At 36.0% G+C, this 72,089-nt stretch overlaps 1 protein-coding gene and 1 pseudogene across 1 annotated transcript; both read right to left on the reverse strand.

The window, feature by feature from the left end:
• Positions 1–14,405: 14,405 nt before the first annotated feature.
• LOC149140201 (putative LRR receptor-like serine/threonine-protein kinase At4g37250) lies at positions 14,406–18,569 on the reverse strand. Its single transcript, XM_089450926.1, has 3 exons — positions 18,397–18,569; positions 17,447–18,334; positions 14,406–15,051 (listed from the first exon to the last, which is right to left on the reverse strand). The coding sequence occupies exons 1-3, from the start codon at positions 18,567–18,569 to the stop codon at positions 14,406–14,408; spliced, it is 1,707 nt and encodes a 568-aa protein (XP_089307052.1).
• Positions 18,570–20,618: 2,049 nt separating this feature from the next.
• Positions 20,619–23,249, reverse strand: LOC149140202 (adenylosuccinate synthetase 2, chloroplastic-like; annotated as a pseudogene).
• Between the last annotated feature and the right edge of the window lie 48,840 nt (positions 23,250–72,089).

Raw genomic sequence — 72,089 nt, forward strand, 5'->3', positions numbered from 1 at the left:
AGAATGCTACCATCATTTCATGCAACAAACCATATACCTCTTTCCTAAAAAAAGTCATTATAATCCTCATTTCTCTATCTTCCTATATGAGGGTTTCTCAAGATTCCCTTTCAAGAAATTATTAAAGATATGCATCTTTACGCATAAAAATCAAGATACAAAAACAAGGTTTACTTACCCTTTATGTATCAAAATCAAGAAATCAACACAGCTCATCTAACAAGACAATCTCTTCAAGAGATTATTAATTTCGAGAAAGTTAACATGATCACTTCCTCTAAGTACACAGAGACTCATATTTCCAAAGTCACAATAGCTACCCTTATATGCATGCAACATGTGTTTTTCTTAACACAATTATTTTTACTACAATGCACATAGTCTTTTCATGGAACAAGTATGGATTCTGGTTCTTGCATGAACACTATTCATGTGTGTCTTTTAAGGAAAGAATTCTCTATCTTTGTTTTTCAAAAAAAAAATCTCTTATAAAGTTATTATTTCCGTGCATGAAGAATGCTCTTTTTTTCCTAAAAAGACACTATATTTGTGTATATAAAACATACGTTTTTCTTCAAGATGGTTAGAATGATTATCGATGTGCCAAGAAGCACATCATATCGCAATTTCTATCATGCATGCAATGCATAAATTTTCCACAAGAAACCTCTAAATTAACTAGTATCCCAATGCAATAAAGCATATATCCCTTCCAATAAAATCCAACTTAACTTCTACTTCTTTTATATGCATTCTTTCTTTCCATAAATGCAATATTCACTTCTATTTCTTTAATATGCCAAGAACGCAGTATTTATTTCTATTTCTTTAATATGCCAAGAATGCATTGTTTATTTCTATTTCTTTAATATGCCAAGAATGCATTGTTTATTTCTATTTCTTTAATATGCATTTTTTTTTCCAAAAATGCAATAGCTATTGTTTGAATACGTACTCTCCTTACCCAAAATAGCTATGTCTATAAACAAAATAACGCATACTCATTTCATAATACTAACATAAATTCTTATGTTTTCCAAGATTGTCATAAATACTTATCTCTTCAGTTGTATCACCATCAAGCTGAAGCGGCTGTAGACATGGAGCGCACAAGAGCTGCGGCAATGCAGCTTGAAACAATAGCTGACAGGGAAACTGGACCGCATGTAAGTCTCGGCGATAAGCACAGCCTCCCACATCTCCCGGCCTCCTCCTGCAGAAAGAAGTACCACAACCTCTCTTCTGCCACATTCTGCGAACATTGACCACCAGGACCTGCAATCCAAAGCGGCCATCGCAGAGTCCTTGAGGCCGAGGCCTGGACTGGGTGAAGGCGTACAAATATAGGCGGCCCTCGAATGGATCCAGCGAGTCTAAAACAAACTAAAGGGCAGCAGAAGATGTATGATACGTAGAATCAGAGATAGAAATGCCTTGCTAGTGGTCAAACAGCTATCGCAACGTTAAAAGAACCACCGCCAATTCTATACCCTGAATTGCATGAATGTAACTCTTGCAATTGAAGCCAAGCCTAATGATATAAGGAGTTCAAAAGGTTCCAAAATTTGTCAATAAGCAGGAAAGATCTTGACAAAGTAGTTCGCGGGAACAGAGAGAGAAACGCCTTACGGTAGGTTCCGTGTGGTAAAAACCAAACTGCAGGCACGCAATGCTTATTCTTTTTTGATCTCCTCATCTCTCCGCATGAAAAAGCTCCAGCCTCATTACTTACCATCTACTATTGAAAACCATGAGCACATTCATATAAGCATCTTAATAGTGGCTAGACCACCCATCAACTCTCCATGGTAAGTAATCCTGTAATGTTTGACAACAAATTCAATCGCATTAGTCATAATATTGCGAGTCAAATGAAATACTTTTAACTATCAATCAATCTGTGCAATGTTAGATGATTTTTAAATCACAGTACTTTTACAAGTACTTAAGAGCTCATCATTGCTCCACATGCACACTGAATTAACTCTCACTAAAGACATCCACTGAGTACTTCTAAAAGTACCAAAAGAGCACCTAGCTCTCTAATCATCAAAACAGTCAATCACTGCATCAAGTAAAAACTGTCTTAGCCCCCACTAAGATGTTCATAAGATTATTAATTCAATAAAGGAATTAAAATTTCCAATAACTCCTTATTGAGCACTAAGTTCATTTCTTGTTAAATGTGCATAACATATTTTACACCACTATATGTAAAATTCATTTTTAACATAACATGTAGCTGATTAGTTAATTCCTTTAGCTATGAGACCACAATAGGCTAAAGAGTTCCCAACCCATAGGAACTAGTTTCCACAACCAGATCGAGTCGTTTGCACATCCAGATAGTTTCTTTGATAGAGACCTTACCAAGTCTAACATGGAATTCCACTGGCCAACCAGCTCAAGAATTCTAGGGAGAGGAACTCTGGGCAGACAAGTACCATCAACCCCTCTGGGCAGGTAACTATCATCAACCCAAATCCAGGCAGACAAGTACCATCAACCCCTCCGGGTAGGTAACTGCCATCAACCCAAGGCATTCTAGCCTTTTACAATCCGGGCAGACAAGTACCATCAACCCCTTTGGGCAGGTAATTGCCATCAACCCAAGGCATTCTAGCCTTCCACCTCTATCTGCAACTATCTGGTATGTTAAATTTCTCTGTTATCACTCTTCCCCAAAGTAATCTACATAATGAACCATATAATCATTATCATTAACAAAACAAACATGCATGTATACGATGCATCTACACTTAACCTTCAACATGGGTCCACAACATCTAGATTGATGGGAAACATATCTATCATACATGTTGTATGCATGCAAATTTCCCAAATAACATAATTCATGCATATCATATAACATCATTCTTTCTCATTTATGATTGCAATTCTCATTGCAACGTTTTACGTGACGAGTTTTTCTTGTTGCCATTAAGCTACCACTACTTAATCCCATTAGCAACATTAGTTATACATATGCATCCTTTAACAAGTATTCACTTCCCTAATCTTTTTAGTTGGCGGCACAATACTATCATGCATAAAAGTATATGCAAATATTCATTACTATGTAAATGCTTATGATAGTTGAGGTAACAACCTAAACATTTCCAATTTCCCACAATGTATTGCCTTCAACAGACCAATCAACAGACCAATACAGGAAGTAACTACCACAATCACTTGTTTGTGAATTGTAATAAGCTTAAATCAAATTCAATTCACGCACATAAGTGCTATTAGTTAGTCAAACAACACTAACCAATCACAACTACCAATCATCTTAATGGAACCATGGCAGAACTTATTCAAAAATTAGTTTTACCATCAAGTCTCACTACTTGACTCATTGCATATTTTCAATATCTAAGGGGTTCTTCTAATGTCTTTTTAAAACAATTTGTCATCCTATTCAAGGATGTTCCCCATAATTTATATTCATGCATTGACTCATTAACTTTCATTCATTGTAACTTCAATCTTGTTCATATATGCATCATTGTTATTGCCATATTTACAAATCAAAAGTTGGTAGTTGACAGTCACTTTCCTCAATGAGGGTTCAATATTGTTCATGAGTGTTCAATATTGTGTTTAAGCAAAATATTATGCTTAATATTTTGCAAAATAGATACAAATGGATTACTGCCATGTAGTAATATCTCCGAAAGAGTATCTAAAAGCATATTTTCAATATATTTACACCATGCAGAGGTAAAAAACCAGGGCATATATGTTTTGAACAAATCCCATTTTGAAAAAATACTATCTATTTGAGAGATCCTATAAATATTCTGTTCCTCTTTAGATGAATTAAAAAGGGTGCTTGGAGATAGAAACTCCCTTTAACAATTATAGAACTGAAGCTTTGTGTTGGTATGAATAAATTAAGTATAACATTGACAACAGGTATTCCAAAAATTTATTAAATAGATTCTATTTTATAAATAGGCTCAGTCGCAATTTAAAGGATCAAATTAGAACAAATTTTATAGAAAATGAAAATTTAAATAATGTAACGAAAGATACAATTGACCGGCTTCTTAAGTGCGACAAAAGTTTCATTATCTTTTATCCTCATCAGGAATCCAATGTCATGAACATAGTCATGCAGCAACTTTATTTCTTACTACTCAAAGCAATTTAAACACAAATCACACTTATCATGTTGAAAGTAGTGTACTACGTAAATAAATATGTGAATGGTTAAACTCATACCTGAGTTAATGCCCACTGACGGCGTACCTCGATTTCTTTTCCGCCTACCAATTCCCAAAGGCGCCAGTGCTGCAACCTTTAGCTCTGATACCACTTGTCACATACCCCGGTAACCTCGCATGTAAAAGTGGGGAGTTAGAATTTTTATACAATATTACCCACAAGTAATTATCAAATTCACAACTCCACAGTTCATCGTTAACCATTAGATATAGTGTTCATTAGCACATTAAGTAAATTGCAATAACAAACAGTAAGTTGCATAACCATTAACCACCACCGTGGTAGTGTAATAACATAAACTGTCTCATGAATCCTTGCATCCATTTCATGATTTCCATAAACATATTAATTAATCTCATACTTGGACATTATGATCATGCCATCAAATAAAGAACCATCAACATCAAGGATTCATCATCATCAAACTGACACAAAAGGCAATCACACCATTGAACACCAATATACCCTGGAAACCCCCTAGGGTAAAAACCAGCAAACGTTTAATCTTATTATTAAACACTCATGAGGGATTTCACCCCTCACTCAATGGTTTATAAGGGATTCCATCCCTTAACCATTGTTATAAAATTATTACAATGAATTATCATTAAGTTGACACATAACTAGATGAAAGCTAATACAGTTTTTCATGTAATCTTTTACTTGCATACCGCCACATACAACACTCCTTGTGGCATGATTGTTCTAGTAATGGACAATCCTGCAACTTGAACTCATCTGCATGGACCAATAATCCTTTTCCTGCCATAATGTTAAACATCACTTCCCCTTTGGCACCAACTGCCATCGTCTCCTGTCAATGTAGTTTTCAACAAGCTTTGGAAACAATATTAGATACATTATTAATAATTCATTAAACAACCTCTAAAAGTGATCTTTTAACATCTACTCATCTGTCTGAGCAAGCATAACATACTAACTAACTAGTACATCTATTCAAGTAAATTCTTGTTCTACTTTCCACAATGCTTATTCACACTAGTACATATCTCTCTCTAAGAGATCTAACCATTAGTTTTACAAGTCCATGTTTCCCTTTAAAACATATAACACATTAGTTATGTTTACATACCAGGTAATAAACTATTGTTTCTGCGCCTTTGCACATGCGTTCCTTTCACATAGTTATTTTTCAAGAAATTAACATAGTTTTGCTAACGTACAAAGAACACATCTCCATAACACAACGACTGTTCTTTGAGCATCCATTAGCTTATCCCAATAGCCCTTCTTTAATATATGCAATGCACATAATCTTTTAATGATACAAGTATGGGTTTTCAATATAATAGGAACACTATTCATATATATTTTTTTATATTTTTCTTTTAGGAAAAAACCTCTATTTTGTTTCCGAGAAAACTCTACTGGAATCCTTCATCTTCATACTCGAAGTATGCACTCTTTTACCAAAAGAAACTATAGAAATGAATAACTATGTGCCTAAAAGCACGTCATTAGCTACTTCCCTCATGCATGTGATGCATATTCAAAACATCGAAAGTTAGCTAGAATCATAAAGCATTTAACACAAGATTCACATGTAATTTTCTAGAAGGAAAACTACATATACTTAGCTTTTATGTCCACACGTTTATTTCACGTTTTCCCAGATGTCATTTGGAAAAAGCTCAGTCCACGTCCAGGTTCATCTACTTCTGCGAAGAAGTGCCGAAGCCAAATCTTGAAGATCTCCATGGTCGTTGTTGGGGTGTTTCTGTCCAGCTAAACTCTCACAGACCTGGGATACGTAGTTTCGTTCAGCGGTAGACAAAGTACTGAAGGCGCTCAAGCTGTAGTCTCCCTGCATGCAGGAGAAGCTATATGAACTCTCTTCTTCTTTCACCTCGCCATGGTAATTATCAACTGCAACATTTCCCAATGGGTTTGGTTGCATGTTTCCCCAAGGAAAAGAATGCCATTCGTAAGGAACATCTCTATTAAATATCGAAGCTGAGATGTCGGATTTCTTGCCCTTTATATGCTCAGAATATCAACATCGAGTAGAGTTCCGGGTATGCTATGATAACCGTCAAGCTGAGCATAGAGAGCGGCTAGTTTTCCGTTTAAACAGTTGCACATTCCTCCGGTGACAAGAAAATAAAACTATTTTGCGTTTATCACCAGCGTGCTGGGGCATATCATGATTGAATGTGATGCTAAGAAGAAACATATTCTCCACATGGGACGAGTCAGGTACATTGATGAACATGCCGAGCATGAATGGTCCAGTTTCTTGTATTCTTTATATTAAAGAAAAGATCATGTCATCCCTGTAACAGGATTCGTCTGCGGGTTTAATGGACGACAACAGTCCACGATAAGCAACAAAACCAGACCCTTTCAAATACCAACTTTACAAGACGCTCTAAAGTGCCTCCTCTTTTACTCTCTGTATCTAACTTCTACAGAGAAGGAATCAATGAAAGAGATAGAGATCATCACACAGCACCCGAAGCTCCGAGGCATAAAACGGTGCAGTAGGCTAAACTCTTACATGAATCCCTGTCCACGGAACCCATGTTCCCTAGAATGTAGAACTGAAATAAACTTTCTGACCTTAACATATAATGGAATTGCACCCATGTTTCTGACCAGTCAGTCCATGTGGCGTCCACGCTTCTCATTCAGTTTCCGAATACCGAGAATCGGTTTCGTAACTAACTATTAACTATTCATAACTGTCATGCTGAGTTATTATCGTAGGGATGTTACACATTGTTTCCCCCTCTTGGTGCGGATTGGGCCATATGGGAAGGGCCGGAAGGTTATGTGGTACATTTTGACACAATTCTCTCACATCTTTTCTGACCTTTAAATTGACCCAAAAAGTTTCGAACTCAAGACCTGAAAAATGTAAACCATAATTAATCTCTGACCTCCAAATAGTCCAAAGCGTTGAATCAGTAGATCTCTTGTCCTCCAAGTAAATAATCTCACAGCCCTGAAATTGATATTTTAAGTAGAAATTCCTGCGAAATTTATAATGCTAGATCTGAGGAGAAATTATCTGATTCTCAAGCCTCCGAAGTCTTCTATGTCCCTGAAGATTTCTCTCCGCTGTGCTATTATTTTCCTCTGCAGATACACCAAAGACAATATAAGCAAGCTCCTCAGATGTTGTGAATCGGCGAGATCACTCTGTATTCAGAAGATGCATTTATATAAGAGTGCACAAATAATCCCTGCTTTATGTGGTCAATGGATGATCCAATCTGGGAAACCAGAGAGAGTGGCACCTCCAACTCTCGGCCTCTCGTATGGCGGAACCAGTACCGGAAGAGCGTTGGAAGACCATGATGCGAGGAGAGACCCCTGTAGATATTCGAAATCTCTGTGGTGTGTTCGTTTCACTTCGTTTCAGAAATTTCATGGGCACCTTGGGCGCGGAAATAACATTTGAATTTTGAAATTTTGGGCACCAAGATTGCATTTAATGACTATAGAGGTTTTATTGAATGATTATGGTGTACTATCATATCCACTGTGTGATAGGTTGGAAGGGAGCGGCTAGGAAAGGTATGGAGCATAGTTGCCGGAAAATCATGGGATTCCATGCAGCTATCACGTCAGTATCCCATACATACATGGATGCATGGTTGGGTCGCAAGATGTAATATGTAACATACGATGGATGCATGGTCGGGTGGCGATATGGAACATGCGATGACTTAAGGAGGAGGGGATCTGGGCTGTAAGGACGTAGCATTTATGTTTCTATTAGAGGTGGAAATAGCTCTTGCCGTATTCGCTTATGGTAGTCAGCTGTCAGAGAGGTGCCAGAAATCAGCGGAGTTGTGGAGTGTCTGAATATTGACGGTATTAACAGAATTGGTAATGGAGACGGATGAGGCCCTCTGGCCACGCCAACCAGCTTGAGCAATCTACGGTCGAGATAATCTCGATGAATCCGCTGCAAGTAAAACCACTAAACTGGAATTCGAATTCTTTTCATAATTCTTTTCATATTAACAACAACAGAAATTTGCATGACATGCGACCCTCCCTCCCATGGAATAAGTCATTTGTTGTACCATTTACATCAGAGTAATATGAATAAGAATTATGAACGATGACCAAGGTAATATGAAAAACAATTATGAATGATTGAATTGGATTGAATCGGTTTGCTAATAAAGTGTCTGTTGAATATTTCAAGTACAAACATTTTCTTACATTCATACATTCAAATGCATTTTCTTGCATTTAAACAAGTATTACTTATTACTAGATGGATGTAGCAATTATACATTGGGAAATTAATGGTTGAATATGGTTAGAACAAACTCGTTAGCCATGATCCGTTTTCATTTTTTATAGGTCAATCAGTCTATAAAAATGATGAGCATAAACATGCATTAACCATACTAGCATTTGCACCAGATGTTGCAAAGAAAACGTCGTAAGGCATAAAGTGCGGAAATCCATTATCCATGTAGTGTGTGCATTATTCAACAAGGTGGATCTCTCTAAATTTGTTGCAAACATTTATGTTGTTGCATTGCTAATTTATTTAGAATCTACTACTACCTCCTCTTCTTGGAATATTAAATTTCTTATCACCCCATGATGACAATCCCTCTAATTATTGGAATCACAATTTTTTCCACTTTAGTGGGTTTACCTTCAACCTAAAGAAACATGAATTTGAGTCACTCAATTAAAAAGAAATTGCTAAATTGCTATTTATCAGGTTTTGAGTAAAAACAATTAATAACTCATATTTACAACCCTTGAAATATTTACAACCTTTTAAGTCTTGTATTTATAACTCATATTTATAACCCTTTAAAATGAAACTAACTATCTATATTTTTATTAATAATAAAAAGAATATTCTTTATAAAACTCACACTCACATGCTACTCCTATTGAAAAGGAATCAATATTCTTTGATAAGCAAGGAAAGCATTATACTCGACCTGAGGGAACTCAGTGGGAGAAATTATCAATAACTAGTTAATATTGATTTGCATCAATTTCTTTTGGTCCAACCAACAATTAAAATCCATCCCCTGCCACTACAACAATAATACACCATATATCACCTTCCCATTAAAACTGAGAATGAGCTGCGAGTAAACTGTGAGAATGTGGATGCCTCATAAGCATGGAGTTAAGTTTGATCCCTGAGCTTTGCTACAATCCTCAACTGTAGAAATATTGAAATTTTTAGAAGACTCTGGCCATTTCATAAGTAGCTGAGTTGACAGCAGAGTTTGTCTGTTGTTGAGTCCCAATAATAGAGATATCTATATGAGTTATGTCAATGTCTAAGTAGAGTTGTTGAATATAGAATGTCGGTGTAAGTCCTCATCTCTGTCCAACTTATGTCAAAGCAAGGATGCTACATAGGAAGAAAGAATTGGTTAATCGGTTGTGGATGATGGCATTTTGTCTAGAAAATGCAATATCTCCTTCATTGATTTCAAAAATCCATTGCTTCACTTGCACCTATCTTCTCAGGCTTTCATATTGATAAAAACAATGTAAAAAAATTTGGTTGAGTTAGTTTCAAACCATAAAATATACCCCAACTTCATCTAATGGGCTTGTAATATAGCCTTCTTTCCCACATTTTATTGATTATAAAATAATGTTAAAGTAAAACGAGAGTTAGAAATATTTTTCAACAATAGTCACTTGGATCAGATGATTATTATCTCGCTTGGTTTTCATCCTTATGACTTAATATGGACAGACCATTTTCTGCGAGATTAGGAAAGCCTACTGTGTCTTTGAAATATCGATTTGATTAATGAAGGACATAAGTTAAAAATGTAGTGATCATCCTGTAAACAAATATATATACTCTATATATATCAAAGCAGCAGACTGAAGGCACTAAATTTGCCCATTTCAGACTCATATATGATATATCTATTCAAATGTTTACATAAACCAATATTTCATCCACAGTGGCTAAGAGTAGTATATATCAAAGACTGAAGGCACTGAAATTGGCCAATTCACTCATATATCTACTCAAATTTCTACACAAACCAATATTTCATCCACAATGGCTAAGAGTATATATCAAAGTAGCAGACTGAAGGCATTGAACTTGCCCATTTGAGACTTATATATTTATTCAAATTTTTAAACAAACCAATGTGTGATCCATAGTGGCTAAGAGTATCTATCAAAGTAGCAGACTGAAGGCACTGAACATGCCCATGCAAAATTCAGACTCATATCTATTCAAACTTTTACACAAACCAATGTTCAACCACATAGGCTAAGAATATATATCGAAGTAGCAAACTGAAGGCACTGAACTTGCCCTCTTCAGATTCATATATCTATTCAAACTTTTACATAAACTAGTGTTTCATCCACAGTGGCTCGTGATTTTCAAAATATTTATGTATGCCATAATAAGCACTTCACGAATCCACTAGAAATTGAAGGCACTTGCACAAAGAATATAATAACAGAAAACCAATGTATTCTTGCACAATAATATTATTGATGATAACGCTATGCATAAATTGGTATTGCTTTGTTGTAAGCCAGAGTAGGATCTTGATCTTCCTTTGCATAGATGTTACTGTCAGATGGACTGAGATGAATTTTTGCAGCCCCATTCCTCAATCCAACTTTATTCCTTTTCAATTTTGGGGCCATGAGAATCTGATAACAGCCAACAACTTTCTTCTTCTCCTTCTCAACCATCTCACCACCATCTTTCTTCTTTTCTTGATCTTTTCCCTGTTCCTTGCATGGACTATTGTTGAAGTCTTGACAACGGGATTGTTGTTCTTGGGCATCAACAACATTATTAGGTTTAATGGACAGCAATTTTCCCACAAACGAAGGCCTGGGTTCGAGAGGATTCCAATCAAATATCTGAAACCCACAGCCCCCCTAGTTGCAGGGATGAATCTGTTCATTCTGTGAAGATCTACTCCATCAAGAATCATGGTGCCAAGGTTGAGAATGCCCTGTGGGTGACCAGAAGGATAACGAACCTGCAGTGCCAAGAAACTCATCCCACTGAAATCTGTGCTCCCATAGCCCTTGAGGAGAGTGGAAAGCAAGACCCTCATAGTGCCTAGCAGGGTATCCCTGAGGCAACCCACGTAGTATATCTCCATCATCACAGCAGAGGTTTCACAGCGGAGAAAACTCTCTTCCACTCTGAATATGGCCTTGTCGTTCCAAGTAGGGTTTGTGCCCCCTGTTCTATCAATTTGCGTCATCAGTTTTTTCTTGAAATTGATCCATACAACACAATAGGTCTGCATCATGCCAAAAAGATGCATCTCCTTCAGATCTTGAGTTGTGATGTTGTTAAGCTCCAGATGTGTGTAACCTTCCCCCATGATGTAGAGTGAATTTACTGCACAAGGAAACGCAATATTCAGAGACCACCATGATTGAAATTACAGGAGAAGAAACGCCATGAATGAAATCTTTTGAAATTTGAACATTGTATAGAACTAAATTATAAGACAAAACACATCATAGACTCTCTAGCTCATGATGATGAAAGCAAATGGAAATCAGTGCAGAAGGCCACCCCAAATGGTCATGATCGAAGCCAAGAAGCAAAAAAACCCATTCATAGATACAACAATAATGGAACAAACAAAAACAAATTTGTACCAAATCCATTTGTTGTTTCATTTTAGAATTTTATTGTTGTGATTTCCATTTCAAAACTCCATTACTTCACCTGCACCTATAGTCTCAGGCTCTCATATTCATAAAAACAATGCACAAAATTTTGCTTGAGTTAGTTTTAGATTATAAAATCTACCCATTTCAAAACTCCATTGCTTCACCTGCACATATCTTCTCAGGCTCTCATATTGATAAAAGCAATGTAGAAAATTTTTGTTGTTAGTGTTAGACTATAAAATCTACCCATTTCAAAACTCCATTGCTTCACCTGCACCTATCTTCTCAGGCTTCCATATTGATAAAAACAATGTAGAAAATTTCGGTTGAGTTAGTTTCAAACCATAAAATCTACCCCAACTTCATCTAATGGGCTTGTAATATAGCCTTCTTTCCCACATTTTCTTGATTATAAAATAATGTCAAAGTAAAACGAGAGTTAGAAATATTTTTCAACAATAGTCACTTGCATCAGCTGATTATTATCTCGCTTGGTTTTCATCCTTATGGCTTAATATGGACGGACCATTTTCTGCAAGATTAGGAAAGCCTATTGTGTCTTTGAAAGATCGATTTGATTAATGAAGGACATAAGTTAAAAATGCAGTGATCATCCTGTAAACAAATATATATACTATATATATATCAAAGCAGTAGACTGAAGGCACTAAATTTTTCCATTTCAGACTCATATATGATATTTCTATTCAAATGTTTACATAAACCAATATTTCATCAAAAGTGGCTAGGAGTAGTATATATAAAAGACTGAAGGCACTGAACTTGCCCATTTCACTCATATATCTACTCAAATTTCTACACAAACCAATATTTCATCCACAGTGACTAAGAGTATATATCAAAGTAGCAGACTGAAGGCACTTAACTTGCCCATTTGAGACTTATATATCTATTCAAATTTTTAAACAAACCAATGTGTGATCCATAGTGGCTAAGAGTATCTATCAAAGTAGCAGACTGAAGGCACTGAACATGCCCATTGCAAAATTCAGACTCATATCTATTCAAACTTTCCACAAACCAAAGTTTCATCCACATAGGCTAAGAATATATATTGAAGTAGCAGACTGAAGGCACTGAACTTGCCCTTTTCAAATTCATATATCTATTCAAACTTTTACATAAACCAGTGTTTCATCCACAGTGGCTCGTGATTCTCAAAATATTTATGTATGCCATAATAAGCACTTCACAAATCAACTAGTAATTGAAGGAACTTGCACAAAGAATATAATAACAAAAAACCAACATATTCTTGCACAATAATATTATTGATGATAACACTATGCATAAATTGCTATTTCTTTGTTGTAAGCCAGAGCAGGATCTTGATCTTCCTTGGAACAGATGTGACTGTCAGATGGACTGAGATGAATTTTTGCAGCCCCATTCCTCAATCCAACTTTATTCCTTTTCAATTTTGGGGCCATGAGAATCTGATAATAGCCAACAGCTTTCTTCTTCTCCTTCTCAGCCATCTCACCACCATCTTTATGCTTTTCTTGATCTTTGCCCTGTTCCTTGCATGCGCTACTGTTGAAGTCTTGACAGCGGGATTGTTGTTCTTGGGCTTCAACAACATTATTAGGTTTAATGGACAGTAATTTTCCCACAAACGAAGGCCTCGGTTGGACAGGTTCCCCATCAAATCTCTGAAACCCACAGCCCCCCAGTTGTAGGGATGAATCTGTTCATTCTGTGCAGATCTACTCCATCAAGAATCATGGTGCCAAGGTTGAGAATGCCCTGTGGGCGACCTGAAGGATGATGGACCTACAGTGCCAAGAAACTCATCCCAATGAAATTTGTGCTCCCATAGCCCTTGAGGAGAGTGGAAAGCAAGACCCTCACAGTGCCTAGCAGGTATCCCTGAGGCAACCCACGCAGTATATCTCCATCATCACAGCAGATTTTTCATAGTGGAGAAAACTTTCTTCCACTCTGAATATGGCCTTGTCGTTCCAAGTAGGGTTTGTGCCCCCTGTTCTGTCAATTTGCATCGTCAGTTTTTTCTCGAAATTGATCCATACAACACAGTAGGTTGTGCACAACAGATTGCATAGCAGAAACGGGACACATTATTGCAGCAGTTAGTGGAACAGCACGAAAACATTATTGCAGCAGGGCGTGGAAGAGAACAGGAAGAGCAGAAAGCGGAAACAGGAGGAACAGAAATGGTCGTGGAAGAAAACAGGAAGAGCAGAAAGCTGAAGAGGAGAAACAGAAATGAAGTTGCACGACAGATGTCAACCATATGCCAGTTGAAGGTGCACACCAGCTGTCAAACATAGAAACAAAGTGTAGACGAAAAGCTCACTCAAAGGAAGGCCTATCGGCCTAAATATTGAAATTTTTAAGAAGACTCTGGCCATTTCATAAGCAGCTGAGTTGACAGCAGAGTTTGTCTGTTGCTGAGTCCCAATCATAGAGGTGTCTATATGAGTTATGTCAATGTCTAAGTAGAGCTGTTGAATATGGAATGTGGGTGTAATTCGTCATCTTTGTCCAACTTATGTCAAAGAAAGGATGCTACATAGGAAGAAAGCATTGGTTAATCGGTTGTGGATGATGGCATTTTTTTCAAGAAAATGCAATACCTCCTTCATTGATGGTCTCTTTTGAGGGGAAGCAGAAGAAAAATTCAATGCAATCCCCACAGACACTGAGATTTCTTCCCTTCCTTCAACCTCTGGTCGAAGAGTAGGATCTATGATGTGCAAAAGGCGATGCTTGTCATCAACAAAGTTTTGACCCCATGCTGCAAAATCCTTATCTGATGGTGGCTTCCCAGTAAGAATCTCCAGAAATATAACCCCAAAGGAATAAACATCCCACTTTTGGTTGTGTTTGAGAGTTTTCAATGCCTCTGGGGCCTGGTAAGGAGATACAAAGTTCTTGGATGTGCCTGGACTGCCCAGCAAATCAGGTGTTGTTTGTAGGCTATCGTGGGAGCCAGTGGAGTGTTTTCTCCCTGAAAATATACCTTCAAGGTTCCTTAGGTGGATAGCAGAGCTACTATACTTGACACTGGCAGTGTCCAGTATCTTTTCTAGCCCAAAATCTGCTATGTATGGCTCCATGTCAAAGCCCAGAAGGATGTTGCTTGGCTTAACATTTCCATGAACAAACTTCCTTTCATGAAAACAGGGATAGACTCTGCAGAATCCAGAATCTGAACAAGATTCACTGATATTGTTATCTTTAATAAATTCTTATATGAAGCAGCAAAGATGAAGAATCCCAAATAATTTGACACATCACAGAAAGTTGATTCCTATTCCTAAACTTCTCGTTTTCACTTTCAAAGTTATATTTCTTGAAGTTGGAACCAAACTCTATATTCTAGCTCTCCTTGCTTATGTAGAGATGGGGATCTTGTATAATCACTCTTTAGTTCTTTGATGTAACAACCTTTGTTCACATCTATGATGCTTCTGCCAAAAAAAACCTGCAACTTTCACTTTCCTTCATTTTCCTATTCCTAGTGTTTGTATCCTTCAGAAAATATAGAAAAGACTTTCAAGGTCTACAGTTTCATACATGGTCATTCTAAAAGGCATGGAGAAATCAGCCTCACTGGTGATGGCTTCAATTTCAAGGACTTGAGAAATTACCAAGCCAGTGGGATACTTCTAAATAAGCCTGCAGACTATTTGGAATAATAGCAAATGAAAATTCACCATAATATCAAATGCCACCAAGGTTAGTTGATAACAATCTAGCAGAGATAGTCCCAAGGATTAGCTTGGTTAGAAGATGCTTTAGTGCAAATGCTCAAGGAATTCTTAGGATCAAATGTCATTGAATATCTAGTGGTTACCAGCAGTAGCTAAACAGGGGAAAAGTGTGGAATCCATAAGGAACTCATAATATGCAAGCTTGTGATTACCAACAGTAGCTAAACAGGGGAGATTGTGGAATCCATAAGAAACTCATAATATGCAAAACAATAACAATACAATGTAATTTTCCCATCAATTCAATCCATACTATTATGATGCAACACAATATCCCAATACTGTAATGTAATTAATTGAGTCATTATGATGTGTTCAGTCTCCAAACTAAAGTAATTAATGCAGTCATCAATAAAATATGGCTTACCAGGAATATGGTATAATGGACCTGTTCAATATATAACAGCAGAAACATTCCATAGAAACTGATATAAATACTGCAGCTAATTGTTCTCCAGCTAAGTAAGAAGATGTTATGTAGAATAAGATACAAATACAAGCACAGGGTCACTTGTCTTATTTCATGGTCTTCCTAAGAAGGCTTATGAAGGAAGCTGTGTAGCATTCTCATGGTTTTGATAAATTATCATTTGTTGCTGAGATGAACATGTATATATAAATATTCTAACTTGAAAGAAGAGCAGTTTCTTCTTTGTATATGAAAACTATAGCGGAACCAATAAATATAATTTTCAATATTGATTTACATCAATTTCTTTTGGTCCAACCAGCAATTAAAATCCATCCCCTGCCACTGCAACAATAATACACCATATATCACCTTCCCATTAAAACTGAGAATGAGTTGCAAGTAAACTGTGAGAACACGGACGCCTCATAAGCATGGAGTTGAGTTTGATCCCTGAGCTTTGCTACAATCCTCAACTGTAGAAATATTGAAATTTTTAAGAAGACTCTGGCCATTTCATAAGCAGTTGAGTTGACAGCAGAGTTTGTCTGTTGCTGAGTCCCAATCATAAAGGTGTCTATATGAGTTATGTCAATGTCTAAGTAGAGCTGTTGAATATGGAATGTTGGTGTAAGTCCTCATCTTTGTCCAACTTATGTCAAAGCAAGGATGCTACATAGGAAGAAAGACTTGGTTAATCGGTTGTGGATGATGGCATTTTTTCTAGAAAATGCAATACCTCCTTCATTGATGGTCTCTTTTGAGGGGAAGCAGAAGCACAATTCAATGCAATCCCCACAGACACTGAGATTTCTTCCCTTCCTTCAACCTCTGGTCGAAGAGTAGGATCTATGATGCGCAAAAGTCAATGCTTGTCATCAACAAAGTTTTTACCCCATGCTGCAAAATCCTTATCTGAAGGTGGCTTCCCAGTAAGAATCTCCAGAAAAATAACCCTAAAGGAATAAACAACTTGCAACTTTCACTTTCCTTCATTTTCTTATTCCCGGTGTTTGTATCCTTCAGAAAATATAGAAAAGACTTTCAAGGTCTACAGTTTCATACACGGTCATTCTAAAAGGCATGGAGAAATCAGCCTTACTGGTGATGGCTTCAATTTCAGGGACTTGTGCAATTACCAAGCCAGTGGGATACTTCTGAATAAGCCTGCAGACTATTTGGAATAATAGCAAATGAAAATTCACTATAATATCAAATGCCACCAAGGTTAGTTGATAACAATCTAGTAGAGATAGCCCCAAGGATTAGCTTGGTTAGAACAACTCATAATATGCAGGCTTGTGATTACCAACAGTAGCTAAAGAGGGGAGATCATGGAATCCATAAGAAACTCATAATATGCAAGCGATTGAAGGGCTATCTTTGTAAATAAAAAATAAAAAACAACCATGCAGAAACGAATTGAACGAGATTTCCTACAGATATACATGAAATGGAAAAAAGAGAACAAGAGAACCCACCATAATAGGAATTTTCCAAGCTTCCATGTGGAATGTAGTCATAAACTAGAAGTTTTTCCTCTATACCCCAATAGAAACCTCGGAGGCGAACAATGTTGGGATGTTTAACCCTACCGATTGCTTTAGCTTTTGCTTCAAAATCCTTGTACCTTTCCAAACCACCATCCCCAAGTCGCCTTACTGCAAAAGTCAGCCCATCTTCCAGAACTGCCTTATACAATATAGTATAACCACTGGCACCCAATATATATGCAGAGGATCTGAGTAGCTTATTTAATTCCATGTCAAGATCTCCATTTAATGTCACAAAAGTTCCTTGCTGTTGATCTCCATTGTCCGAGACACTTCCATTTGAGCTCTCATCAACTTTTTTAAGGCAGAGCCATCCAACTCTACCCGAACTGGAAGAAAAGTCTCCATTGTCATCCAACTGAATATTCCTGGTATTAGGCCCATCCTCTGACTCCTTCTTTCTTCTTGTTCCCCAGTAACGGTACATAAAAACTGTGCAAAGGAGGCTTATCCCTACAAAATCGCCAACTACAATGGCAGCTATGGTGCCTTTACTCAGACCTTTTCCCTTGTTGATAATAGGCATGGCTGCAATTGCTGAAGGTGAGCTGATTTTTGGAGGATCTGAGAGTGTTGAAGGAATTGAACATAAATTTGTCAGTGGGTGACCACAAAGACCTGGATTACCAGCAAAAGCATCATTTTTCTGATGCAAAAGAGCTCCAAACTGTGGAATGGGTCCAGTCAAAGGCACAAGGTTACCCCTGGCGTAAAAATTGCAGACGAAAATTCGCAGGCATCTTCAACAACACCCAACACGAATCTAAAGAAAAATTTTGACAATGGTAATGGATTTCTCAACAGCTTTTCTTCCTCTAGGGCGGATTCACCCTCAACTCCTGCAGATTCAATCACAAAAACCATTTGGACGACAGATTCAATCACGAAAACCATTTGGACGCAGCAGTCGTCATCAGACGATTCATCTCTGACCTTATTTGATCCGGATCTCATTTCTACATTCAGGAAAGCCATGGATAAAATTTGCCCCAGAGATTCGATGGAGCCTGTTTCAGAGGTCTGTCAGGCAGCACGGGAAGCAAGAGCGGAGAAGATGAAAAGGGTACCCCAGGAAAATCTTTTAGGCTCCGATCTAGAAGCATTCAGGCGAGGGTTTGCAACTGTTTCAAATATCGTGAACAGTTGCAACCACTCAACTACCTTCCCTTGATCGAACGATTAACAATCTTCTAATCGTCTAACACATAATCTAACGGCACACAGGAATGACAAGTGGATTTTAGGGAAGTTCACTTCAGAGGGAAACACCTTACGGCGTAAATATCTAAATATTGTCTTCGAAATAATATAAAGGGCAAGTAAAAAGAAAAAAGAAGAAGCAAAAAGTCATTAAAATATCATCATTAAATCACATTATAAAATATTTAAAAGAAAATAAATATTTAAATAATGTCTTCGAAATAATATAAATGACAAGTAAAAAGAAAAAAGAAGAAAGAAGCAACAAAAAGTCATTAAAATATCATCATTAAATCACATTATCATATCAAACAAAAATTAAAGAGTTTAAAAAAAAAAGAGATGAGAAAAATCGAAATAAAACAAAAATTAAAATCTATAAAACTTTAAAAACAAAATATTAACTAATTGCACTACATATATAACAAAATTTTAAAATTTCTCTTGAAAACATAAATTTATAGGAAAAATAAATTGAAAATACAATAATAATAATAAGGATTTACCACTTTACTTGGTTCCAATGTATTAACTAAAATTACTTTATCTTATCTAAGAATTTGTATTTCTTGGACATGAGGAAACATGTTAATAACCCCAAACCTAGAGATGTACCAATAATGAAACCCTAATCTTAGTTCAAGGGTCTCCAAGGTCCAGAACCAAAAATACCTTGAAAGTATTAACTAAAATTACTTCATCTTATCTAAGAATTTGTATTTCTAGGACATGAGGAAACATGTTAATAACCCCAAACCTAGAGATGTACCAATAATGAAACCCTACTCTTAGTTCAAGGGTCTCCAAGGTCCAGAACCAAAAATACCTTTCGTTCAAGGGTCTCCAAGAATTTTGTTTTTTAGTTGAAAGGTCTAAAAACACTTGACAATTCCCATTTGTCAAATCAGATACTCCGTCAAAATAATAACAATTTTCTGGCAATTAAGTGAACGGTAAATCTAGTTTTGATATAATCAAAATATCATTAAAAAATTCTTGTAGTGTCTAAAATGTTTTCAAGCCCCCCATCAGATTGTACTTCCTCATTTCAAACCAAAAACTGACCATTTAGACGATCAACACATATTTTACCTAAAATAGAATACTTTTGCACACGCTAATTTTCACCACAGTGCAATTTGATTTCTTCTCTATTTGAAGATCGGAAAGAAAAAGACAGAAAGATCTTCAGATGATACCTTCACTGGTCATGGAACCCATTATCATCATGAACCTTTTAATACATGCTTGACATTCCTTTTTACGACCCTTGGGCATTAACTTGACACTAATTCCAAGAATCTTGAAAATATCAGCTAGAAACATTGTGAGTTTATCAGCCAGTGGTGAAATAGTGGCAGAAAATCAGGAGATGATGGAAAATTTCATTATCCAACACAATTGCACTAGCTGAATTTTACCAGCCACTGCAAACAGTGTTTTATAGCTGAGAACACATCATTATCATGCAAGTAAACTATATATGCATTAGTATAATTTCTCTTTTTAGCTGCTGCTTTTTCTTCATATATGGTAGTATGATTTGTTGGTTACGTACCCTTTTTCAGTTTCGCAGTGACGAGTTACTAATACCTCTCTGTCATCAAACGCTCGTGCATTGTAGAAAACAAGAGCCTATAATTTCTTGAATTTATTCCTACTTAGACTAACCAAAGTGTTCTGGACAAGGGACTGATATAAAAAAGTCACAAAAGCCAAAAATGACACAGGGAATGTTAAGCCATTAAAAGTTCCCATGCATGTTTTTGACTTGCTTCTTGGACAACAAACTCCATGGGATGACTTTAAAATCTGTTGATCTTATTACTTCACTATTAAAGCATCACAGCTTGACCCAACACCAATATAATCGATTGGTATTCCAAGTAAACTCTCGATCCTTTCCACTTAGAGGCAAGCAACATATGGTAAGTCTTGATAGCTTCTCACTTTAGATATATCACCCTGCCATCCAGGCGGATCTTCATAAATAACCTGCATGTGACCAAGTTATATTAGAATTGGGTACCAGAGAAGAGAAAAATGCTTTTATCAAAATTTGAGTTTGAAATGAGAAAATTTCTCAAGGAAACAAGATTTCAAATAACCTTGACATGACATAATGTTAGAAACAAACTGCAAGAAAAAAGGAATATGACATATGCAGAATATTATCTACAAAGATACAAATAAAACTATATACCGAGAGAGACTCAAACTGGTAGCAGGTCCAACACAAGTGACCAAATAAAATAAAATTAACAGTTAGATCCATGAAATTTATTAGTCAAAAGAATGCAAAAATGTGTTGTCAAGAACAAATTGAGGGTCAAAGGTTTAAGAGGCAAAAATTATGGGGCCAAAGCCTCAGTGCAAACAAGCTTTCTGTAAGTTTTAGCAAAATAATTCATACATATACAATGTAGAGTACTAAAATAGTGGATTTCTGATTTTTTAAAGGTAGAGATTGCAGCATAGCACTCGATATAATGATCATCGTAAATGAAGCTGTCTGATTGAACCTCACAAGGATGTGAAGCTTAAGTAGACAGCATCAGATAGGCTGACATTAATGTAACTGTTGCCTCCATGGTACAAACAAATATGCTTCATTTAGTTGTTGCCTACATGGTACTATTCTAGTGATTATGGATTTGAACCGTATATGTATTTGTATAATCTAAAGATCAAAACAGAGGCTTGTAGATGCTGGCCTGACATCTAGTCACAATATTTTTTCACTTATTATGCCTGATGTTCCCATTTTTCAACTGCGATGCATCACAAAATGTTTTTCAAGATACTTGCAATAGTCATACATAATAATTACAGAAGCATACTATTTTAAGTTGCCCGTTAAGTAATTGAGATCCATGGCTCTGAATTGAAAGGAAAGTACCTCTACTTTTTGCAGAAGGTCAAGGTCCGCAGGAAAAGATTTCTATACATTTCCATCAGGCCCTTTATAGGCTATCCCAAGCCTAATTCGAGATAACCCAGAAAGTACGTCAAGATTTGTCAGATTAAGTGCTGAGAAACCATTGATTTGATAAGAATATTTAAGTGCAACCAGATCTAGCCAACCACAACGACGAGGTCGGCCAGTTGTGGTGCCATATTCATGTCCAGCTGATCAAAGATCTTCACTCGCTTCATCCAAGAGTTCTGTCGGGTAAAGACCTAAACCAACTCTTGTTGTGTACGCTTTAGCCTGCAGATCAAAACCGTGGTTAGTCATCAGTAAATTTTTAAAACTTTCTTGATGAATCCAATTTTCATTAGAACTTTAACCTGCATGAATTTGCATATGCATGTTAATAAAAAATCATCTCACATACCACACCAGTAATATCACCAATATGTCTTGGAGCAATACCAAGTCCAGTACAGATTCCACCGGCAGATGGATTAGAAGAAGTGACAAATGGATAAGTTCCAAAATCGACATCTAACATGGTCGCCTAGCCGCCTTCAACCAAAATCTTCTTCCCGCTTGAGAATGCATCATTCATCAAATGAACAGTGTCAGCAATATAAGGTTCTATTCGCTTAGAATATCTCTTGTAATGCTCCACTTCCGTCTGTAACATGCTTTTACTATACTCAAAGCCTTTAAAACAGGATGCGGCATCATGCAAAAGAATATCCAACTTCTCAGGAAATGTATCCATATGCCTCAAATCACTTACCCGAATACCATTCCGGATTGCCTTGCTTGCATAGCAAGGACCAATCCCTCTTTTTGTCGTTCCAATTAATGACCCTGCAAGTTCTGCTTCTCTCATTCCATCAATAGTTTGATGGAAATCAAATAGTAAATTAGCACGGTCAGAAATCAACAATCTTCCTTTGCAAGAAACTCCATTAGACTCAAGCCCATCTATCTCTTCAAATATTCCTATAAGATGCACAATGGCTCCATTCCCAATAACGCATAGGGCTTTCTCATTCACTATTCCAGAAGGGACAAGGTGAAGAGAAAATTTCTTTCCCTCGCTATTGTATATGGTGTGACCTGCATTTGCCCCTCCCTGCGATAAAGATGTAGTATAATCGGTAAATATACTTACCAGTTAAGATGGATTTAACGACAATGAAAAAAAATGGAGGATGGGTGAGTACCTGAAAATGGGCCACAATATCATAGCGCTGTGCTAAAATGTCAATGAGCTTGCCCTTTCCTTCGTCACCCCACTGAGTTCCCAGCACTGCACACACTTGACTCAGGGATTTAAAAGGATCTTCCGCTTTCTCTGCCTCAACAATGGCGTCGGCCTCCTCGACGCTGGCATTGCATTTTATCCTTCTACTCTGCAGTACAATTCGACCTTTAGCCTAATGCAAGTTCACAGAATGCACAAACCCTGACCGCAACCCCTGCTGCCTCTTCTTCTTATCCTGCAAAAATCCATGCAAATTCGAAACACAGAGATCGCTAATCAGCGCAGATGCCATTTATTCCCACAGACCGCAGATTGAGCAACCTTCAAAACCCCAAATCCCTGGCAGAAGCTATGATCCAGTTCAGGCAGATAGCTTTTTTTTATCTCGGAGGGTAATCCAGAATGGAACTGGGGTAAAGGGGGCTGAAACTGAAGGATTTGAACAGAAGGAAATAGCTAAACATTCAGGAAAGCCATGGATAAAATTTGCCCCAGAGATTCGATGGAGCCCGTTTCAGAGGTCTGTCAGGCAGCACGGGAAGCAAGAGCGGAGAAGACGAAAAGGGTACAGGCAAATCTTTCAGGCTCTGATCTAGCAGCATTCAGGTGAGGGTTCATGAACAGTTGCAACCACTCAACTACCTTCCCTTGATCGAACGATTAACAATCTTCTAATCGTCTAACACATAATCTAACGACACACAGGAATGACAAGTGGATTTTAGGGAAGTTCATTTCAGAGGAAAACGCCTTACGGCGTAATTAACTAATGTAATTATGTTAATCATATATTGAAACATTGCGATCATACTAATTTTACATTCAAACAAATATTATAAGATTGAAAGTTAAGTGGGACTAAATAGTTTAGCAGATATGTCTCCTACCATATTTTAAGAGTTGAAAACTCTTGGTTGCGCTGACATTTGTAACCAAAAGTGATACCATATCAGGAGCTTTGAGATATATTGCATCTAATGACTAAGGACTAGATGATGGCTTTTGTAAATGCAGAAAAGTCATGAGAGGATGATATTGAAATTCCTCTTAATGCCTTCACATCGTTACAATTCTAATTTATGTTCAAAGTCATTCGCATTACATTCTAATTCATAAAACATCATCTTGCAAGATTGTTCTTGTGCTCTCGTGAACATGCAACTTGATGCCTAATAGAGAAGTATTTCATGCAATTCCAAAATACGGGAATTGGAGACTCTACTCCTTCTAGCAGGAGGGAAACATTTTTTTCGGAACGGGTGATGTTAGATTTTTCTTGAAACTTCGTATGTTAAAATAGTTATCCGCCACGTCTCTTTATAATATGGGCAAGAAGCTATCACTTTGGGTATATAAAAAAATGTTGGAGGATGCCTGGAAAGCGTTCCACAAAATGGTGTAACACCTTTCTTTGGGGTTATATTATTAAATTGAAAACGGTATACAATTTTGAATTAAATATTAAATTTTATTTATAAGTGTATTTAGTCAATTTTTACGAATTTCAAGTCTTGGTTCAAATATTATGGGGAGTGTAAATGGAGCCATAAGATAAACTTGTAAAAATTAGAATAACAACCTAATAAAAGTGAGATAAATTAACCCTAACTTAAACTTATAATAATTAAATCACAAAATAAAAACAAGAAACCCACAATTTCACAATATACAAAACTAATTAAAAATAATAATTATTCAAGTATATTATTTCTTTTCATTTTTTCATTTTATATATTTATTTTCTTTATACATATTCATTCTTCTTTATACAAATTCAAAGAAAACATATAGTGTAGGGTAAGTTTTGTTATTTTGATTATTGAAATATTATAGTTATATGTTTTAATTTTTTAAAATTCAGGTAATGTTAAATATTTAAATTCGTTGTTTTTAATTTAGTTAATTTCATTGTACATAATGCAAAAATAAAGAGATTCCTTTTTTTGTTTTGTATTCAGCACAACAAAAGCTTCTTTTTCACCTCCACATTTCGTACAATGAAAATTTAACACTAGTTATTGCTATATACATCGAACTTCGATATAGGCTTATTGCCATATATATTGAACTCTGAGTAACATTGAAAAACAATGATTCAATAGATATTCGTTCACATAAAATGAATTACCATTTTAATGTGAAAGGTAAAGCATTTTTAGTGTTTGAAATAATGATTGTGGAGAAAAAAAACGAATTACCATTTTAATGCGAAAGGTAAAGAATTTTTAGTGTCTGAAATAATGAATGTGTAGAAAACGATTATATGTGGAAGAACCTTTACATCGGCCTTTTCATATCTTCCCACACATTTCCTGCCGGTACAAATTGATTTCGTCATGGTTTTCTTTTTCATTCTTTCTATATGCACCTCTGTAAGGCATTAATTTTCATGATTTTTTGACACGTGAAATGTCAAATAAATTTAATCAATGTTTGGTGGTACTCATTAATGTCTATCAAAAAATTAATTAAGGCTTACTTCTAGAGTAGAAAAAGATACATTATCCCTAAACCTAAATATGCTTCTCAAATCTATATAGACATAATACAAGGGATGTGATAGTGTAAATAGTACTCAGTCAACATCAAATCCAGAAATTGTTCAAGTGATTAATAGCGTTTAATTATATGCTTCTCAAATCTATATAGACATAATACAAGGGATGTGATAGTGTAAATAGTACTCAGTCAACATGAAATCCAGAAATTGTTCAAGTGCTCAATAGCGTTTAATTTAATACATTGTATAATTATTAGTAGTTATAAACAAAGTAATAATGTGCAAAGCATTCTGCACTCAACATTAAAAAATTAAATTTAAATTGTTTTCACATTGTTTTGGCTAATCAAAGTTTAATCAGTCCATTATGTACCTTGCGTTGAGTATCTTTTGAAGAAAATTGTAAAAAAGGGAGGTGACACCAGGTAAAAACTACTTGCACAACTATGAAAACATTTTGTGCTAGATCTAGTTGATCACGTTTGCGCACAATATTTTTGTGTCATTGTATTGACATCATGCACAAAAATGGTCACGATGACAATGAATTCATAGTTATTTTAGTTCGTTAATTTATTTTACTTAGTACACATATATTGATGATATTAAAGCAATATTGATTTCCATAATAAAAGAATGAGATAATTTTGGACGTTTGATATTTATTTCCACTACTTTCCGTAAACATCCACTTTAGTGTTTTCAATTTTTATTTATTTGGATTGTTGTGTAAAAGTTCTCACATGCCACATAGTATAAGTTATTGATTACATAACATATCGAGAAATCTATAGTTAAACGGAAAAAGTTATTTTCACTCATACGATTAAATCACTTGCTTTTTCCATGTTGGATTTCAATAATAGAGTGTGTATAGATAGGATGTAAACCCAAAAATGGAGGAGAAGAATAATGTTAATGTTTGAAAAAGAAAAATGACAAAATGCAAAGTGTGTTCGATTTTTTTTTATTTTTATTTTCTCTCTTTCAGACAAATGGACAAACACATTGACCATAGAAATATTGGCATAAACTATAAAAATATTGGCATAAACTATCCATTCATGATTGGTAACATTAGTTGGTGGATACTTTTTAAAGAAATAATGGATACATAAGATAGTTGTAGTTTTTAACAATTGCATTCTTTTTTTCGTATAATATTATTATTTGTATGTGATATACACATAAATTAAAGTTTCCATTGTGGAAGCTTTAGTAAGTGAAAACAACTATTTAATCAATTAATTAATATGTAACGTCATGCTTAAAGGAAGTATGTAGAAGAAATGTTTGAGGAGAATGTTTACGCAAATTAGAATATGACGAAGGAGAGTTTTTGTTTCTTTTTCAGTGCAGCGAGCTGGAGCACATTGTGCCACTTAGCTTTGTATCGTGTTTTTCAAAATCGTGTGTCGCAAGTTTGTAGCCCAGAGTGGATGGAGTGCCCTAGTGGCACATTTGTGGCCTGTAGCGGCTGAGGTGAGCCTTCGTGGTTGTGTTTAGCCTTGGTGGCTGAGAGCCCTTGGAGGCATGGTTGAGGGTGATTCGATAAAACCCAATGCATGGTTACGGGTAATCTGACAAAACCCAGGATAACAATGATGGAGGGCGATTTACAGGTACAGTTACATGTATGCAGCTATAATGGTTGAAAGAACCATGTATGTGAAGGAAATATTACAAGACTGGCGGTTGCAGTGGTTATTACCCATGCATTCTGATGGATGTTTGCTCCTTTATATGGACATTAACATATTCTTTTTGGTATATTTGACCACAACTAGATTTTACAGATTGATATGGAGACAAGTACTCATTAAGGGGGAGTGTTGGAATGTCCAATTCCTACTTGTCTCAGTTGTGATTCTTACTAAGTAAAGGAGTTTGTTCCTAGTAGTTAGGATCTATTTCCTAAATTGGTATGTGGTTGAGATAATCTTTCAACCAACAGATTGTGTGTCCAAGATAGTGTACCTATCTTGAGACAAAATTTCTTGTATATATGTAATTGCATTTGACTAATAAATTAATCTGGATTCTCATATTTTATCATTCTCAAGAAAATAAAATAATAGGGAGTAACAGAAATTAGAAAACTAATGATGGTTGCTCATTGTTCGAATCTGTAGCTTGACTACTAATGAAGTTTCTCTGTAGATGTTCTGATAATATTTAAATTATTTTAACACAACAAACTACATTTTATCAAAACTCCGTGCATGGACTTGGGCCCACGTATGTATCGGAAATGTTCTGATTGGATAAAACATAAAGAAACCCTTATGACCCACATATATATCGGGAGTGCTCCGATTGGAGGAAACACAAAGAAACCCGACCAATCACCGTTCCTTTGGAATTTTGGTCATCTGCCTCTAATTCTAGTTATTCTGCTAAAACAACATAATTTGTTGATTTAAACGGAATATGGCTTACCAGGGAACTGAAAAGAATTTATCCTCCGGTTCATAAACTTATCACGTGTGCCTTTTCCACAGACCTTTGCCTTCCCCACAGACCCAATATGGAAACAAAACTGCAATTTAAAGATTTCTCGGGTACGAAATTTATAATAAATTTCGTGCACTTTTCGATGCGATATCCATCGGATCTCGTCCTTTCCTGATGAGCGGCTGTGATTAATCCAGACTTCAACGGATTAAATCACATTCTATAAGCCATCGCATCCATTTTCCGAATTAAACCTCGCCCTTGTTAACTGCGTGATTGTCGTCGGATATGCGTTCTTCAAGCGGATGGCCATGATAAACTAAGGTGTTAACCTGATTTTATAACTTCTCGTGTCCAATTTCCTATTAAACTTCGTTCTTTTATCCACACGATTACCTTTAGGTCTGCTTCCTATCAATCGGACGACTCAGATTTTCTCGCAGGTTTATCACGTTCAAAATCCGTCAATAAAGTAAAAAAACTCTTCTTTTTTTTAAATTTCCGCATTTTCTCCTTTTTCTGTTATAACATAATATTTGATTTTTTTCCTTTTTGCGATAAAACTAAAACTAAAATTAAAAGGACAATGCATACTACAACATCTAGCTCCACCTGAGGATAGTGCTTTTGCCATAGCATTAAGAACCGTAGATTAGTGCCTTCACCTCGGGCATGGAGTCATATGTTGCTTAGCCAATTTAAATTCTATGGAATTTGTACAATGAATTCACTTTGGTATCTACAATAATAGGATGCTTGTGCTTCAGAACTGGAAATACTGCTTGAGGTACTGCACATTGACAGGCAGCTGTAGAGTTTCACCGTCAAGATTCTCGAGGAAGAATCTATTATTTTCCCTTGCTTCTATGATCCTGAATGGGCCATACCAGAGAGGATCAAACTTTCTATGTTTACCGTTATCTTCTCTACTAGTATCCCACCTTAATACCAGGTCTCCAACTTTAAAACCAATTTCTCTGGCTTTTCTGTAAAAAATACTCTCCATCTTTGATTGATACATAATCAAATTGTCTCTTACCTTATCCCTGCTTTCACTTAATTCCACTACCTTATGCATCCTTCTCATCAGAGGATTGGGTTCTTCTTTTGCCTCCAAAATCATTGTAATCATAGGCTTCACAAGCTGACTAGGGAATAAAGCTTGGGTTCCATACACTAACTAAAAAGGTGATTTTCCTATAGACTTTCTTCTAGTCACTCGAACAACCCATAGAGAAAACTTTAATTTAGAATCCTAGTCTTTCTGATTCTCTGCAATAGTTTCCTTAAGGATCTTCATCAATGTTTTGTTAGTAGATTCAACCAATCCATTTCCCTGTGGATGATAAGATGTTGAATGAGATAAAATAACATTATACTTCTGACAAAAATCAACAAACTTACTTGAATTGAAGACTTGAGCATTGTCTGTTATGATTTTGACAGGGCATCCAAATTTGCTGAAAATATTTTCCTCTAAGAACTTCACCACCACCTGGCCATTTTCCCTTTTAGTAGGTATAGCTTCTACCCACTTGGTGAAATAATCAGTAGCTGTGAGAACCCACTTGTGCTATCCACTTGAAGGTGGATTAATCTCTCCAACAAAATCTAGTCCCCATTCTCTAAATGGTTATTCTATGAAGAGTGGGTTCAAAGGCAAGGGAGCTAACATCTTTTTCTCAGCAAAAAGCTGACACTTCTGACAACTTCTGACAAACTTATATGTATCATCAAATAGGGTGGGCCAATAAAGCCCTGTCTGGAGGATTTTATGTGTTGTAGCTTTCCAACTATAATTTCCACCACATAACTTCTCATGATAATCTTTAATGGTCTCTGTAAATTCGTGCTCTGTTAAACATAACAATAAAATTCCCACAGGATCCTTCCAAAACAATCTGCCCTCAACAATCACATATGGTTGTCCTTTGATCTTTAATGCTCTATATTTCATTCTATCCAAAGATTGAGGACAAGAGAGAAAACACAAATAATGGACTATGTGCTTGTACCATTCTGAACATAAAAACTTATATCTAATCTTCATACCTGGACTTGATTTTTCTTCACCTTCTTCAATTATCTCCTCATTTGCAGGTGTCAGCAAGTTGATTCCCAATGCCTGAAAATTTGACTCTATCAACATCTTGGCCAATCCCTGCCCTTTCACCAGCTTTGTGGGCTTTATGTCCAGGTCATACTCTTGGATCTTGGCTATCCATTTCCCTCTTTTGCCTTCCACATCACTCTGGACTAAGACATATTTTACTACAGCATTTCGCACATAAGCAATGATCTGTGACTGCAGCACATAAGTCCTGAAGGTCTTTAGGGCTTTTACCAAAGCATGTACTTATTTTTCAAGAATATTGTACTTTAGCTCAACATCTCTGAGAATCTTGCTAAAGAAAGCAACTGGCTTCTCCTTTTATTCATCACTATTCTGTAACAAAACAACAGCTATTGAATTAGGTGATGCAAATGAAAAAACTTGAAAATGCTTTTGATAATCAGGGCTAATGAGAACTGGAGCTGCTTGTAATGCTTTTTTAATCTTGGAGAATGACTCTTTGGCTTCCTTGGTCCAATGCACTTCATTTTCCTTCTTCAACATATTGGTAATTTCTTTTACAATTTCAGCATAATTGGACACAAATCTCCTTTAAAAGTTTTTTTTTCCCATAAATTTTTGAATGTCTTTCTTACTCTTGGGCAGGGGTATTTTCTGCATAGCTTTCACCCTTGCTAGATCTATCTTCACTCCATCTCTAGAAACAATGTGCCCCACCAGTTTGCCCTCTTCTAGAGCAAAAATAGACTTCTTAGGATTCAAGGAAAGTCCAAATCTTCTACATTTATCAAAAGTCTTTTTAAGATGGTCCAGATGCTCCTCATTAGACTTAGAGAAAATAGTGATGTCATCCAAGTATATCACTACAAACTTATCCCTACAAATGCAATGTCCATTTCCCTCTGAAATGTTGCACCTGCATTCATCAACCCAAAAGGCATTCGAGTATACATAAAGGTTCCCCAAGGAGTTGGGAATACAATATTTTTCTGATCTTCTTTGTCAACATCCACCTGGTTATACCCAGAGAACCCATCCAACATGGAAATTATGAATGATCATGTTACCTTCTGCAACACATGATCCAATTTAGGTAAGGAATAGTTATCTTTTAAGGAAGCCCTGTTGAGATTTCTAAAGTCCACACATAGCCTTATTTCTTCATTTTTCTTCCTTACATGCACTAAATTGGCCACCCAGTCAGAGTACCTGAGTGGAACTATTATCTTGGCATCAAGCAGCTTTTTGACTTCTTTCTCAATCAATGGTAAAAGCAGAGGATTTATTTGCCTGAGTTTCTGCTTAAATGGTTTGATCCTCTCTTTCAAGGGAATCTTGTGCTAAATAATACTTACATCATATGTTTTTAGATCCTCATAGGACCAAGAAAAAACATCAATATAGTCCTTGAAAAGCTTAATATATTTTTCCTTATAATTAAGTGGAACTCCATTAAATAATTTGACTAACCTGGGCTCCTTCTGGTTTCCAATATTGTGATCTTGAATCTGCTCATCCTGTGGAATTTTCTCTGAACTAATTGATACATCATTGGAGTTAAAAAGTCTTTCAAGAGGGAAAAGTCCTCTTGGTAGAGTATTGTCTTTTAATTGAATAATTTTTTGATTAACTATAAAAAAATTCAAACCACTTACTTCTGCACCTTCTGTTGCTTCATCTTCATCTTCATCAATCTCTGTGCCCTGAAAATCTTCAATCATAGTCAAGAATTCCTTAATCTGCTGATCATCCTAAAATATGTGCCAATGTTTTATATTATCAAGAAAAAAAGGCATGTGCCTCATTTCAACCTCATATCTTAGCTTTGGATGAATAGGAGGCCTAAAAGTACTAGCAGCCACAGCCAAAGAGTCTACTAATCTATTTCCATCTCTTGGAATGAACTGAATGTTGAAAGCTTCAAAGAAGTTCTCAACCAAATCCCACACTTCATTTCTGTATGCCCTAAGCCTAGGGTGTTTTTTCTGACAGTGGTTCTTTATTTGCTTGATAATCGGCTATGAATCTCCAAAAACATAAATTATATGGACTCCCATTTGTTTTGCTGTTTGGAGAGAAATGATCAAGGATCCATATTTTGCCACATTGTTTGTTGCCTCGAACTCCAATTTAAAAGAAAAAGGGGACATATTACCTCTAGGTGCAATTAGAAAGAAACCAGCACCTGTTCCTTCTTTCGAATAGGCTCCATCAAAGAAGCACTTCCACACCCCTTCTGTTTACAGCTCTAGATTTACACTGGCTGAAGTAAGCTACCTCTAGTTATCTTCAGCCAACTCTTCATTGTCATGCAGCATGAAGCAAGATAAGTCATCTTTCTCTTGTCTATATACACGTGAATTACATCTTTCGTTCTTTGTGATTGTCTTTACAAATCTTGTTTCTTTGTACAACCTCCTTTCTTCTCCACCAAAAATTGGTATGACAGCATAAGTAAAATCTAGTTTCAAAACACCACCCAATTTAGTCCCCAATGACCTAGATAGCAACATTCCAAACCTAGCAAGGATATCTGCTACCACTACATCCATTACCAATCTTCTAGCTGGGATCTGGGCTAGTGACACCACCATATCTTTAATGACCCCTAGACACTTGGCTTTATTTGAATCAAAAGAATACAAGTCTCTATAAGGTTTAGTAACTTGTAGGTTTAGTTGTTTCATCACTGATAATGGCATAAGGTTATGTGAAGCTCCTGAATCAAACATACAATTATGCAAGAGGAAATCATGAATCAATAAAGAAATGTAGAAAGGAGGTGTTGAAGAATCTACCTCCTCCACATGTCGACCAAAAACCACTACTGGTTTATCTCCTTGCAGATTCACAGTGTCATTTATATTTACATTCTCTTTTAGATTGATAAACTCAGTAATCTCTCTCTAATAAACTGGTGTTTTGACCAACTCTATGAGGGGCACTTGAATTCTAATTTTTATAATTCTTTAGTAAGACTAAACACATGAACCTGTTTAGTATTCCTTTGATTTTCATCTTCACTTCTCTTCATCACTGAAAGCTCTTGTGGAATGGAAACAAGCTTTTCTAAAGGGATTTTTTCACTTCTATCTTGAGAAGACTCACCTTGAAGTATTTGAGTCTTGCTATTTGTACTTTGTTGTTGCTTTCCTTTATTCAATTTTTTTGTAGGCTGTGGTTCTTGTGGAGTCGCCTTTTGTAAGGGAGTTGGAACTTGCTGCTCACCTTCATTTTCTTGACTTCTAGATCTTTTCCTTGATCTCAAGTCATATTTCTTATGTAATTCTGCCTACATAAAATCAGAAAACTGCTTCTAATACTCATCAATTTCATTTTCACCATAAATAGCATCTGTTTCAGTATATTCATATTCTTCTCCCTCAATGCCTAGTTCATCTTCGTCTACTGCATACAATGTGGAAATATGATCATCATGGTCCCTGGAATGCTCTGGTACTTCATCAGGATCTGCCTCTAAGTAAAGTGGTGCTTGAACCTGATCTTGATCTTTTCTCTCCTTCTGCAAAATTTGTTGAGATTGTCTTCTATATTGAGGATTAAAGTTTCTGTTTTGTTGTGCTTGCCTCTGAGAATTCTTACTCTCCAACTCCAATTTAATCAACTTATTAGACAAAGTTTTAATTACATTATTCATATCCTCTAATGTTTGACTTTGAGAGAATTCCACTTTAGCCTTTCCCTTATCTTGGATAGGCTGTGTCTCTGGTGTTTTACTTGCAGCCACCATATTTGCTTCTATTTCTAAGGAATCGATTTGGATCTGATCAAGGGTTGTGGATCTTCTCTCCCTCAATGTAAATCCAAAATCTAACTCAAAAGCCCTTGCAAAAGTTATTTTTGCACCAGCAGGAGGGGGCTTAATCTCCACTGGAAGACTATTGTACAATTTATTGAACCTTCTGATGAATTCAACAACACTTTCATCAGATTTCTTCTTAATAGCATTAAACTCTGTGAGTGAATACCCATGGTCACTTTTATCTCCCCATCTCTGGGTGAAAAAGCGCTCCATCTTTTCCCATGTAGGAATGAGTTATTAAGAAGCCCTTTAAACCATTTTCTTGCTTCTCCATCCAGGGATTGTACAAAAAGTCTTAACACAACATCAAGATGTTCAACATTTAGATTTTCTGCAAAATTACAAAATATTGCAATATGATTCTCTGTTGTTTGTTCATCCTCCCCTGTGAAACGAGAAAGAATCTTCAAGTATTCTTGTGGAATTTGATTCAACTATTGTGGCAACTGAATAGGTGCATACCTATTCATCAAGAATGCAGGTGCTACCATGTTTGCTCCCGAACTTACTGAACCTTGAGTGTCAGCAGATGTAGAACCTAACTAAGAACTAAATCTAGTATGAAAAGGTGGCAATGTAGTTATAGGTTCAGGTTGAATAACTATAGCAGATACTAAGAAAGAAATAGACTCTAAAGACTATTCTTGACAGTTGGGTTCTTGAAATGAAGGTGGATGTAAGAGGTGACTCTTGGTCAAACAAAGGCAACTGTTTGGATGAAAAATGTGTTGAACTGCTGCCAGGTGCAGACAATGTAGACTAGGTGTAACTGGAGTTTTAGGCCTTCCAACCCTCTTAGAAACTAGCCTCTCAGGGTCTAAAATGTTGGGAATAATACTGAGAGGGGGGGGGTTAATAAATATTAGAAAATCTACAATCTTTTCATTTCCATTATCAGATTCATATATGCTACTTTAGTTAAGGATACCTGCGTGTATACGCAACTATGTTTAATGCAACTAGCATATATCCAGTAAACTTATGATTCAGTTAGTTGATCTTCAATAAGTGCATCAGAACATTATTAACCATATGAACACTAAACAGGTGCAGTAAAACAGAACATATAATCACACATAAGAAGCACACATGAACACCATGATATAAGGTGGAAACCCAATGTGGGTGAAAACCACCTGCTGCAATTCGTCTCTATCTTCTTTTAATAAGAAACTTCTTTTTACAATATTTATGTACTGGTGCAGTCTTATACTAGTACGCAGGCTTCTACCTACAGAAGGCTACAACCTTTTCTCGTTCTCCAGCTACTACTGGAAGGGAGCTACAACACCCTATCTCTTGTACTAGTTGATGTACTAGTATGTAGGTGCTGACCTACAGAAGGCTACAACCTTCTCTTAGGGAACACGTTTCATAAATTTTCAAATTGGTTCCATAAATACAAAACAATCACCACTGCAATACAATCATTAACTCTAAATCACCCAACAACTGAATCACTGAAACCCTGTCATCAAAACACAGTCACCAAAACATAGAGCAGAGCCCAGAACTTTGCAACAACCACTAGAACCAACAACAGCCTCAAATATCAAATCTCATAATGTATATGCTACTTGATTGTGTCGAACCAGCGTGTATACGCCCTATCACCAGAGAGAACCCGTGTACAGATCTGAAAATAATTACTTATACCTTCGCTGCAATTTTCAACTTCAGATATACCCAGAACATAAGTCATAAAGGATAAGACATGTGTCAGTATTCAAATCTATTCATGATCATACCATATAATGATAATGCATTTTAGTCTTCATGATCCCGGTCCATCAACCTTTATCAACTGCATAGGTGCTTCCTTGGTTCAGATCAGGCAAAGCATCACAAACCCATAACTAGCATACTAGATCTCACACTTCATCAGATATTCATCATTTTCACACTTCCACCTTGGCCTAATGATCTTCTTCTCCTTATATAGGTTTAGGCCTCTCTCAATACCATGGTCCAAAACCATGTAGGACCAATACCTTGGACCCAATACTTGGGGTCAATACCTCGGACCAAATACCACCAAATACCACAGCCCAAAACTTAGATTTCCAACATGTACGCGCCTTTCCTTTTGTAAACGTGTGAGTGTGCGTATACGCGACTTGGTATATAGTGAACCCACATGTATACGCATCCTTCTCACAGCAAACCTGCGTATACCTCTCTGATCTTTCTAGCTGTACTATGATCTATCATCTGAGTGAGTTGCCATCAAGGATAACACCTGTATCATACATGTATCATAATGCCAACAATCTCCCCCTTTGGACTTGATGACAACATCCACACCAAGTCACTCTCCCCCTTTGACATCAAGGGCAAAGGGCAGACCAAGATATTCTCTCCCTTGATATACATTCTGTTGTCCATACTCCCCCTGAGTACATGCTGAAATCTTTGATTGAGCTCCCCCTTTGTATATGCTAAGATGTATCACTCTGTCCATGCTCCCCCTGAGCACATATCGAGTCTAAACAAGATCATGATAGTCATCAGCAACTATCATACATCATATGATCTGCACTATAAGCATCTCTCATCAACATCAGCAACCTGTAACCTGCAATATCATTTTCTTAACCAACCAACAGTAAGTAGAAAGATGTTTCATTTAGCCACATAAGCATTATCACCAAAATCTTCTAACCACAATGCCAACAATGCATTATTTGAAGCATATGCTCCCCCTGAACCTGTGCCAACCACCATATCAAACTTATTTTCAAGTTCTATTGCTTTTTCTTCAGAGCTCCATATACACGACGTTGAAGCCTCCAACTCACATATATACGCGACTTCTCTTTATAATATCTGCATATGCAAATTGGAATACTGAAGGTCTACACTTTCAGTTTCCCTTGTGTCTGTTACGTCTGCTAATTCTTTCTTCTTCAATACCCGGAATGATGATGTATGATCATTTTGCTTTGGTGTCTGAATTTTGCTCCTGCATTCCCTTACTTTATGTCCAAACTTGTTACATGCATAACATCTTACATGTTTCATATTCCTTTTATTGCAATCAATAGCTTTGTGACCAAACATATTGCAAGCAAAACAATATCCCTTAAAGTACCTGGAACGTGATGACCTTTATGTGTGATGGTCTTGAAGCACTCTTCTTCTACATTTGGCTACAACATATCCAAGATTATGACATTCATAACATTCAATATTACTCATCGGAGGAAATAATCATCTATCACTTCCATAGTTATGAGAAAAAGGTTTTCTTTGATGAATTTCTTTCCTTGGTTGCTGCTGGGGTTGACCATTTATCTCCTTGTTGATCATTTCAGATTTTGCATTAGAATTCCTTCCCTCACTGTGTGAGCTAGACTCACCTTCAATAGTTTCATAAAAACCAAGACCAGTTTTGATAGCAGGGGATCTTTGACTACTAAGAATATCATCCAAAATCTTAGTACTGTCCTGAAATCGTAACAGTTTATTCTTTTCTTCTAATTTACCTTTTAAGATATTTACCTCAACCTGATGTTGTTCTTCCTTTTCCAGATATTGCTTCTTTATGTTTTCTTCAACTTTTCTTCCTTCTTCCACTTGTTGCCTTAATTCGAGCATTTCATGTTCTTGTTCTTCAAGAGCTCCTTCATTCTGCTTCTTTGATTTTTCAAGGTCTTCCTTTAGAGAGAGGATCTTAGATTCAAGTCTCTGGATTGTTATGCTCTGATCTTTTACTACATCCTGCAGCTGCTCCCTTACTTTGGTTATTGTCTCTAGCTGATCTTTTAATCTGGTAACTTCTTCTGTTTCTATGTCCTTATTTTCATATGCCATGAGAAGTCTAATGTCTTCATCCCTATTGGATGATTCATTACTTTTATCATGAGTATAATAACTTCTATTACATTCTTCAGACATCTTTCCTTTGTTATGAGGGCATCTAGCAGCGTAGTGACCAACTCTACCACAAGAAAAACATTTGAAAGGTAGCTTACCTTCAAACCTTCCAGATCCTCGTTGAAGATTCTTGACAAAATTTACCTCATATTCTTCTTCTGAAATGTCTCCTGATTCACTGAGTTTTTCTTTTCCCTTTTCTGATACTTTAAATGTGGCTTCTCTCATCTCTGATGGTCCTCCTTTTCTCATTTCAAAAGCAGTTAGGATTCCATGAAGTTGCATCATAGTGATTTTCTGCAGATCCTCCTTTTCTTCTATGGTAGACACTTTGGATTCAAATTTTGCAGACAAGGATCTTAAAACTTTCTCAACTAAGACAACTTCCTTAATTTCTTCACCCAGATTCCTCATACAATTGACAATCTCATCTATACGTAGGAAGTAATTAGCTATGCTTTGATTACTATGCATATTAAGAGTTTCATACCGTATTCTGAGAGTTTGAAGCTTAACACATTTTACTTGATCATCTCCTTCATAGCTTAGAATGATTTTCTCCCAGATTTCTTTGGCTGATTTGAACTGAATGACCTTGACAATTTCTGATTGTGACAAACTTCCCAATAAGATAGTAAGAACTTTGGCATTGATTTCATATTGCTTTCTACCTACCGTATCTGTAGGATTTGCTGTTGGATATGCATATCCTCCTTCCACGATTCCCCAAATATCCGTTCCAAGAGATTGTAGATAGGTTGTGGTTCTTATCTTCCAGTACATAAAATTGCTCCCATCGAAGATTGGTGGTCTGATGGCTCCCTCTCTTTCTTGATTACTCATCCTGATGGATCTTCGTTCAAGCGATCAAGCTTCTTGCGAAGGACCTGCTCTGATACCAATTGTTGGGAATAATACTAAGAGGGGGGGGGGGTGAATCAGTATTATAAAATCTACAATCTTTTCATTTCCATTATCAGATTCATATACACTACTTCAGTTAAGGATACCCGCGTGTATACGTAACTTTGTTTAATGAAACTAGCGTATATCCAGTAAACTTATGATTCAGTTAGTTGATATTGAATGAGTGCATCAGAACATTATTAACCATATGAACAGTAAATAGGTGCGGTAAAACAGAATAGATCATCACACATAAGAAGCAAACATGAACACCATGATATAAGGTGGAAACCCGATGTGGGTGAAAACCACCTGCTGCAATTCATCTCTATCTTCTTTTAATAAGAAACTTCTTTTTACAATATTTCTGTACTGGTGCAGTCTTATACCAGTATGCAGGCTTCTACCTACAGAAGGCTACAACCTTCTCTCATACTCTAGCTACTACTGGAAGGGAGCTACAACCCCCTAGCTCTTGTACTAGTTGATGTACTAGTACGTAGGCGCTGACCTACAGAAGGCTACAACCTTCTCTTAGGGACCACGTTTCATTTTCAGACTAGATCCATAAATACAAAACAATCACCACTGCAGTACAATCATTAACTCTAAATCACCCAACAACTGAATCACTGAAACCCTATCATCAAAACACAGTCACCAGAACATAGAGCAGAGCCCAGAACTCTGCAACAACCACTAGAACCAACAACAACCTAAAATATCAAATCTCATAATGTATACGCTACTTGACTGTGTTGAACCAGCGTGTATATGCCCTTTCACTAGAGAGAACCCGCGTACAGATCAAAAAATAATTACTTATACCTTCGTTTCAATTTTCAACTCCAAATATACCCAGAACATAAGATATAAAGTATAAGGCATGCGTCAGTATTCATATCTATTCATGATCATACAATATAATGATAATGCATTTTAGTCTTCATGATCCCGATCCATCAACCGTTATCAACTGCATAGGTGCCTCCTTGGTTCAAATCAAGCAAAGCATCACAAACCCATAACCAACATCTTAGATCTCACATTTCATCAGATATTCATCATTTGCACACTTCCACCTTGGCCTAATGATCTTCTTCTCCTTATATAGGTTTAGGCCTCTCTCAATACCATGGTCCAAAACCACGTAGGACCAATACCTTGGACCCAATACCTGGGGTCGATACCTCAGACCAAATACCACGAACCAAAAATTAGATTTCCAACATGTACCCGCCATTCCTTCTGTAAACGTGCGAGTGTATGTATACGCGACTTGGTATGTGGTGAACCCGCGTGTATACACATCCTTGTCACAGCGAACCTGCGTATACCTCTCTGATCATTCGAGTTGTACTATGATCTGTCATCTGAGTGAGTTGCGATCAAGGACAACACCTGTATCATACCTATATCATAATGGCAACGTAAAAGGGCTTGAACTTTTTTCTGTGAGGTATCCGACCTTCTATGGGGCCTCTTTGGAGCCAGAGTTATTGCTTTTTGTTCAATACAGCCAAATATTTCCTCCTCAATGAACAACCAGAGGAAAATATTAAAAACCCAGGGAATAGTGTTTCTTGACTTCTCTCCCCGACAACGACGCCAGTTAATGTTGTCCCTTCAGAAACCAATTTCCTCGTTGTGTAGAAATTGTGCTTAAGACATTAATGTTTATTTTTTATGTCACTGAGTTGTATGTTGTATTCTTAAATGAAGGACCTGAAAGACCTGGTTGTAAACCCTTAATACTTAGGTGACATGAATGTCTCAAAATGCCATTTGATTGCTGAATATAAATGTTGAATGAAGAATGTTTAGAGAAGTCAGAGACAATATGTTGTTTTACACATAAACTATTATTTGTGACACTTAGGGAAGTTAAAGACAATATGTTGTTTTACACATAAACTACTATCTGTAACTTAGAAGAATTGCAGAGGTAGGAACTTCAAGTATAGGAGTGTTATTTTAAGGAAATTTAACTTCATTCACATAAGAAAACAAAGACCTATAGCTTCATTACCATACTTAAAGGAAAGAAGACATATGATGACACATAATAGAGAAGTTACAAAATCATACCCAACAATGTGTGGAAAACTTCTGATTCTTTCATTAATCAACACTTTTATCAAGAATATAGTGGCCTAGTTTCCAGGTTCTTAAAAATTCGAACCCTCTCTCTATAATTTTTCCACTTTTTATACATCATGTGACAGTTGATAATCACCAAAAATGTCAACTACTTAACTATCTCCTAACTGTCTAAAGTAAAAATCATTATAGAATATTACATTGGAGGGTAAAAGAAACCTCATTCTCAAGAAAATAAAATAACAGGAAGTAACAAAGATTAGAAAACTGATGATGGTTTCTCGCTGTTCGGATATGTAGCTTGACTTCTAATGAAGTTTCTCTATATATGTTCTGATAATAGTTAAACTATTTTAACACAACAAACTGCATTTTAACAAAACTCCGTGCGTGGACTTGGGCTCATGTATGTATCGGAAATGTTCTTATTGGCTAAAAGATAAATAAACCTTTATGGCCCACATATATATTGGGAGTTCTTTGATTGGCAGAAACAAAAAGAAACCCGACCAATCACCGTTCCTTTGGAATTTTTGGTCATCCGCCTCTAATTTTAGTTATTCTGCTAAAACAGCGCAATTGGTTGATTTACGCAGAATAAGGCTTACCACGAAACTAAAAAGAATTTAGCCTCCGGTTCATAAACTTATCATGTCCACCTTTTCCACAGACCTTTGCCTTCCCCATGGACTTGATATGGAAACAAAATTGCAATTTAAATATTTCTTGGCTCTGAAATTTATAATAAATTTTGTGTACTTTTTGACGCGATGTCTGTTGGATCTCGTCCTTTCCTGATGAGCGGCTTTGATTAACCTGGACTTCAAGGGATTAAATCACATTCTCTAAGCCATCACATCCATTTTCCGAATTAAATCGCCCTTGTTAATGCGCGATTGCCGTCGGATCTGCATTCTTCAAGCGGATGGCCCTAATCAACTGAGGTGTTAACCCGATTTTATAACTTCTCGCGTCTGATTTCCGATTAAACTTCGTTCTTGTTATCCATGCGACTACCATTGGATCTGCTTCCTGTCGATCGGACCACTCAGATCTTCTCGCGGGTTTATCATGTTCAAAAGTCATCAATAAAGTAAAACAACTAATTTCTTTTAAATTTCCGCATTTTCTCTTTTTTCCATTATAACATAATATTTGATTTTATTCCTTTTTGCAATGAAACTAAAAATAAAATTAAAAGGACAATGGATGCTACAACACTAGGTGTGATATGTAATATGGAAAGAAAATATATTATTAAATAAATTAACAAATAAATCACTTGGAAAAGAGAGACACTAAGAGATGAGATTCTTGCCAAATCCCATTGAGGAATGGGATAGGGATAAATCTTTCATGATAAATCTCCTAGATGTGATTCTAGATGAGCTTGGATGGATTGGAGATAAATATTGATCAAGAAAAACATAAAATCTTTGTGGGAGATAAAGGCAAGCTTTTATGAGGAAAATCCTCGCAGGAGATAAAGGCGATCTTTTCCAAAAAATACCTAAGCAAATGGAAAAATCCATAAAAGTGGGACACCACTAATGGAAACTATATCATGAAAGAGAGGATTAAATACCCATTGCATAGATCAATTGGAGGTAATTGATCCATGGAAATAACCTTGGCTCATGGGGAATCAGAGGTGATTCATGGTTGGTTGGTGGTGCTCCACTGTCCAAGTGATGTTCTTCTTCTATTCTAGTCGGATACTCTTGCATGGATGTTATGTATGTTGGTTTCTTACTCTCTCTGTTATAGTTATAATTTCAGTTAATATATGCATATGATAAGTATACATGAGTAAATTTACTGTATGGTTACTCCTTCCTTTTATGTTGTTAAATCATTCAGCTGAGTTGCATGGAAGATAAAGTTATCTTTATTATGGAAATGATGGATTTTCTTATGGATGTGGCCTGGTTGCATCCCAGTGTGAAGATAGAAGTAGGAGCATATTATGTGGGTGATAATACTTGTAGCATGAGCTATCTAATTTATGGTAGAGGTTGCATGTGTCACTTATACATAAGTAGATTTACCTATGTTAATGGTTTTTATGAGAAGGATTACAGTTTATACTTGGTACTCATTTTATAGAGTTAATAGTGGAAGAATAGTATGTATTTGTTAATACTAACTTTGGTTATGAGGAGATCATATATGAAAATGTGAGATAGCTATGGAATCTACAACTGATCATCATACAATTAATAAAGGAATATAGTATGCCTATAATGTTATGTGATAAATTGGGTAAATGTGTATGCTTGCGGAACAGTTGTGGAATAATACTTTTAAGTGTATGGTCAATGGATCAGGCATGACCTAAGACTTGCATCCACTTAGGCTAGCAATTTATGTATGTTGAAAGATAGGTTGGTAAGTGACATTTTGACATGGTCAGAAGGACTATAATCATGATGCATGACCATGATAGCTAAAATAGACTTACATTAAGGTCCATTAATGTTGTGTGGATTAATCAAAAGATTATCATGGGTTGCATGATATGGTTAGTCCCTTCCTATAAATTGTAAATTGTGCTTGATGTTTGATTTGACATATAAGTCTTACAATGGATCTAAATGCCCACATCAAGACCTGACCATTAAAATCGTGAGTATAGTGCATGAATAATAATTATTGGTGTAAAGATAATGTAATTTTAATGATGGAAATGGTTGAGTCTTAACATTGATAAAAGACTAACTAAGAATAATAGAGCATAGTGGCTAATTTCCAGGGTCGTCTTAGGAGGTTCGTTACACATTAAAACCAAGAGGCTCATGGTATTCCATAAATTTACTAGTTACGCAGTTGCACATTCTATTGACGAATAAGAAGCAGAGAATTTGAGACTGAAAAAAAAAAGAAGAATAAAATAGATAACAGACATTCCATATTCGGGTCCGTTGTTAATGATCCACTCGCAATACAAACACTACCATTTCCAATTTCTTATCTTGCTACACCACAAAGATCTAATCACGCTATCAATCTCCTTAATGCGGTGAAGTCATATATCATGAATAACATATGCCAAAGATTAGAAATCATTGATCATACATGGAAAGAAAATTTCAATTTATTGCATTTGCAAGAGGAAATTAAGGCATTTTTTTATTTGGTTAATAGTAGTCTTATGATAGATAGGAAACCTATTGACAATGATTTAGTTACTTTTAGTCATAGGTTTGAATTACTCTCTCATATATAGAGAGAGAAAATAAATGAATTCTAAATGCTAATCGAATAAAGAAAGTGGAAGTTGGATGGCCTAAGAGAATTGATACACTATATGACATAATTTTTGAATGTGCTAGCCTAAGCACTAGAAGAGGTGAGGCCTGTATGAAGGTGGCAAATGTTGTACAAGACCTAAACAGTCCATGCATCATACATAATTATGAATTGATTTCAAGATACATTCTAAGAGATAAATTGCACAAGCTAAAAAAAGTCAAAGGCAATGGAGTTTGATGACATAACTTATTTTATTTTATTGTAAGAAAATTACCAAATAAATATTAATTTTGTTAGAATCAATGACGAGAACTTTTTGTTTGCTTTAGAATTGCAAGAATAGGCTATCAAAAGTGAAAAAGAAATATTCAATAAAATTTTCAAAATGGAGATTACACTTACTCCTCACAAAAATTTCATTAAAACTACGGTGGAATTTTTTTTTCTTCAAGAAACAATGAACCCAATAACATCTAACAAATACACAACCATTGTAACATCTCCCTCCACATAAAAAAAATATTACCATACCATGGCGTCAAGAGGTGGAAAATACTTTGTTTACAAGCCAAGTAATGATTTTATTATTTTAACTCTCATCGTTGTAACTTTATGTCACCATTTTTTTCCATGGTTGACTTGTACTTCCTATATTTGAATTTTAGTAAAGATTCCATTAAGACTTATGTTTTAATAGAATCTCTCTTTATGGATTACGAGGACTATGGAATATATTAAAAAAACTCAGAACGTAATATATCTTCCATGCACATTGAGTTTGATAATATTATGGTCTTCATTACATTTGACTTATATTAGCAACTCCAAAATTAAAATTGGTTTATTATAACACAATATGATCAAACCTTGGAAGTATCTTGAGTCTTACAGTTGGCTCGAAGTGATGTTCTCGGGATTCGTTTGTTGGATTTGACGCTAGGGTTGGTTTTAACGACACAAATCATAGGTCATAGGAATCGACGGTGGAGATGAAACAAAGTAGTCATGAAGGTAACTATCCTCCCTCACACTACATCATTGTGCCCCTTAGTTGTGTTTCTCACCCAACAAGAATTCTGCTCGGCAACAGGAGGAAGCCTTTCGTCTTTTGGTTTCTATAGATAATGATAGTTTTTCTCTATTAGGTAACTATGGAATTTCTAACCCAATTTATTCAGTTGTTAGAATGGTGTTACAATTGTTGTTTTTTCCCTTTCCCTAGTGATGTGAAGCTCATTCCAAGTCCGGATACATATTTTTTTTCATAATGTCGGAGGTTCTAGGTCTATATCTTGAGAGCTCGTTGCATAGAGAAGGAACCTTTCTCCTTTTCTGCAGAGATGAGGTAAATTACCTTAATTAGTTTCGAGTGATATTTTTTTTTTGAAATATAGCTAAAATATAGAACTTTCTATTAATCTTTCAATGTTTTTATTTTCGTGTATGTTAAAATAAGATAATTACTCTTTCATGAGGAGTTGGTTAAACATAGAGAGTTAGTTAACTGAGTGATTGAGTTTTTGAGTGTTGAGTCAAGTCAAGGTAAGTGATAGACCACTTTTAGTGTGTGGTTGCATGTCAAAATATTTTAGGTAAGTCGCTAGTTGGAAAAGGTTAAATACCCTTCACCGGGTTCATTGTAAGCATCATGTTTTGTGTGATCAATAAAAGAGAAGCGACTTGTATTTTATTTGTGAATTCATGCTTTGTCTCCTCCTCCTTTCCAACAAATTGGTATCAAAATATATATTTTTTTCTCGTGGTTAATACTATAACGCACCTTGCAGACATTATAAAGGAGGTTGGTGTAAACAAGCGCCGCGTTACAAGAACTAAACTTCCCGCGATTTCCATGCACGCGGGTTCCTTTGGTGTTTGAAGCATTATAGGAATAACATCGGAGTCCATCACCGTGTAAGGCGATAGCACGTATGCCATCACCACAACGGGCCACGTTAATCAACCAAAGAGAATACGTAATTGCAAAGTCAAAGGAGTCCTTTTTTCTCACGTGGGTATCCTTTTTTGGTTTGGAGCGCAAAAAATTTATAAAAGGTCACATTGTTTATTAAAAGATCAAATTCACGTGGTCGTTTTTAATACGTAAAGTTTATAAGTTTGTTTTTTTTTAAGTTGTGGTGAAAAGTTTTTTATTAAAAGTTTTTAAGGGATTTTTAAAAAGGTTTTTGGGAAAAGAATTTTTATTTTTTTTTTAATAAAAAAAACATAAAATTTGGGATGTTTTTATAAAAAGAGAAATTTTAGGGTTTTTATTGAAAGGGTTTAAAAGAGAAATTTTTAGAGAAAGATGGCTTTCCCAAATTTCCAGCCCCAGTTCTCACCGTTTACAGGGAAGTATTACGATGCGTGGGCCATTAAGATGGCGACCACGTTGCAGGCACATGATGTTTGGGAGTATGTCAAGTTTGGGTTTTCAGAACCTAAGGATGAAGCAGAAGCACAAGCACTCACTAATGCAAATAGGGAACAAAGGGAAACAGACAAAAAGTAGAATTTACAAGCGTTGTAACTTCTCCAGCAGAGAGTGGACCGAGTAGTGTTCTAGAAGATTATGATCACGTCTTCAGCAAAAGTAGCATGGGATACTTTGGCGACAAACTATACAGGTATGGCCAAAGTCAATATTGTTAAGTTGCATAATATTATGAGAGATTTTGAAAGTCTAGAGATGACAGAGACAGAGGACATCAATTCTTTCATGAGTCGTGTCATAACTGTCGTAAATCCGTTACAAAATTATAATGAAGAAATTAAAGATCAAACAGTGGTTGAGAAGGTCCTCAGATCCTTATCTACCAAATTTGATGTTGTGGTAGAAGCCATAGAGGAAGGCAAGGATTTGGCATCATTGACAGTTGATGAGTTGATGGGATCACTTCTATCGCATGAGGCAAGGAAAGACAAAAATAAGGATTCCATTTTAGAGACCGCTTTCAAAAGCCGGGTTTCTATTTCAAGAGACAGAGGTCGAGGTAGAAGTAGATTGAGAGGCAGAGGACGCATCGGAAGATATGGTGGTCAGAGAGATGTCTGAGAAGAGAATGAACATGAAAGTGGAAACAACTATAGAAGCTTGAATAATAATGAAAGAGTTGACAAATAAAAGGTAAGATGTTATTATCGCAATAAATTTGGTCACTATGCTCGTGATTGCTGGAAGAAAATAGCTGATCAAGGGAACCAAAGAGCTAATGACACTACAAAGAGTACTAACTCCATGTTCCTAGCTTTCCATACCATGCATGAACCTTATGCTAGTGTGTGGTTGTTAGACAGTGGTTGTAGTAACCACATGACAGGCAACAAGGATTTGGTTTCAAATTTCGATCAATGTGTGAAAACACAAGTAAAGTTTGGGACTGACAAGACTGTGGAATTAAATGGAAAATGAGTGGTCAACATTCTAACCAAGCAAGGGGAGCCAAAGACAATATCAGAGGTATATTATGTTCCTAGTCTCAAACATAATTTGATAAGTGTTGGTCAATTGACACATAAATGATACAAAGTTATCTTTCAAGGTCAAGAATGTGTTATATATGACAAGCCTCCAAGCAAGCAGCTTATACCAAAGGTACAGATGACGAGGAATAAACTCTTTCCTCTAATTATGAATTACAATGGTTAGGTGAGTTCTTTTACAGTTGCATGTTCTGATGATTATTGGTTATGGCACTTTCGATTTGGACACTTGCATTTTTCTCGTTTAAGATTGTTGCAGCAGAAACGGATGGTCAGAGGATTACCTCCCATCAAATAACCTGCTAGTACTTTTGAGTGTTGCATCTTGGGAAAGAGACACCGTGAAAATTTTCCAAGGGGAGTTCCATACAGAGAAAAACAACCTCTTGAGCTAGTGCATACAGACTTGTGTGGATCTATGAGGACACATTTGATTGGTGGAAGTTCTTACTTCCTCAATTTCATTGATGACTACAGTAGAACGACTTGGGTTTACTTCTTGAAGTAGAAGTTTGAAACTTTTGCACAGTTCAAATAATGAAAAGCCTTAGCAGAGAACCAAAGTGATCAACATATAAAAGTATTGAGGTCAGATCGTGCTGGAGAATATGATTCAAAGGCATTCCATGATTACTACAAACAACATGGAATCAGAAGAAAATTTACAACCAGGTACACACCGCAACATAATGGTGTAGCAGAGAGAAAGAACAGGACAAATATGAACATGGTAAGAAGCATGTTGAAAGGCAGAAACTTGTCTAATGAGTATTGGGTAGAAGTAGTTGCATGTGCAATTTTTGTAATGAACATAGTACCGGAACAAGCATGGTCAGGTATGTATTGTAGTGTATCTCATCTCAGAGTATTTGGATGTGTAGCTTATGCACATGTGCCTAAGGAGAAAAGAGGCAAATTGGATGATAAAAGAAAGAAATGCATATTTACTGGTTATAATGAGCAATCAAAAGCTTTCAAGTTGTATAACACTGCCACAAAGAACACCATAATTAGCAGAGATGTTGTGTTCAAAGAACAAGAGTCATGGAATGGAACTGTAGATAAAACAGTGGATGCACAAGTGCCATTGATGGATGAAGATGATGTAGTAGAAAAGAAGCCGCAAGAATCACAAGTGAAGACACCAAACAAAGACACACCGACAAGGACTGAAATATTTTCGGAGCAGCATGGATCCTCTAGTAGATCAACAGATCAAGATTCTCCCAGTAATCAATAAAGTGATGAATCAACTAATGGTAAGAGAAAGATGAGAATTTTGAAATATATTTATGATGATTTGGATGTTAGTTCAAATTTTGCGTTGTTGTCATTCCAACCTTCTTCATTTATAGAAGCAATTAGAGATGAAAAATGGGTGCAATCCATGGATAGATAAATTGAAGCTATTGAAAAGAATGATACATGGGATTTGGTTGATTTGCCAAAGGCCAAAAATATCATTGGTGTGAAGTGGGTGTACAAGACAAAGTTGAATGAAAAAGGTGAAATTGATAGATTTAAAGCAAGACTTGTAGCAAAATGATTCTCGCAGCAACCACGAATAGACTTTGGAGAAACTTTTGCTCCAGTAGCCAAATTCGATACTGTAAGAGAAGTTCTAGCCACAGCAGGTTAGAACAAGTGGAAACTATATCATATGGATATGAAATCATACTTCTTGAATGGAATTCTATAAGAATAAATTTATGTGCAACAACCCCCAGGATGTGAAGTTGAAAGTAATGAAGAGAAAGTTTACAGGTTGAAGAAAGTGCTTTATTGACTGAAGCAAGCACATAGAGCTTGGTATAGATGAATTGACAGCTACATGATTAAGAATGGATTTTGCAAAAGCAACATTGAGCCTACCTTGTACACAAAGGTAGATGAGCATGGACAAATTTTGATTATTTTCTTATATGTTGATGACATGATTTTTACAGGTGGTTTTGAGATAGATGAACTTAAAGCAACCATGCTGAAAGAATTTGAGATGACAGATCTTGGTCTCATGAAATATTTTCTTGGCATAGAAGTTGAACAATATAAAAAAGGAATTTTTATTTGTCAAAATAAATATGCAAAAGATTTGTTGAAAATATTCAGGATGGAAAATTGCAAACTTGTCCCTACACTAGTTGCAAGAGGTACAAAGTTAAGAAAGGATGATGAAGGATCAGATGTCAATCCAACTCTATTCAAAAGACTAGTTGGAAGCCTCATGTATCTCACAGCTACAAGACTGGATATCATGCAAGAAATGAGTTTGATTTCCAGATTTATGGATACTCCAAAAGACACACATTGGAGTGTGGGAAAAATAATTATGAGATACATAGTAGGAACTAGAGATCATGGCATAATGCATGCAAGCACAAAAAAGACGGATTTGATTAGATACACAGATAGTGATTTTGCAGGAAGTTTGGATGATAGGAAGAGCACTTTTGGTTTTCTGTTCCACCTTGGTTCAGGTGTGATTTCATGGGCTATAAGAAGCAGCCCATTGTGACACTTTCATCAGCAAGAGTAGAATATGTAGTAGCAACATCTACAGCATGTTAAGCAGTGTGGTTAAGAAGAGTATTTGATGGACTTAAGAAGAAACAACAATGATCAACAATAATATATTGTGACAACACCTTATTGATTGCACTATCCAAGAATAGTGTGTTTCATCAAAAGAGAAAGCATATTGATACTAGATATCACTTTATTAGAGAACTTGTGAGCAATGGAGAAGTTCACTTGAAGCATTGTAACTCTAGTGATCAATTGGCTGATATATTTACTAAGTCATTAGCAAAAGATGTATTTGAGTTTCATAGAAGAAATTTGGGTGTTGTAAGCCTAGCTGAGACATAGACTAGCAAACATGTTTGAGTTGTCATGAGTCATGTTTTAGTTTAATGGTCGTAATTAAGGGTGAATGTTAAAATAAGATAATTACTCCTTCATGAGGAGTTGGATAAACATACAGAGTCCGTTAACTGAGTGATTGAGTGTTGAGTCAAGTCGAGTTAAGTGATAGACGACTTTTAGTGTGTTGTTGCATGTCAAGATATTTTAGGAAAGTCACTAGTTGGAAAGGGTTAAATACCCTTCACCGGGTTCATTGTAAGCATCATGTTTTGTGTGACCAATAGGAGAGTAGCAACCCGTGTTTTATGTGTGAATTCATGCCTTGTATCCTCCACCTTTCTAACAGTGCACAAGTTGTAGGGTTGTGACTGCCTCGAAGGATTATGCACAGGTAATTGTTTGACATTTTGGTTCCTATTTTTCTTCATACAACGTTATTTCCTTTGAGCCATATTCTAACTAACCAACTTCTTTTGTTGGCATTCCCAAGTTCACTCCCCGTCGGTTCCATTTCTCAAGTTTAGCTCATTCAATATAAAAATTTCTATGGCTACCAAGTTCCTATTATTATACTATCTCTTATGATTTGATTGTTCAAGATCTTTAAAAAACTACAGTCACCTTGCCTTAGGGTTAATTTGTTGAACTTCATAAGGGTTTTCACGCATAAGTATTATTTCCGAGTGTGTATAACATTTTGGGTACCGGCAAGACAACCTTAAATCCTCATCTAGAAATGGATGTCGACTTTTAAGGATCTACTGTAGAATGGAAAGGAATTTCTAAGTTGAACACTATGTAATGCATGAATTCTTTTGACAATAGAGGTGTTCTTTTGATAGTTAGTTTTATGGCTTACAACCCTATTAATAAATATTTTAAGCTTAGTCTTTACAGTTTGATGAGTTTTCATGTTCTTTAATTTTCCTTCTTTATTTATTATGAACTTTGTGGGTTTACTATTAACTCATATACAATTGCAGTATGTTTTCTTTATCATAACAACTTAGGGTTTCATATTTCCTTGCAATGTTTTTACCGTTGAAAATGAGTTCACAACAAGTTGCAATAATGACATTCTTTGACTAGCAACTTCATGTATATTGTTATCATATGACTTTGATGCCTATATCCTTTAGCCTTAGTTGTCAGCCTTGTATATAATTTTATCTAGCTAACTAAAATCCTTTGTGGTTTCATTTTATACAATATTATAGTGCGTTATGGCTCTCAGTTATGAATGTTATATGTTACATTAACCCTAGAGGGGATCTTATTTATGTATCATTCCATTGTTTTAACTGTTTTCTTGATTTCAACTAATTACATCACCTTACTTTACTTAATTCCAACCCAATTTCAACTAATATTCACAGAGAACAATATTAACATATTTCTAGTAGGTTGGTGGGGCCTAATCTTCGGGACTACCATTCACCTATCTAGACTAAGTCTAAATAATTAAGGATTGTTTCTAATTAGAAGATAATCGTCCATCATGGTTGGGGAACTAACTTATACATAGTATCATATAATTACTTATAACATCAAAACTTACAATTTATATTATTTGACATATAAATCACATAACACTCAAACAAAGACAAAAGCATTTTATCTTAGATAAAAATAAACACCTTATTGTCGAGAGGCGCATTCGTAAATTTACATTTAACAATTTTTTTTACTATATTAAAATTCCAAATAAGGTAAAATATTAAACATCTTTACTCGAATTTACTAAAGCTAATAACATATCTTAAATCAAAGTAAAAAGGTTAATTCAACACAAAGAATAAAAAAATTTAACCTATTTGATTTCTCACACTAGATGCATGTATTTTAGTGTAGATGTGGATTTCTAATCCTATTTTATTTTTTGCACTAATGCATTGATTTCAGTGTAGATGTTGATTTCTAATCTCATTTGATTGCTTGCATTAGATGCATTGATTTCAGTGTAGATGTTGTTTTCTAATCCTATTTGATTATTTTCATTAGATGCATTAGATGTTGTTAATCTTGAGGCTATAGATTATTAAAAAAAAAAATCAAGATATATTTAGTAATACGTAGAGGGACACTATTAAGAAATAATTAGTTGTCAAAAGTTGTGATACCTAGAATTAAAATGAAAAAGATGTGCAGAATCAATCCTCCTGCAAAGTGAAAATTAATCCTTGATAATATTGTCTCCCTTCTTCATCACCAACTAATTACTAATAGAAAATTACATATATTCAAAATATATTCAAAATTACTAATAGAGTAATTACATACAACAATGTATTCAAAATATTTATAAGAGGAAAATGTATATTTATAAACATCAAAACAAATCAAAATATTATTGAAGGAGATGTGATAATTGTTTGGAGAAACAAATAATGTAAATATTTTATAAATTTGGCCACTCATTAAAAAAAAAAAAAAACATTATTTCTTGACATTGCAAAATAGACTATGGATAAAAAAAATCATAAAAATATAGGAGATAAATTATTTCAAACATAAACAAAGAAACAAAATTATTTCAAGAGTAATCTTGACACATTAAATTATAAAAACTACTCTTGAAGATATATTTTGTAATATTTGGAGGAACACTATTTAGAATTAATTAGTTGTATAAAGTTGTTATACCTGAATTTAAAAAATAGATGTGCAAGATCAATCCTCCTACAAACTATTGACAAGATTTCTTCTCTTATTCATCACCAACTAATTACTAATAAACAATTACATGCATATATAAAAATATAACACAACAACTGTAACATTCACAAACATTACCATCCAAATCCAAACACATAAACACACAAATCACTCAAAGTATCCGAACACAGATGTACAAAGTATTCAATAAAAGAAACACAAACCAAAGTAAAGAAGAGAATGATATGGCCATACCAAGCAAAGAAAACATAATCTGAATTTTGAATTTTATCTCAAACATATACATAATAATGATAATCTAAAAATGCGACATTGTTGCGCTCAACTGGAAACAACTTAGATCCATCTAACATCGGATCTATCATGTGATGAGAGGGATCAAATCCCTCGAGATGCAAACATTTCATCAAGTTATACACCCCAAAAACAAGATTTTCACCTCAAGGGATTTGATCCCTCTCGGTGCATGAAAGTTCCGTTGTTATATGGATTGTTAGGAAACCAGCTCACAAAAAGATAGAAAATATAGATCAACGCCTTAGAATTCATCCTCTTTGAAGGGGCAACCTCCTTTACATTACACAAATGAACAATTCTTGGATGATCCAAATGACTAAACCTCCCTTCTATATATAAGATTATAAGGGGTGACAATATAATCAAGCCAACCTAACAGTAATAACATAAGGGCACAACAATAACAATAGTGGGTTTTTATCGGGCACACTAATAACAATATGGGGACAATAGGGGCACAATAATAACAATAAGGGATACAATCACAATAGTAATGGCGGAATCACTAGTATTACAGGGACCTAACATGCCCCTCTCCTTCTGAAAATCATTGTCCTCAATGCTTGAGTAGCTCTGGATTCTTCCATATAAAATTCTCATCCTCCCATGTGGAATCTTTAGCAGATAAGTTCTTCCACTTCATGAGATACTCTGAAATTGATCGATTTTGTAGTTGTTGAGTTCTTGTTTCTGTGACTGCTTCTGGTTCCAATATGATTTTTCCTTCCTCATCAAGTTCTGAAAATATTGTTTGAATTGGGATCTTGTCACCTATAACCTTCTTTAAACATGAAACATGGAAAACTCGATGCACTTGGGAAGCTGCAAGAAGATCTAATTTGTATGCCATAGTACCAATCTTTTGCAACACCTTGTATGGACCATAATACTTTGGTGATAATTTGTTATCCTTCTTAGCTTGCTTGAGGGACATTTGTTTATATGGTTGTAGCCGTAGGAATGACCAGTCACCTACATCAAAACGTATTTCACTACGATGTCGATCTTCCTGTTGTTTCATTCTATTCTGTGCCAACGTGAGGTTATCCTTTAAGAGTTGGAGAACTTGTTGTTGATGCTCGATGTGATGTTCCACTGCTTGAACCTTAGAATTTTCTCTTAAATATGATGTGATGGATGGTGGATGATATCCATAAAGTGCCATAAATGGGGTCATTTTTCCTGCAGTATGGAAGGAAGTGTTATACCACCATTTAGCTAGAGGCAACCATTTGACCCATTGTGTTTGTTTATCAGATACAAAGCAATGAAGATATCATTCCAAAAATTTATTTACTATCTCATTTTGTCCATCAGATTGAGGATGATAAGATGAGCTATGAGTTAATTGAGTACTGAGACAAGAAAATAATTTTGTCCAAAAATTTCTAGTGAAAATGGGATCTTTGTCACTTACAATAATCTTTGGGTTTCCATGTAGCTTTTGAATTGTTTCCATAAATGTAGTAGAAACTATATTGGCTTTAAATGGATGTGATAATGCACAAAAGTGTGCATACTTGGTAAGTCCATCAACTACCACCATTATGACACTCTTTCCTTCGGACTTGGGTAAACCTGTGATAAAATCCATTGAAACCACCTCCCAATGTTGGCTTGGAATGGATAAAGGTTGTAATAGGCATGGGGTCTTAATTGTTTCAACTTTATTTTGTTGGCAAACCAAACATTCCACCACAAACTTTTGAATATCCAATTTAAGGCCATCCCAAAAAAATTCCTTCTTAACCCTATGGTAAGTTTTTAAAAATCCTAAGTGCCCTCCTAAGAGAGAAGTGTGCAATTCCATAAGAATCTTTTGTTTGAGTTGGGAATTCTTACACAGGTATAAGAGATCTTTGTACCAATACTAATCATTTGTCCAACTAAATGTATCAGATGTACTAGGAACTTGTTGTAACTTTTGAATGAGTGCCCACACTTCTTCGTCATTTTTACATTCATCCCTTGCTTCGTTTATCTAATCTGGTTGGATAATAGAAATGGTGCACAACAATGCTTCCACATCCTCATCCTTTCTTGAGAGTGCTTCTGCCACAACATTTTTCTTTCCTTTTTTATAGATGATTTCATAGTCATAACCCAACATCTTTGTGACCCATTTTTGTTGCTCTTTAGAGGATAATCTTTGTTCTAAAAAGTATTTAAGACTATCATGATCCGTTTTTACCTTGAAGTGTCTTCCCATTAGGTAGGGTTGCCATTTCTTAAGTGTATGTAGTATTGCCAACATTTCCTTCTCATAAATAGCTTTGTGTAAATACTCTCCTTTGATTGGATGAATTTCAAAAGCCATGGGTGTTTCATCTTGCATTAAAATAGCACCAATTCCATTTCCTGAAGCATCACATTCCACAATAAAGGTTTTTGTGAAGTCTGGCATAGCTAAGACCGGTGCTTGGCACATTGCCTCTTTAAGATGTTCGAAGGCCTTTGTTGCTTCTGGAGTCCATGAAAATGCATATTTCTTCAATAATGTTTTTAGAGGTGCTGCTATTCTCCCATAATTCTTAACAAACTTGCGATAATACCCTGTCAACCCGAGAAATCCTCGCAAATGCTTTATGGATGTGGGGATTTTCCATTCCTTAATGGCTTTAATTTTGCTAAGATCTACCTTAACACCTTCATGAGATATAATATGACCCAAATATTCCACCTCTTGTACTCGAAAGAAACATTTGGCACTTTTTGCATATAATTGTTTCTCCTTCAATAGTTTGAGCACCCTGTCAACATGTTCAACATGATCCCTCCAAGACTTGTTGTACATTAGTATATCATCAAAAAATACTAACACAAATTTTCTAAGGAAGGGTTTGAAAATGGAATTCATCAAACCTTGAAATGTAGAAGGTGCATTGGTAAGGCCAAAAGGCATGACCAAAAATTCATAATGACCCTCATGAGTTCTAAATGTTGTTTTTGAAATGTCTCTAGTATTCATTCTGATTTGATGATATCTTGAAAGAAGATCCAATTTGGTGAAGTAAATTGATCCATGCAATTCATCCAATAATTCATCAATGACAGGAATGGGAAATTTATCTTTAAGAGTGAGCTTGTTGAGCTCCCTATAATCCGAACAGATGCACCATGATCCATCCTTATTGTGCACCAATACTACTGGGGTAAAGAAAGAACTTTGACTAGGTTGAATTATACCATACTCTAGCATTTCTGCAACCATACATTCAATTTCACTCTTTTGGGCATAAGGATATCTGTATGGCCTGATGTTTGGAGGAACACTTCCTGGAATCAAATGAATAGCATGACCATGATCACGAATAGGTGGGAGGCCTTTGGGAGTCTCAAATACCTTGGAATGATTGTCTAAGACTTTTTGCAGATTTGGAGAAATAGATGATTTCGATGTGGGAACCTCTAGTGAACATAATTGTAGAATTGCACCTCATTGTTCCTTCTTTAGAAGCTTTGTCATACCGTTAGAGCTGATTATCTTTCCCGGTTTCCATGCAATACCCCTTAATTCAACTTCCTTTCCTTCCGCACAAAATTTCATGAAAAGTTCTTGAAAATTAAAAGCTATTGTACCCAAGGATTGTAGCCATTGGACTCCTAGTACAACATCAACACCACCCATTGGAATGAAAAGCATTGGGCTATTCAATACATATTCTCCCATGGATATCTTGATATTATGGCACTTTCCAGAGCAATTTATGGTTCCTCCACTCGCAACCATCACTTGACACTCTGGTGATGGATATAGGAAGCAATTCAATTCCTTCGCAATCTTACAATGAATAAAATTATGGGTACTTCCCAAATAAATCAACATTATTACCTTTTTCTTCTTGATATGTCCTTCTATCTTGCTAGTTTGAGGAGTGGTAATTCCAGCCAATGCATTACAAGATATGGTCGGATTCATTTCTTCTTTATCTAGGGTTTGTTCCTAGAGTATATCCTCTTCTTTTGACATTTCTTGTTCCTTTTCTTCCTCCTCTTCACAATCTATGTAGAATAATTTCTTCTCAGAACACTTATGACCTTTATTGTATTTCCTATCACAACTGTTACAAAGTCCTTTTTCTCTTTTTTCTTCCAATTGTTGTGGTGTAAACCTTGTAGGTTGTGGAAGGATAGGGGCAACAACACTTCCATATTTATAGTCATGAGTGGTAGGCTTCCTGGTTCCGATAATTTTGCTTTCTATTTTTCTTGCTAACATGAATGCCTTCTCCAATGAATCAGGTTCCCAAAGGCGAACCTCATGTTTGATATTATCCTTTAAAGTCCCTATGAACACATCAATCCTATGCTCCTCTGGAATATCTTTTACCCTTATGTTCAATTTTTGGAAGTCCTCAATGTGCTCCATCGTTGAACCCTTTTGTTTGAGATTTATCAATTGGATAAAAAAGGTGTTGCTTTTTGTATCCTCATAATGTGCTATCATTTCTTCTGTAAAAATTTCCCAAGGGACAATTTGTTTACGAGAGCAAAGCCATCAATACCATACAAACTAATTTGGTTCCAAATATAAAGTTGCAATACGTACCTTTTGTGTGGTTTGTATATTATGGAGATCGAAAAAATTGCTCCATATGTAGTATCCATGTTCCAGGATCCTTGCCATAAAAATTCCTCATATCGATTTTTGGAACATGGTGGGTCTTCAATCCAACATTAGAGTCTATGAAATCATGATTAAAATTTCTTTTGTTCTCATCATGAGTTTCATTTACTGCCCTTTCACCATTAATAACCATTTCTTGTAGCAACTGATTCAAATTTATCTTCAATTCTTCCATCTAAGCATCCATGCCATTCATCTTAGCATCCATGCCATCCATCTTAACTTGCAAGCCATTCATATTAGTTTCCACTCCATTCATCTTGGCTTCAGTTACCTTTTGTGAGAGTGAAATTTGTTGTACTTGGTCGTGTAATTTTGATATATCATGTTGCATTTCTTCGTCTTCTTCACGAGTCATGCTAGAGCTTTCAGGTTTCTTACTAGGTGTTTCCATTTGCTTTCTTCGGGGCATCAATTAATGCTAATAATTCTTCACTATTCCCTTTGAATTCCTTCAAACTAATTTTTAAAACCAATCTTATGCAAATTTAAAAAAAAAGTACACACCTTTTTTTCACTTTGTAAGATCTCGATATTGAATCTGTTGTATCTCTGTAACTGCGGATCTCGAATATCTGAAATTGCGTCCTTCCGTAGGCCTTTGAGTTCTCTTTCTAACCCCGCAAGTCTGACCAAGATTGGATTCTCCAAGGAAACATTATGCCAAATCGCCCATGGTGACCTAATTATAGACCAGTTTAGTAGAGAGAACTTGTATGAAGTATCGCGTGTCACTATTTGGACCTTAGTACTTGAAACTAATATACAAAAAACTACAGGTCGTCCTATTTCTGAAACTTCTGACAAAATTTCAATCTGATGCTCAGAACAAAAGTTATGATTATTTTCCCCAAGTCACTTGTTTGGAATGTAATTCAGGAGTCTGCAAAAACCCTAACTTCCTCATATCATATCTCTGACAATATAGTGAGACAAGATTTGAAATTCGAACTCGAAGTTCAGAATGATTTCGGCTCAAATGGGCTTCTTTTTAGCTTCTGAAAAAATTTTTATAGCAAAAATGCCACAATGACCTATTTGGAGCAGCGAAACCCTAGAATCCAAAGCTCTGATACCAACTGTTAAGAAACCAGCTCACAAAAAGATAGAAAAGATAGATCAACGCCTTAGAAGTTAGCCTCTTCGAGGCGGCACCTCCTTTACATTACACAAATGAAAAATTCTTGGATGATACAAATGACTAAACCTCCCTTCCATATATAGGAGTCTAAGGGGTCACAATATAATCAAGCCGACCTAATAGTAATAACATAAGGGCACAACAATAACAATAGTGGGTTTCTATGGGGCACACTAATAACAATATGGGGACAATAGGGGCACATTAATAACTATAAGGGATACAATGACAATAGTATTGGGGGAATCACTAGTCTTATAATGACCTAACATGGATCTTAACAACAAATCCAAATTATTAATTTGTTTCCCTAACTATCTGGTTGAGACACAAAATATGTAATGTCACCAATTAATAATTGTGCTAAGGGGAGATTCTCAATTTTTCCATTTTAGCGAATAATAAATATTTTTAGATAAATAAAATTATGAGAAATAAGTTGTGGAGGTATTAAATAAATTTTGGAGAAAATGAAATGGCTGGGACTTAGGAAAACAGGAAAATTTAAGTGAACATAAGTTGTGTAGGTTACCAAAAAGGGACATCAAATCAAACCATGATATCAAAGCATAATGTGATTGAAATCAAATTATTTTATGAGGAAGGAAAAGTAACAATGAAAGGAAGCCTAGAGCGTTATTTTGACCATTCTATTTTGGCATTTCATTTCTAATTTTGGAGAGTTTTCTTGAGCTGCTTAGACAAGTCAACTAGTATTGTTTACCACAAGAAATTTTCAAGCGAAAATTCCACCTCCACCTTCAGTGAACTTCGAGTATCACCCTAGGGTAGAATTTGGGAGTTTATTGCAAAAGTTTCACTTAGAAATGCATTATTTATGGGCCTAGAAGATAAAATCTGGAGGTTATTTGGAGTATCATCTTTCAACTGCAGATTTTGGGTATTTGTAAGACATTTTCTACTAGTTAGAGGAGTTTGGCCCCTTTTTTCGGAGATGTTCAGGCATCATTTAGTTGGGCCAAATTTTCTCTTATAGATCCTATGCAGGGGTTGGAGAAAAAAGTTTTTTATTGTTGTTTGGTGTTGATATTCGCTGAGATTTTTTAGTTGGGAGCGATAGTTATTTGTTGGAGGATATTTGTGCCCAATTTCTCTCCATTTGTAGGAGAGTTTTATTATTTCTCAGTATTTTTTCTTTGGTTGGGTGGAAAATTGTGTATGTGGGAGATTCTCTATATTTTGGGCATTTTAGGTCAGTTGGAATCAGCCCAAATGATTTCTGGGTTTTGTTGGTCTAGATGTGAGGAGTGTATAGCTAATTTTATAGAATTTTCTCAGAAGTATTCAGTCTAGAATCATACATTCTTATAATACGACATATTGTTGGTTAGCTAAGCAGTTTGCAAGACATTTCGGGTTTAATTTTTGTTTGGATTTAGACCAAACCTTTTATGGGTTTTACTGGTTTATAGGAGAGGATTCTGTAGATACAATATCAGATCGATCTGAGCATTATTGGGGCTAGAAATTTAGTTTCTTTTGTAGCAGCAGTAGTAGCAACAATATTATTTTTTGGGTAATTTGCACATTTTGGGCTTTTGGGTCAGCTAGAATTAGCCCAATATTTTTTGAGTTTGGTAGATTTTGGTGAGGGAAGCCTTAAGTAAATTTTGTAGAATTTTTGAAGCAAATTTGATTGTTTAAATCACAGTTCACCTCCAGTAGGAGCAACAAAATTTCATGAGCAGTACCTTGGGACAAACTAAGCCATTTCAATTGGATTTTTCATAGATCTTCACCTCAGTATTTCATGCTTGCATTAGCAAGAATAAGTTCTATCATTCCTTACCATTAATGTGCTCATATTTTTGTATTAATAAAATGGATTAGTTTTTTTGGATCAGTTTCTCATGTATTTTGATGTGCATGTTTGGAATTTGTTTATTATTGTTGCTTCCTTATACATGTCTCTATTTGATGTAAATTTCATTTTGGAACATTACAGTGGTATGAGAGCATGATCTTGGCCATCTTTGTGGAAGCTAGAAAGGCAATGGAGGTGTAGGCATGCATGCATAGTGATTGGTGAAATTTGTGGATATTACAATGGAGCAAAATGGGAGGAGTATACAAGAAATCATGAAGAGTTCCTAAGAAACAATGAAGAGATGATAGATATGTAAGCCCACTTGTGTTTCTGTAAGGGAATAAAATTGAGTTTTCCTCATCCTTATATTAGAGGAACTAGAGGTGTGCATGCGACATGAATGAAGCCACTTACACCATGTAGGAAAAGTCAACAGAATCAGGGAACACAACCTCCTCAAGATGAGTGGATAGGATGAGAGCAATTATCTGATGGGATGGGAGGATATATTACTTCCTATCATGGGGCATAGGTACAGGTACACTTCCAATGAGCCTAAGGAGGAGGTTGAGTAAGATATTTAGGGCACACAGGATTTTTAGGAGCACGTGAATACACTCAGTGCGACACAGGAGGCACCCTTGTTGGAGTTTCCTTTGGTAGCCCCAATTGACACATTAGTGGAGAAAATTGTGCATACGTCCATTGATGATGTGCCAGGGGACACAGAGTTACCCACCATCGATGAGGTACCAAGAGACATATCCCTAGTTGATCAGGTTCTAGGAGACATGGAGGTACCCATAGTTGTGGCTGAGTTTATAGATGTTAGCCGCCCACAATAGTTTCAGCAACTCCAAGTTGGCCTTATAACATTGAAAAATAAGGCCACGATAGTCCAAGACACCATTTTGCAATAGAATAAGGAGGTGGATGGCATGAGAGCAGTTTGTGTCTAGACAACGACTAAGTTGACTCGTTGGGGAATGGTTGGATTGCATAATGGTACATTTAGAGGAGTACACATTGGAGCATCAGAGAAACCCTCTTCAAGCATGCATCGGTAGGGATGATAACACTATTAGGTTACCTTTGCACATTGGGTAGAGAGAGGTAGAGATATCTAGATAGATTTCATGTGTTGACCTTGATTGTGAGATGAGGCAACATGATTTGCATAGGGTGAAATGTTCGCAGGTTAGATTTGTTGCACATATGGGTACACATGCATTCAACCTTTCCCTTGGGGTTGGACGACATGAGATTCTCAATTGGTATCCAATTGAGTGGGCTAGATTTATGGAGATAGTGGTAGTCAGGAGTAAAACTCAACATGATCTTCTAGACATTAGGGATATTAGACGCCTAGGTTGGCATTGGGATCCAGGAGGGGCTTCCTACAATATACTTGAGATGTGCAATGATAGTTTTTGGGATCTAGGTGAGATTCCCCAACACATAATGGATGTGGTTAGTGAGCGCATTGGTGGTGCGACAGATCCAGTGAATAAGCATCCACACACTTTTGGATCTCCATTACCATTAGTGACATGTTGGGTTGATAGGCAAGCAAGTAGGCTCTACATGTTTTTTGAGCACGTTGGTTGTGCTTAGAGTCATAGGATGATCAACATAGTGTGGCAAGAGTTTGTCGGAGGAGGTGGCATTGGTAGGCCACCAGATAGTGCCTTATATGGGGCTGAGGGTTCTCACTAATTATGTGGGGAATAGTGGCCATGGAAGAGCAACATAATGGTGTCATCGCCACTAGTACATAGGGGGATTTACCTCTCGTGTCTCTCAAGTATATTTTGGAGGGGAGAATCATACATCAAAGGGTATGGTGATGTGACAGTGGAGGCGGCGATAACCGTAGGGTGCTTACTTACATGTACTATATCACCTTTAGATAATGGCATCCAGTGGCATGTAGGAGCATGCAACATCTATAAATGGTTTGTAGGTGAGCACATAGATGCATCTTGGTGTGTTGTGGTGCATTAATTTTCACCATGGAGTGGGAGGAGTGACTTACACCACATCAAGTTTTCTAGTGGAGTGGAAGATGCATTGATACATATGGGATGTCATATGGTACATGGTGTTAAGGCGGTGAGTGTTGGTATTGAGTGGTGCAGAAAGTTGTGCCTCAAAGTTCAATGCTATGTACAGGAGTGGAGGGGTGCATATTTATGTACAACAGAGCATGATGATGCACAATATATTGTTGGGGTGTTGCCACTGGAGATATCTCCTAACAAGGAAATCAAGCACGCCATTAGGTTTGGAACACCTAGATTTGTAGATCAAGAGTATCATAGGGATGACCATGAGCTTCCATTTATCACTCTCCAGCATTGAACATTGACAACAATAGGTGTGAACTCTGACCATGGCAGGTCAAACCCTAAACACTCTTTGGCCCCACCAAGTCAAGTCTCAGGGCTAAAACTAAGCATACAAGCTTTAGTTTGGATTCCACTAGCCAACCAGCTCAAGAATCCCTTACTTGGTAGCATACTTCCTCCCTGAACAATGTCATGTATGATGGTCATAATATCACATCTTCATCCTCCTCCCTTGGAACTCCTCCAACTAGGTACTAGGTTCACAAGGTTGCCTCAAGTTTTCTTCCATCTCACGCTCTTGGCTCCATTTTTCAAATTCAGATTATTTATCTCTAGGTAGAGGAATAACTTTCTGGTATGTGTAAATTTTGTTTAGCACTTATTCCTATAATTTTATGGCTGACAACAGTAAATATTAGATATCATTTTTTGGGATTCAACTGCGTTAAGTAAGTCATTCACTAGTTCACTAGTTTCAATCCCACTTCTTCACCCCTGTGAGCATCACCCGATGCAATGAGTGCTAAGTGAACTATTCAAAAATCATGAGAAATTAGTCACTTTACGACTACCTCTCATGGAAATGGTCATACTTTGAATGACTTACTTAACGCAGTTGAATCCCAAAAAATGATATCTAATATAATGCACTGCGAAAATCCCCCATACTTAAATTCAAAAAGAGTCAAGGGATCTCTACCTGAATGGTTCATGAGGCACAATACTTGCTAAGGTTTTGCAAATGGGGTAGCAAGCTAAGTGGGCTTGATTGTGGGGAAAAACTCCACAGTTAAGCGCGCTTGAGCCAGAGGAGTTCTGGGATGGGTGACCTCCTGGGAAGTCCTGGTTACCGGGTGCAAGCCCCGGAAGTGATGATTGATGCTATGTGATTCGTTCTCCACATTTCACTAGTTTCAATCCCACTTCTTCACCCCTGTGAGCATCACCCGATGCAATGAGTGCTAAGTGAACTATTCAAAAATCACGAGAAATTAGTCACTTTACGACTACCTCTCATGGAAATGGTCATACTTTGAATGACTTACTTAATGCAGTTGAATCCCAAAAAATGATATCTAATATAATGCACTGCGAAAATCCCCCATACTTAAATTCAAAAAGAGTCAAGGGATCTCTACCTGAATGGTTCATGAGGCACAATACTTGCTAAGGTTTTGCAAATGGGGTAGCAAGCTAAGTGGGCTTGATTGTGGGGAAAAACTCCACAGTTAAGCGCGCTTGAGCCAGAGGAGTTCTGGGATGGGTGACCTCCTGGGAAGTCCTGGTTACCGGGTGCAAGCCCCGGAAGTGATGATTGATGCTATGTGATTCGTTCTCCACATTTCACTAGTTTCAATCCCACTTCTTCACCCCTGTGAGCATCACCCGATGCAATGAGTGCTAAGTGAACTATTCAAAAATCATGAGAAATTAGTCACTTTACGACTACCTCTCATGGAAATGGTCATACTTTGAATGACTTACTTAACGCAGTTGAATCCCAAAAAATGATATCTAATATAATGCACTGCGAAAATCCCCCATACTTAAATTCAAAAAGAGTCAAGGGATCTCTACCTGAATGGTTCATGAGGCACAATACTTGCTAAGGTTTTGCAAATGGGGTAGCAAGCTAAGTGGGCTTGATTGTGGGGAAAAACTCCACAGTTAAGCGCGCTTGAGCCAGAGGAGTTCTGGGATGGGTGACCTCCTGGGAAGTCCTGGTTACCGGGTGCAAGCCCCAGAAGTGATGATTGATGCTATGTGATTCGTTCTCCACATTTCACTAGTTTCAATCCCACTTCTTCACCCTTGTGAGCATCACCCGATGCAATGAGTGCTAAGTGAACTATTCAAAAATCATGAGAAATTAGTCACTTTACGACTACCTCTCATGGAAATGGTCATACTTTGAATGACTTACTTAACGCAGTTGAATCCCAAAAATGATATCTAATATAATGCACTGCGAAAATACCCCATACTTAAATTCAAAAAGAGTCAAGGGATCTCTCCCTGAATGGTTCATGAGGCACAATACTTGCTAAGGTTTTGCAAATGGGGTAGCAAGCTAAGTGGGCTTGATTGTGGGGAAAAACTCCACAGTTAAGCGCGCTTGAGCCAGAGGAGTTCTGGGATGGGTGACCTCCTGGGAAGTCCTGGTTACCGGGTGCAAGCCCCGGAAGTGATGATTGATGCTATGTGATTCGTTCTCCACATTTCACTAGTTTCAATCCCACTTCTTCACCCCTGTGAGCATCACCCGATGCAATGAGTGCTAAGTGAACTATTCAAAAATCATGAGAAATTAGTCACTTTACGACTACCTCTCATGGAAATGGTCATACTTTGAATGACTTACTTAACGCAGTTGAAACCCAAAAAATGATATCTAATATAATGCACTGCGAAAATCCCCCATACTTAAATTCAAAAAGAGTCAAGGGATCTCTACCTGAATGGTTCATGAGGCACAATACTTGCTAAGGTTTTGCAAATGGGGTAGCAAGCTAAGTGGGCTTGATTGTGGGGAAAAACTCCACAGTTAAGCGCGCTTGAGCCAGAGGAGTTCTGGGATGGGTGACCTCCTGGGAAGTCCTGTTTACCGGGTGCAAGCCCCGGAAGTGATGATTGATGCTATGTGATTCGTTCTCCACATTTCACTAGTTTCAATCCCACTTCTTCACCCCTGTGAGCATCACCCGATGCAATGAGTTCTAAGTGAACTATTCAAAAATCATGAGAAATTAGTCACTTTACGACTACCTCTCATGGAAATGGTCATACTTTGAATGACTTACTTAACACAGTTGAATCCCAAAAAATGATATCTAATATAATGCACTGCGAAAATCCCCCATACTTAAATTCAAAAAGAGTCAAGGGATCTCTACCTGAATGGTTCATGAGGCACAATACTTGCTAAGGTTTTGCAAATGGGGTAGCAAGCTAAGTGGGCTTGATTGTGGGGAAAAACTCCACAGTTAAGCGCGCTTGAGCCAGAGGAGTTCTGGGATGGGTGACCTCCTGGGAAGTCCTGTTTACTGGGTGCAAGCCCCGGAAGTGATGATTGATGCTATGTGATTCGTTCTCCACATTTCACTAGTTTCAATCCCACTTCTTCACCCCTGTGAGCATCACCCGATGCAATGAGTGCTAAGTGAACTATTCAAAAATCATGAGAAATTAGTCACTTTACGACTACCTCTCATGGAAATGGTCATACTTTGAATGACTTACTTAACGCAGTTGAATCCCAAAAAATGATATCTAATATAATGCACTGCGAAAATCCCCCATACTTAAAAACAGTAAATATTGTTTATGAAAAACAAGATAGACACTTCTGTCTATTACCCATTCACACCACGCCTTCCATGTGGCCCACAATCGTGCCAGGTCATTTCAGTAAATGTAATTTAAATATTGTTAACTTACTGATGGTTTTGACATATTCCCCCCCTCAAGCGAAAGACCTTACTCAGTGTTTTCTTCTAGCCCTTAAAAATAGCTTAGGGTATGCTTCATGCATGAAATTTTCATCTTCTCAGGTTGCCCCTTCCGTGCTAAAGTGCTTCCTTTGCACTTTAACCTAGGTGATAGATTTCTTCTATATCATGATTTATCTATGATAAAGAATAGAAAGCGATTCAATTAGGAATGTCTGGTTCACCCTACACTCACAATCATTGAAATTGTCATTATTTTTCATCAATCATTATTTAAGAAACATATATATGAATATATATAATCATTTCAAACTTTATTACAGGTACCATCAATTGTTATTTATGTACCCAAAAAAGGTCATCAACATGCATCACAACCTAACAAGGGTTATCCACCTCCACTAAATAAGAATTAGCACCATCATTCTAAACTCATCAATGATAGCAATAAATAATTTTTACTTACCTAATGGCTATGCCAATCAACAAGGACCCCACCATGTGATTCCACTGTAAATTTTAGACCATGGAATTACCAATTCCATTTGCACAAGTTAAATAATATTTCAGAAACCATTTATTGTTCGTTTCTTGTATGATGGATTGAAACTAATGTATTATCATAATAGGTAGCACTACTATGATTTTATATTAATTCAATGTTACGTATGCATTAGTCATGTAGAATAAATTTTAGGATAACTTCCTTTTCGTGTCATATTCAATGTGGCTATATTGTTGTCTACTTTTCCCATGTAAACTTAATTATGCCCATATGGGGATGCTTTGTTATCTTCTTTTAGTGCAAAATGAAGAGTCCATTTTAAAACATTCCTTCAATTTTTTCCCTTCTTCATTTTGCATTATAGGTTGTTGGTGGAAGTTATATGCAATTTTTTCTTCCCTGTATAGTCATGGGATTCCTGAGTTTTGCATTCGTGTGAACATTAATTGTCTTGCACTTGAGATGTTAATATAGTATAGTTATTTTCTTGTATATTAGTTCACAACATGTTATTCACTTCATTCAACAACTAGTTATTTAAACACATTTGACCCATGACGTCCTGTGGAATGTTAATAAAAAACACTTTTATCCCAATATGAGAATAATTAATTATCTAATTACATCGCTCACATAGTAATCATACTTGTTGATATCATTTTGTTTGGTTAATATTAGAAGTTCAAGGGAGATTTTATTACCTTTTCCCCATGATGGTTTGCAACCAATGATTTGTTCTTTAGGCACCATCATAATTTCATGATATCAGATATGCCACAATAAGAAATTACCTAATTTTTAGGACAAGTAATTAAACTTACCACGTACATGGTAGATATTATATTTTCCCTTTGTTCAAGTGTATTGAGTCATGTCCACGTTAATTATCCATCAGACAAAAATATTGATCAAGATTTTATAATTCAATTGTGTTTCTTTTCTTTTCCTTCAGATATTTCCCCATTAGACCATTGGGGATAAAAGTATAAGATAATATTAAAAGAAACCACTATTAAAATTCAAAGGCACATCCTGGAGTAGTATATCCATGCTTGAAATGAACAAAAGATAAAAAGAAAATTACATCACCAAATCTTACATCCATACTTCTATGACACGCCTCACCCATGAATTTCTCTCAACTTTCTTCTTGGGGTTTATATCCCTTTCTATTTTGCAAATTATTGATCAAGATGTTTGTAGGTTACATGTGCCCCGCTTTTTTTAGTCACTTATGGGGCCCTTCACCCCCATGCATCTCCATGCATGCCAATTGCCTAAGAACATCGTGTTAATGTGTGTAACAACCCTGAAATTAAAACACGCAACTAATTAGATTAATTATGCGATATATAATCAACACACAATTTATCAACGATTTAACATCAAATTTCAGAAATATGAGCAGAGACAACTTACCTATGTCGATGATATTCCTTACTTGTGATTTTGGAGTTGAACTCTATTTGAATCCTGTTAACCGCAACAAAGTTTTGGGAACAACTCTCCACCCAACCGTAGGCTCAGTTACACAAAATCTTGCTACAACTGGCCACCCTCGAGCCCTCAATCAATGTACTACTACTAGGGAATCCTTTGTCTCACAATACTTTTCTCCCAAGAGAATAGATGATGGAATCATGGAATGATCTCTCATCTTCCTCACCGTCTATTAAATAGAGAAAGCATTGGAAGGGGAACTGCATGCACACATTCCATGTGTCAACATGCAACTTTTATTTTTTTTATTTTAAGATTTACTTAAGTTAAATTTTCTCTTAATTTATTCTTTCTTATTTTATTCATTTTTACTTTTTGATAACTTTACTTATTTTTACTATTTTTGTAGTTCTTTTAGTTAACTCTTCCTTATTTTATTTTAACTTTTTGTTAACTTTACTTACTATTTTATATTTTACTTTTATATATACTTATTTAGAACTTTACTATTTTATTTATTTGTTATTATTATATTTCTTTATTATTTATTATCTATTTACTATTATTATATTTTCTTTATTGTTTATTATTTATTTGCTTATATTTTAATATTATATATATATTATTTTATTATTATTATTATTATTATTATTATTATTAGGGGACATTAAATACTCCCCCTTTTTAAGGAACTTCATCCTGAAGTTAAATTGAATCATTTAACATTTTATTTAGTTAGTTATTTATTACTTAATGTTTGCCCTACACCTTCTGTTGAACTAGTATAACTAGCAGGCATCGAAAGTTTTCACAACACCTGGGAAATCTCAAGGAATCTATGTCCTTTTCCCCCTTTTGGAACCAAGCATAAGCCTCCTCAGTCCGTATCCTATTCCAAGGTTGGCCCCAAGGCTCGCACCCGACTCAGACCTCATCTGCCCCAAGGCAGGCATCCGACACAATACTCAATGACTCCGGTCATCTCGCAAGGTTGGCCCACTCCCTCCACAACTACTAAGGCGCACAACCCCAGGCATCGAAGTCCTTACACCCCCACCAGACTTCAGCATCCCAATCCAATAATAGGCACCTAGCCTACAACATCAGGCACTTGGCCTCCTCAAGATGGTCCCATAGCCCCTCAAGAGCTATCCATCAAGAGCTATACAAGACAAAGGAACCACTGGCATATGTAGTGTTGATTGAGTATGTCCCCAGCCCATATGGTGTTACATATTCTCCCTCGCAAGTATGGGCTCCCACGAGATCATCAAATAAACTGGCCCTCTCGGCCCATTTGTGGAGTTCTTGTCAGTCACCACATCTCAACATGCAACCACTGCATTAGTTATAATCATAGTATCATAGAAAATAATTGACATGCCAACTCTTGCATGTCATCATGATAACATAACACCATTGTTAATCACCACATTCTAAATAGTAAAAAAAATTGCATACTCTTGTATGTCATAAAATCTGCATGCAATTACCACATGCTTCACCTTATGAAATACCATCATAAGTTATAACATCAACAGGTATGTATCAAAGATATATCATGACATCACATAATAAATGAACCACATGTCAATATACATTTTATTGTAACATCATAATCCCTATGCATATCATATCTATCATGAACATACAACATCATTATCATATCAAACTAAATGAATAAGAACCACATGTGCATCATTATCCTCATACCATCATATCATGAAACATCATCAATATGAGAATCATCTCAATACTTATCAAATATATAATAATACACTATAAACATTCTTATCATGATTCATCAGAAAAACAAATTTCATTTGCTTGTATAAACATTGAATACCAACTATGAACCAAGATTATTCAACATCCATCTAGGGTCTATGTTATCTCATCAGTACTATTAGTGTCATGTTTTCATCAAGATACCAATCACTTTTCAATAATCATTTCTTGTTCTTTCTATTAGTAAGTTAACCATTTACACCATAGGTATACTCATATAAGTACATTGTTAAATTTCAAATGAGCCTCATCATCTTGAGCCTTAATCTCTCATCATATATTCTTCCTTCTCCAAAGAAATTTTAGTGAAATTCATTGTTAAGATATTACCATTTGTACAATCATTTAAATCATCAATATCAAGTTAAAATTCCATGAACACTATACATAGTTTTCTTATCCAAATAGCACACATACCCTTGGTCATCCTTATTTAAGTCTTATGTCATGCTTAATCCACCTGCCCGAGGGTTTGTTGTCCCCTGGTGATCTATCCATCACTCACATAATTGTCATTGTTCATCCTAAAAGATTTTCTTATCTCATCAAGTTCCCTCTTGATCTCTTTTATTGTAGATTCACTCATCTTCAAGTTGGACTAGGGATTCTTCCACTTTAATTATCACTTGTTAAATATTTAGTTTAGAATTTTCTAAATCTTTAGTTTAGAATTTGAAATGATTGGAACCACTACCACCATTATCATCCATGAAAGATTTGGTATGCCTGCTGTGTTTGGAAATAACTTCTTCCAATACTAATGTTACACTAATAAGTTATTTTATATGAAGTAATAAATAGATCATCATTCCACTTGGAGTGACATCTATTCAAGTACACCCTTTATTAGTTGATTCTCACTTCTTTTGTCAATTTATGTGTAATCCTTCTCAAAGCCTCATTATAGGATTTCCAACTATATTTCTTCCTGGGCTTCATGCTCAGTGTTTTCTCATTAGTCTACATACCGTATTTCTTTTTCCAAAAGTTAAACAATCGTTATCCTTGAAACATTTTCCTATTTTATCACTTATCATTTGTTACCAAATAAAAGTGCTCACAACTTCATACCTCAATACTTCTAAATTATATAGCTCATCACTTTGATCATTAGCAATCATGTTCATAAATCCACTCATCTGTATCCTTAAGATAACTTTCTTCTTGATAGAATCACTCCTTCACTTCCTCATACCGAATATTCATAGATATATTTTTATTTTCTCCAATAGTCTTAATTTCCTAATGCTCCATGTCTACTAGCTTCAAAGGTGGAAATATCATTATGGTTTCTTTTCCTCCTATCTTAAATGCATAAAATTGTTACACTTGGAAATGTTGTTACTGCTCCTCTACTCACATAATTTATCTTCCTCCAACCGATCAATTTTATTGTGGATTTACTTCTTTAATCCAATGTTGTCATACATTTCAGGGCCCTTGTATATTCAATTTCATTAGTTGATTGTCGATGTTCCTTCCTTATATGCATCATCCTTAAATCAAATTTATAGTGATTCTCATCATGTTCTTATATAGAAATAATTATATGATTCCACAACCATTTGCTACCAAGTTTTTTTTCTTTGAAGAATACATTTAGATTACCAAGTTATGACTTCCAAAATCTTCCATTATGTTCTAAAAAGTGCTACCCATTCATATTGATTTCTTACCCTTATACTGACACTTTCACTCAA

Source organism: Pinus tabuliformis, chromosome X (genome assembly GCF_031772625.1).
Source record: "Pinus tabuliformis cultivar Carrire ecotype Pingquan chromosome X, CPIR1, whole genome shotgun sequence".
NCBI lineage: Eukaryota > Viridiplantae > Streptophyta > Pinopsida > Pinales > Pinaceae > Pinus > Pinus tabuliformis.

Excerpts from the sequence above, each read along its gene's own strand:
- LOC149140201 (XM_089450926.1), bottom strand. The coding sequence starts at position 18,569 with ATGGCTTTCCTGAATGTAGAAATGAGATCCGGATCAAATAAGGTCAGA. Across the intron at positions 18,335-18,396 it reads GCCCTAGAGGAAGAAAAGCT|ATGCCTGCGAATTTTCGTCT; the intron begins GTTGAGAAATCC and ends GTGTTGTTGAAG. Across the intron at positions 15,052-17,446 it reads CAATTCGTTTCTGCATGGTT|AGTCTATCCCTGTTTTCATG; the intron begins GTTTTTTATTTT and ends TGGATTCTGCAG.